The following is a 72,089-nucleotide window of genomic DNA, read 5'->3' as shown; positions in this document are numbered from 1 at the left end:
CCATGAGACACAAGGTCATCAGAAGCAGGTATCTGATGGAGAGGTGGACCGTTCCCATAACAAACCGAAGGGATGTGATTGGGCAACGTGAGCACTTGGGTGGGTGGGGGTTATGAAAAGCTACTGTTAACTAACCAGATTTTCACGCAGGAAAACTAGAGCTGATTTTGCTTCTTCAATGCCGGGATGTGTATTCAATAAAGATTATCTCTTATGGCACCTCAAGACCATAGAGTTTCTTCAGTACTGAATTCACCAGCTGGATGGTTGACAATGGCATTCATTAAAAAAAGGAAAAAGTCCTGTCTGGTCAAGTGTTTAAGGCATCAGGCTAGAAAGTGAGAGACTGGAAGTTCTAGTCCTGCCTTATGCACGAAGCCAATTAGGTGACTTTGGGCCAGTTGCCCTCTCTCAGCCCAACTCAACTCATAGGATTGTTGTTATGGGGACAATAGGAGGAGGAAGATGAGTTGGACATGTTCACCACCTTGAATTATTTATAAAAATAATGAAGGTGGGATACAAATAAATAAATACGAATAGCCCTTGATTGACTGTAATGGAGCCTGCCCATCATGATTGTAAGCCATGGTACTTGTAAAACAGGTTAGTCATGTGACTCACCTGATTTTATGACCTTTTTGGTGGGGGTTGTTAAGTGAAGGCCACCGTGGTTAAGTGAACCAATGGCTTGCTATGGGCCCAATTTTGCAAATAATAATAATAATAATACAGGAGCTTTGCATTTGGGTCATAAGTACCTAGTAAGTCCATTGTTACTTTGAATGGTTGCTAAGAAACTGGTCATCAGTCCAAGACTACCTGTGGAGATCCCTAAGACTCCCTATTTTATTGTTGGGGAGAAATCTCAGTAATGCTTTGTCCAATTCTGTGTTAGTCATTTTATGGGATTGCACCTTATTTTATTAAGTGGTCCTAAAAGGGGAGCTTGATCTTGCCGATGGATCATTTAGAAGAGGATACTTAACCTAAATACTTAGAAACCAATCTCTTTCAGTTAATCAAAGCTCTTTTCCAACCTCACAAAATTGTATATTTATGCATAACAAGGACTAGAATTCTGAAGTGGGATCCTCTCTATTCCCAGTAGCCACCCCCATTGAAAGTGCTTCAGGGTGGCTGTAAGACAGCCTTCACTGGAGCATTTTAAAGGGGTGTGTGTGAGAATGTCAAAAAATATTCCTTTCTTCCTGCATAGCTTCTATTAGCTTCTATTGACCCAGTTTGAAACTGGACTATGTTGTATTTCTTTTGTTTGCAGTAATATTGCATTTACTGGACAGATCATATATTCAAGCAACCAAGACATATTAAAATGTTATAATTCCTAAAACTGAATTAGCTGTCTGCTATTTTTAATAAAGAAAAGAAAAAAATATAGTTGTATCTGATTTTGTTCTTTATATAAGTGATTGCCTTCCTCTTGCAGAAAGGATACATTTCAAGGATATATCTTAATAATATCTCATATATACATTCATACGTATATATGCATATACAGGTGGTCCTCGACTTATGTCCACAACTGAGACCAGAATTTATGTAGCTAAGTGAGAAATTTGTTAAGTGAGTTTTGTCCTGTTTTACGGCTTTTCTTGCCACATTTGTTAAGTGAATCACAGCAGTTGTTAAATTAGTAACATGGTTGTTAAGTGAATCTGTCTTCCCCGTTGACTATGCTTGTCAGAAAGTCGCAAAAGGGGGATCACGTGACCCCCAGGATACTGCGACTCATAATATGAACCAGTTGTCAAGCATCTCAATGCAAATAAGGTGACCGTGAGGAAGCTGCAAAGGTCATAAGAGTGAAAAATGGTCATAAGTCACTTTTTGCAGTGCCGTTGTAACTTTGAACGATCACTAAATGAACTGTTGTAAGTTGAGGACTACCCATACATACATATGTATATATATTTACACATGTACACACACACACACATATATATGTGTGTGTGTGTGTGTGTGTGTGTGTAGACACACACACACACACACACACACCTCCAGAATTCATTTTGTTGAGATCTGAAAGCCCATCGCATCCCCTTCAGCTACAATAGTTGATAACTGATACTTAACTGAAGCAGCAAAATATTCATTGATGGGTAAATAAATGCTATCAGATACAGAGCGTTTTTGTTTGGGAAAACATACATAAGATTGAATTCTAATTTAACTTATTTCTGGTTTAATGTAACTGAAATATCAAAACTTTGTGGAGAACAAGACTGTGCAAGAAAGAAAGAAAAGGAAAAGGAAAGAACATTTATCATAAAAACTTTAAAAAATAACAGTCAATGCAGTGAATAGTTTTCATGAATAGATATAGATTATTATCCACTTTGAGCAAGAAAACAAAATATGCCTACTGAAGTTTTGATAAAAATTCAGATACTTATTTTAATTTATGTGGGGAAAAAAGTGTATTGCCACAGATTCTATTGTGGAAGAAGCAGCTAAATCAAGGCCAAATCTATGTTTGTCTTCACTGCTTGTTCATTATGAAACAACTAACATATTTTAAAAAGTATGCACACCCAAATAAGAAGTCCTAAGCTTCTTTTCAAAAAAAGTGATTGCATGAGCCAGCAAATTACGCATGTGTGTGCTTTTGTGTGTGTGTGTGTGTGTGTGTGTAAAATCTGTGCTGCAACATATTTACGTATATAACTAATCAGTGCTTTTTTTGTAAAAGAAAAAGGTGCCGGAACTCACACACATCATACAACCCACCTTGCCTACCCTACAAGGTTCCATCCAAAAAAGGTGCCGGAACTCCGTTCTGAGCGTTCTAGGAGGAAAAAAAGCCCTGTAACTAATCCATGCTGCAATTTATTTGTCTAACTGTGGCCCAATAAAAGAAACTTCAGTGGATGCAAAGTAGCTATTTTCTAATTCTTAGAACCTTCCAGAATAAATTACGCATAATAGAGAAACAAAAAATGTCCGCTTCATTTCTAAATGTCTTCAGGTCCTAGAAAAATTCCATGGGCACTTGACAGTGTGTTAGACTCTAGATTATCTAGTGATGACGGCAGGCTTTATTTCATAAATGCAAAAGTCTTTGTGAATACTGATGAGGGCACAACATTCTTTAACATGCACCGTTGCTACTTGGTTCATAAATAATGAGATTTGAAATATCACCTTCTACTAGTTAATAACTGATATTTAACTGAAGTGTAGCTTTAAGCATTCATGTAAAGCAGACATGTCAAACACAAGGCCCGGGGGCCAGATCCGGCCCACGAAGTAGTTTCATGTGGCCCCCGAAGCCATCCTGGAAACAGTGAGGGAATGGCCCCCACTGCCTTGGCCCTGGCCCAGAGACCCTCCTCCTGCCAGAGACCCTCAGATCTGTCCCACTCCTGCCCAGGCGCCCATAGGCACCCTTGATGCAAACGATGTAGAGCTGGCCACACCCACCCAGTAGGCCATACGCACTCCAGCCACGCCCACCCAGTAGGCCACGCCCACCCTGGCCATACCCACCCGGCCCCCTGAGGGCAACCGCAATGCTGATGCGGCCCTCAATGAAATTAAGTTTGACACCCCTGATGTAAAGTAAACATTCACGTTCAAGTAAACACCACGGGGTGCGTCTATGGGCTGTATTGTCACTGTCTGCATGTATAATAACTGAGATCACCAGGACCAGCAACTCTGAGAGAAGGAAACTGATAGTAAGGAAGTCTTCCTCTTCCTTCTCCTTCTCCTTTCCCTCCTCATCCTCATCCTCATCCTTCACAAAGGCCATCGTAAACAAATGTCCCAGGCAAGTGGCTTGATGAGAATTGGAAGCCTGAAGGGTGGAGTCTATCTGATTTATTTTGGGAAGTTTTTTCTGTTTAGAATGCAGGGCCTAAATAGTAGTGCAGACTTCTTCAGACTGAAGGACACTCTTGATCTTTAAACAAGTCAAAGGACAAATGTAACCTACAAAGGTTTAGCATGGGGTCTCCAACGCCTGGGCCACGGTCCACTACCAGGCTATGGCTTATTCGGAATTGAGTCGTATGAGTGTCTGGCTGGAGCGAGCGTCTGCAGCTCAATTTGCATGAGAAGTGTGCCAGGGGGCACTCACACGCGTGCACACCAGCCCACTACTTAAGCTGGCCAGCAACTTCCACAAGGGCTGCGTTCGCAGGCTTGTGCGAACCAGTTCCCCTCTCCCCACCACCCCAGCCGGGCCACCAAGCCACTAAGGCTGGGGACCGCTGGTTTAGTATATGCGCTCATGACCTGCCTTTTAGACTACTGCAACGCTCTCTACATGGGGCTGCCCTCGAGGACCACTCGGAGGCTTCAGCTGGTGCAGAATGCGGCCGCGCGAGTTGTGATGGGGGTTTCCCGATACTCCCATGTAACACCTCTACTCCGCGAGCTGCATTGGCTCCCGGTTGCCCTCCGGGTGAGATTCAAGGTGCTGGTGATGACCTATAAAGCCCTAAATGGCATGGGTCCGGGATAGCTGAGGGAACACCTGCTGCCAGCATCAAGTTCCCTTCGTCCAGTGCGCTCCCACAGGGAGGGTGTGCTCAGGGTGCCGCCGGTAAAAGATTGCCGGCGGATAACACCCAGGGGGAGGGCCTTCTCAGTGGGTGCGCCTGCCCTCTGGAACCAGCTGCCCGTGGAGCTCAGGACTGCCCCCGACCTCCGTTTATTCCCCCGGGACCTGAAGACCTGGCTCTTTGAGCTCTGTGGCCCAGGCTGAGAATTTTAATTTTAATTTTAATTGGGGTTTTTACTTTTTTTTCAGGGATTGATGTAATTTTTTAAAAATTGTTTTTAACTTTTGTATTTCTTGTTTTAAATACCCTGTAAACCACCCTGAGTCCTTCGGGAAAGGGCGGTATATAAATCTAATAAAATAAATAAATAAATAAATAAATATAGCCTGAAAAGTATTTGAGATCAAAGCATTTACAATTACAGATGAAACATGTAAGATATATCTGACCTCCAGGTTATTCCTCAAAGATGTTCAGTTACACATTCATCCATAGACTATGGATAGAGACTGGCCCGAGTGTACCAACTCTAAGTCATCCACATATGTCCCAAACTCTGTTCACTATAGCAACTTGGCTATCATCTGATAAAGTAACATGAAGAGAGTCCCTATTGTTTCCAGATCTCAAAATTTATTTCCAGTTCAGCAAAGTCTTCTTGAATGAATGACTGGGTTCAACTATTTCCAGAATACCATTCCTTATTGTTGACAAGACAGATTATAATTACATTCAGGGAGGGAGGGAGGAAGGAAGGGTGGAAGGAAGGAATTCTATCACTTAACATAACACTAGTGATATGATTCATTTTGAGCGAAAGCTAATGTTTGGTCTTTCTGTGCTAGGAGTCCATGTGATCAAAATAGAAATGAATTTGATAGTTTTTCATTTAAGGTGAATTGAAATTAAATGAAATCAGTTACAGAGTCTGTGAACAAGATCCCTGAATATTTAGGGCTCAACTGTGCCCCTCTACTCTAATCGCTGAGGTATTGCTTCAGAATGGTGCCCATATGTATTGTGAATTATTACAGGCTTCTGCTTCTAAAAAGACACTGCAGGAGAGTGAGTAGGCACTATAATCTGAAGCAATATATTAGAAATAACATGTTCTAAGTTACAACTGGTTTGAAAAACTTAAGTTCTGATCTGTATTCTGATGCAAGAGGCTGAACATAGCAATGGATCTCCAAATTTATAAATAGCAAATTTCTCAAGGATTCCTAATGTGAGCACACACCCCAGCCTGAAAACAAATGCCATTCACCAGTTTTGGCAAGCATTTTGAACAAAGGTCTGTCCTCCTAGTTCAGCACACTACTAGAACAATGCCTACTAATGAAGCTGGCTGCTGGCACTAGTGAGCAGCTGAAGCTGTGATGCAGAGAGGGATAATACCTTGCATAATAGCCCAGTTCTCTTGGGTTGTCCTTGGAGGAATTCAGATTTTCTAGAAGACAGCCAGCAAGAAAAAGAATCAGCATGCTGGCACCTTTGAAACAGGGCCCATAATGTCCTGAGACACTTCAAAAAGTTCAGTGGCTCTCCTATTCCTTGCCTGAAATGAGAATGGATACACAACAAGTTGGGGAAAGCACACAGCACCTGTATTTGGCATTCTTTCCAAGCAGCAGTCAGATAAGGGCTCTGTGTTTCCTTCTGCATAACAATGGAGTATGTTGCACTTTTGTGCGTGTGTGTGTTTGTGTGTGTGTGTGTGTGTGTGTGTTTGTGGATTTCAGCTTCATGTGACCCATTTTCAAACTCAGTTTTGGCCGGTTTCTCTCCCAATCCTAAATTTTCTTCCCTTCTGTTCAGGTTTTGGAAAAATATCCAACTGATGGGCAGGCAGAGTGAATCCTTTAAATCAGACTTGTCAAACACAAGGCCCGGGGGCCAGATCCAGCCCGCGAAGTGGTTTCATGTGGCCCGTGAAGCCATCCTGGAAACAGTGAGGGAACGGCCCCCACTGCCTTGGCCCTGGCCCAGAGACCCTCCTTCTGCCAGAGACCCTCAGATCTGTCCCACTCCTGCCCAGGCCCCCATAGGCACCCTTGATGCGAACGATGTAGAGCTGGCCATGCCCACCCAGTAGGCCATACGCACTCTAGCCACGCCCACCCAGTAGGCCACGCCCACCCAGGTTATACCCACCCGGCCCCCTGAGGGAAACTGCAATGCTGATGCGGCCCTCAATGAAATTGAGTTTGACACCCCTGGTTTAAATAGTGCTTTTCCAGCATCATGTTGGGTCTCATCGTCACGCGTTGTATAGAACATTGGGCTGAATGTGGACAACTCCTCTCAGGGTCTAATCAGGAAGGGTGCATTTGTGTTATGTGTCTATGTACATATATTTTTGTTTTCTCCATGTAGTGCGTTCACAGGTATTAATTTCCTTGCGTGCATGTTTCCCATGGTACAACGAGCATCTGTGCATATCTGAGTACATATATCTTGTTTCGGATCACCTCTTGTATCTGTCTGTGTTTTGGGCAATTGGGAAGCTGTCTCTGGGCCACGTGCTTTTCCAACCCCTTGACCAGCAGTGGCCACAGGAAGCATTCATATGTTCTGTGTAACAAATAGGGCAGTCAGTAAGTGACAACCTATATCAGGATTCCCTTGCGGGACAGTTGCTGTGGGGGATAGTAACTCCCTGAGCACGAACCATTTCATGATATTTATTAAGCAATTCATTAATAATACCACAGAGGTTTTTGCTTGGCCTCAGCTGTTGGGCAAAGTTACCTGGTTACCTCCATCACATTAGCCTGTCGCACCTGGTCAATCAGGGGAGGTATGTTATGGACCCCATCAGTTAAGGAATTTCCACTGCTGCGGTCCAAGAATAGGGCCTTCTCTGCCATTACCCAGTCCTCTGGAATATCTCCCCCCCCCCTTGAGAGGTGAGGCAGGCCCCAACTCTCCTGGCCTTTTGAAAGAGTTTGAAGACCAGGCTCTGCCAACTCACACGGGGCTCACAGAGTGGCACATAACCCTAAGGGTGATTGGCACCTCCCAGCCTCTCCTCTTTTCTTTTAACATATCTAATCCTTGCTTTTACCTGGCTCTGTTTATCCATATTTTGTATTTTTATGTGGTTTTCATGCTTTTAGCTGTACTCCACCCAAAGTCACTCTGATAGTGAGATAGCATCAGGCCCTAGCAACCAAGAGCAATACAAGGAGTTATATGAGTAGTTTCTTTATTGCTCCACACCTATAGACAGAAATCTTGCCAGAGTGCAGCAACTGTCTGCATAAGTAAAGAGATTTACATTCAAAAGGTTTTTAAGAGAAAGATCAAGTTTTCTCCGCAATTGTTTTTATTGGGTATTATTGTAGATTGTGATGTTAAAGAAACTAACTTGATGTTGAACATGATAACAGCAGCACGGTTACTAGTGGGACAATATTGGAAGAAGGGTGTTTAAAGTTTCGAATCTTGCAGAAATGTCTAAGATTTCTGCTTACTTGAAAGATCATTCACAGGAAAGATATATTTCAGTTTGGAGGAGATGGATAGATTATATTCAGAACAAATATGGGACTAAAAAGTTCCATTTAGCTTATGAGTAGATTTTAGTGGGATATTGTTATTGGTTTGTAGTTATGTTAAAGGGGAGTTAAAGCACATTATGAATTTGGTTAATTGTATATTATGCATAATTTTTATTTAGAATATGATTATTGTAACTATAATCCTGTATTTAGCTCTGGGAAGTGGGGGGGAAGTGGGCGGGTTTGGGGTGGGAGGGATTTGGGGATATATTGTAAAATTTTGTTTTTGTAAAACTCTTTAATAAAAAAAGAGAGATTTGCTTTTCATTTTATAATCCCTGAATTGGGACGTTACAGGTACAGTATTCCTCACTTAACAACCGTTTGTTCAGCAACCATTCAAAGTTAAAACAGTGCTGAACAAATGGTAGTTACAACCAATCCTTGGAGGTTATGGCCATTGCAGTGCCCCCAGTCAAATAGATAGTGGGAAGCCCATCTTCTCTCTCTTTCGGCCTACCAAAGATTCCACGTTCCTTTGCCTCTTAGCAACCTGGGAAAGAGCCCCTCCCACCACAGGATGGGCAGTACCTACATATGATAACTAAAAACACTAATAAACCTTGGATTATTTTTGAAGTTTGGATAGTATTGGATGAAAGACTACCGTTAAATTCCAGGGAAACTGGAAGTGTGTTAAACTGGGGGAAAAAATCTTACAAGGAAGTAATGACAAACTATTCCATAACCCACCAAGATAATTACTATTATTAGATTATCGCTGGAACACTGCTTTTTAAACCCTAGCATTAATTTCTTTTGGAATGCTGATTGCAAAGAATCACTGTGCTGGAATTATTTTATGAAGGCAATATTCAATACTAGGCTGTACTTTTTATTCAGTACTAACTTTGCCTTAGTTGAGTAGGCTTATTGCTAGCTAAGTGGGGGTAATAGGATGTCAGCTGCAACTATGTATTTATCAGTAGGCATTCATGGAAAATGAGTTTTATAGCCAAATTGCCATGGGATAGGAATTGCCATACGATCCCATGTTGAAAAAGAGCAAAGTGCTGATCAGAGAGACAATGGGATGCTTCACATAACCTACTATTTCCTATCAAGGGACTCCTTTCCTTCATTATTATACACGCTTCCCTTTTTTAAAAAAATGTATAATTTATGCTTACTGTTAAATGAAAGGGCACTTTGACATCACAAAACGACAAATGCAACAGCAAGATCTAATCAATTTGTCAGTGCATGAACTCCAACTATTCTGTTTCTAGTATCCTATAAAAAGGGATGTTGTTAAAAGTACATAAAATATTGTTTAATATTCTTATCATCGCAGTGGGAAGGGGAACAAGATAACCTATAACAATGATGGTGAACCTTTTAGAGACCGAGTGCCCAAACTGCAACCCAAAACTCACTTATGTATAGTCGGGTGCCAGGTGGGCATGGCCCATTGGGTGGGTGTGACCCATTGGGTGAGTGTGGCCCATTGGGTGGGCGTGGCTGCAGTGGTCATGGCAGACTGGGTGGGACTAAAAGGTTCATTCAATTAATTCCAACTTTTTTCCCCGCGAGAAGTTGAAATTGATTGATTGATTGATTGAAACTTTGTATTTTGCACACAGTGGCAGAGGCCTAAAGTGAAAAGGTTTTATAAAAGGCAGCTGAAGCCCTAGGACTGTATGCCACCTGTGGTACATGTCCCATAGGTTCACCACCATGGACGTAAGGTTATCTATGTTTCCTGGTAAAATACATGGGAATACTTAGGATTAGGGTAAAGGTTACTTAGGGTTAGTTTTAGGTCACTGTGGACTCATAGAGGATAATGGACATCGCCAACAAACCCGGAGTGCTTGGGTATGATTAGGAGGGCACTTACTTTTCTAGGCTGCCCTATCTATGTTTCCTGGTAAAATGCATGGGAAAATCCCATTGGAGGAAAATTCCAGTTAGGGTTAGGTCTCTGTGAACTCACAGAGCAAAATGGACTTCGCCAACAAACCCAGAGTACTTGGGTGTGCTTAGGAGGGCACTTACTTTTCTAGGCTGCCCTATCTATATTTCCTGGTAAAATACTTTGGAAAATCCCACTGGAGGAAAATTCCACTTAGGGTTAGGTCACTGTGAACTCATAGAGCAAATGCACATCGCCATTTTTTTTTGCACAGAGTGGCAGAGGCCTAAAGCAAAAAGGTTTTATAAAACCCAGTTGAAGGCCTAGGACTTGGGCGATTGCTCGTGTGCCAACAGAGAGGGCTCTGCGCGCCACCTTTGGCACACATGCCATAAGTTCGCCACCATGGACCTATAATCTTTTTTACAGAAACAACTGTGGCAACTTAGCTTTTTTCCCAATGCTATCTGACCTTATTTCCTTATTATATATTTATTATTTCCCATCTTTCCTCCAGTCACTCAAATCAGCATAAAAGCCCTCCCTTCCTGCAGTTGTAAATCGTAAGTGGTATATAAGTCTAAGTCAGGGGTCTTCAAACATGACCCTTTTATGACTTGTGGACTTCAACTCCCAGAATCCCTCAGCCAGGCATGCTGGCTGAGGATTTCTGGAGTTGAAGTCTGCAAGTCATAAAAAGGCCATGTTTGAAGACCCCTGGTCTAAGTACTATTGCTATTAATACAATCACCAACTTTCAATCACTCTGAAAGTTCCATGCTAGAACAAAGATTTGGATTCAGTCTCCCCAGTCTTGGACCAGCCTTTAACTCCCACACAACTAATACCAAAGACCAGACAATAGGACCCGCCTTTTAAGAATGCCCTCCAATCTATCATATTGTAGAGTGATATGGTGAGCCAACAGATGGAAGTGGGGACAGCTGGTGCAAGTGCTGCCTAGAATGGGAGCCATTCCAAAATGGCTGGCTGGATTGATGGATTGTCATTTCTATAATAGTTTCTCATATTTACCTAATATAGATTTGCATTTCATTTTATAATCCCTGAATTGGGACATTACAGGTATAGTATTCCTCACTTCACAACCATTTATTCAGCAACTGTCAAAATTAATACAGTGTTGAACAAACAAACAAACAAACAAACAAACAAACAATCCTAAAAGCTGCTGCATCGCCCCCCTCTAATCACTTGATATAAATTTGGGTACTTGGTAACTGACATGCATTTACAACCTCAACGTATGCTTCAAGAAACCCAAAGCTCTGTGGACACACACACACACACACACACACACACACACACACCGTCCCTGCCAACATGGTGCTCCTTGGTGGAGCAGTGGGCTAATGCCTCCTTAAGTAACACCAGCTGCCTGCAATTAGTGCAGGTTCGCATCCCACCAGGCTCAAGGTTGACTCAGCCTTCCATCCTTCCGAGGTAGGTAAAATGAGGACCCAGATTGTTGGGGGCAATAAGCTGACTTTGTAATAATGCCGCTTGGGGGTGTGTGTGAAAGCCCTAATAAGCAGGCATATACATAGAATGAAGGCTACTGCTAAGCTTGTAAGCCGCCCTGAGTCTTCGGAGAAGGGCGGGATATAAATGGAATTAAAATAAATTAAATTAAAAAATTAAAGACCTGTTTTTGGAGTTTCCACACAAAAGCTGTTCTCAGGGGAAAACAGCAGGAGTGGCAGTTTGTGGCATTCTCTAGTGGGCAGAATGGCACCAACAGATGGGATAATTGCTACTGTGCTCAGAACAGGGCTGCAAAAAATGGAAAGAACACTAGATGACAGGAAAGAGCTAGCATTTTCTTTGTTTCTTTGCTGCCATCTAATGGTTGCTCTAATCACTATTCAGTGAGACTACCTGCCGCCACTCTGCCAGCACACAGCTTGCTGTCCTGGTTTCCTCTATTGGCACACAACAACATTGTGGCTTTAAAGAAACCTAGCTTTAAAGGCTGAAGTTCCAGACAGGCTCTTCCAGGCGTAGGGCAGTGGTGGGATTCAAATATGTGAACAACCAGTTCTCTGTGTGGATGCCACTTCCGGAAGTCCATTCTGGGCCTCGGCAACAAAAAAATTAGCTACTGGTTCCGCTGAAGTCATGCGAACTGGCTGAATCCCACCACTTGGGTAGGGGAATACTTTTCCAGTATAAAGACCAATTTTCAATTTTCTTTTGAATGAGGTGTGAATCAGCCGACACACTGAGAACTTTTGATTATTATCAGACATTTCCTGATATGTGTTATATGACACTTTTGCTATTTTTGTCTGTACTTAAATCTTACTATACAGTTTATTATGGAACTGATAAAGTAATATCTAAATGTCTTTGCTGGGGGAAGAAAAGGGAACTTCTGTTTATATCTTGGTGGTACCTGTGTTCTTTGATAGGAAAATTACCAGGACTTAAAAAATAAGAAGTTGAGAACTGCTGGAGTAAGGATTTTTCTCATGTGCTAGTTATTGGCAGTCTTACTGAACTTAGCGGGTGTATTTCTAAGAACCATTCCTAGGATTTCACTATCAATTTTTACTCAGGAATCACCTATATAAATTCTGGTTAATTACTTGTATGAAACATATTGCAAAGGCAAACAAATGATTCACTAGGCCATCACTTTCTTTCATGCCACGTCAGTTCTGTTTTCTTTTATATCCTTTCACAAATTTTATACTGCAAGATTAAAAAAAAGACAGTGACCCTCTCTGAAAGCAGAATTCCCCAAAGTTTAAAGATTTCTTTTTGACTTTAACAATAAATTGGTCTGACTGACTCTAACTGTTTGATCTCAAAGTTGTGATAACATTCAAGCACATCCCAAATCTTATGTCAAACCACACTGTCCTTGATCTATTACAGTATATGAAAGTTTTTAATGTACTGAAACTATTGCAAATAAATTGCTTTTGCTTGTTCTTTATATCAAACAGGCTTTTATCTTTCTTTCTCATTACTATTTTAAACTCATGTACTTGCTTTGGATGCAGTGGAAAATGGTATAACATCAACAATATTCAGTAAAAATTCAGCAGTCATGTTGGTTCATTTTATGTACAAAAAGGAGGAAATTTCATCCTTGGTCTCAGACTAAACAATATAGTATAAGCCAGCTCTGCTCTGTTTCTTCATTTATACATTCCCTGGACTGCATGAGTTGAACCTGTACACCCAACCTTTGCCATACGCACACATTTTTCCCGGAGGGTTCTGTCTGTAGCTTTGTTCATACCACCTGCTGAATGCATGTAGATCAGGAAAGCGATGCTGCACTGGCCCTTCTCAACAAACTCTCATGAATAAAGCTCATATTTCTTAGATATAAAATGTAATGTAGTAATCAAAGCAAACTAAAGTTGCTTGGAGGTTTAGGTCCAGAGATCCAATTTGTTGAGGAAGATAAATGATGCTTAAAAGGCTCATAAGGCCTGTCTGTTTCTCCCTGCTCATTATACATATTGATACATTTAAAACAGATAGTACGGAAGCGATCTGACATGCTGCCTCATTGTTTAATTTAAGGAGGAAAGAGTACCTAACAATATGCAATGGCAGATGTATAGAATCTCTCTTAAGGTTCATAATTTAATTATTGCAGGTAGCTCTTCAACCGATTAGGTAATATTTACAGTATTATATGTAATCTATAATGTTTATACACAGAGATACATTCACATCTTATAGCTGAAAGAAACTGCTAAGAATACATGACTTCAAGATGATTTCTGTAGCATAGGTGTGAACCATTTTTTTTCTAGTTTCATTTTGGTCTTTCAGCGACAATCTGGTTCAGTATGGATCCAAGACATGAAGAGTTTGCATTTTAAACCCTCGCAAGTCTATAATGGTGTTACTCAACTCTCATTTTATGACTTTGTGATTCCTTTCAGGGTAGAGTTAAGACAAACCCTTAAAATATTTTTTATTAATTCTGGCAGAATTGCATGAAATTTGCAATCGCATCAGCTGTTACTGAGAAGATCCAGAGTAAACTCCAGAGTATAGATTCTGCAAAGAATCTGTGACTAAAGGGAGGTACTCAGGAACCTCCACTTAATCAATCATTACCAGAGAAGTTGAATTCTAAGCAGACCTAGCTAAGCCTCCCTTCCTCCAACCCTATATTAACTTCCATTCGGTTATACCAGTCTCTGGTCTTCTACCTCCTCCCATTGTTCCCCAAAACATTGATAGAAGCCAGCTCTCCAGGTATTTCAGCAGGTCCAAATCCTATTAAATTCCACTCTGGAGAAAATCTTTATTCAAGCAACAGAAGAGTTTGACTGTAGGTAATGTAGTAGCAGCCACTCAGGAAGAAAAAATGATGCCAGAGATATAAATCTGTCTTGAAACTTATGCTGGGGTAACAGGTTTGGGCTTGTATGTTACAAAGCTCTTGTGATATGGTGGGTCGTAGATAAGTTACATTTGAAAGAAAAACAAATGCTGAAAAGTTGACTTTAATAATCCGAAGAGTTGACCTTAATCACTTTTAAAGGGGATATTCACATTCTCATTGCTTTGTGAGCTAAAATCACATACAATCCACAATATGAGATAGAATTTCCCTCAGGATTTTTTTTGTAGGCTTTCAGAAGGAAACACATGCCTGTTAAGAACAAAGAACACTTTCAGAATGGATGTTTATTAAGGCTGTGGAGCTCTCCAGATCTGAAGGCAAAAAAGTACTTTTCACCTGGCACATTTCAAAACTGTATTTTCCACAGTTGTCATTTGTATGCTTATTTATCCATATATATGCATGCATGGTTAGCATTAAGAAAACCAAGATCATGGCATCTGGCCCTCTCAATTCCTGGCAAATAGATGGGGAAGAAATGGAGGTAGTGACAGATTTTATTTTCCTGGGCTCCAAGATCACCGCAGATGGGGACTGTAGCCAAGAAATTAAAAGATGCTTGCTCCTGGGGAGGAAAGCTATGGCAAATCTAGACAGCATACTAAAAAGCAGAGACATCACCCTGCCAACAAAAGTGCTATGGTCTTCCCAGTTGCAATGTATGGCTGTGAAAGTTGGACCATAAGAAAGGCTGAGTGCCAAAGAACTGAGGCCTTTGAACTATGGTGCTGGAGAAGACTCCTGCAAGTCCCTTGGACTGCAAGGCGATCAAACCGGTCAGTCCTAGAGGAGATCAACCCTGACTGCTCTTTAGAAGGCCAGATCCTGAAGTTGAAACTCAAGTACTTTGGTCACCTAATGAGAAGGAAGGACTCACTGGAGAAGAGCCTAATGCTGGGAAAGGTTGAGGGCAAGAGAAGAAGGGGATGACAGAGAATGAGGTGGCTGGATGGAGTCACTGAAGCAGTAGGCATGAGCTTAAATGGACTCCAGAAGATGGTAGAGGACAGGAAGGCCTGGAGGAACATTTTCCATGGGGTCGCAATGGGTTGGACACAACTTTGCAACTAACAACAACATGTATGCATGTGTTCAACTACCTAGTATCTAGCACCTAGCCTGACTACGGCTGTTCTCAAAAAGCTAAGGAAGGTTGGACCTGGATGGGAAACTAACAGGAAACACCATGGCTAGAAGCTAGACTAGGGTATCAAAAATTCCCAGAAGGCGGCGATGGCAAGCCATTGGCATTTTCCCAAGAAAACTATATTGGTATCCTCAGGAAGTAATAGGATTAAAACTCAGCATAAAGGAGACTATCCATACGTACTGTTCTGTACCAGCCTGCTACCGGCCCTGCAGAAAAGGCAACCCCTTTATAAACGGCAAGAGGCTGGAATGACGTCTGCCAAATTTATTACTACAAAAAACAAACAAGACACGAACCAAGATACAGGAGTTTTGAAACACTATCTGAGCGGTTGCTTTCAGCAAACCAGCCCTCCCCACACATTCCCTTTATAAAGAGTTCAGGGCGTGGCCTCTCTCTGCCTCCTTCCGAGAAGGCCCACAGCCTTCCTCTGTTGACTCCTACTTGACTGCCTCCTGCGTCGGGCATCCTTGAACAGGGCCAGCTGTGGGTCATCTTCATCCACACTGTCAGGCTCACACAGCTGGGTCTCCATGGTGACCAAGTGGGAGGGGCCTGCCTGAGGGCTATCATCAGCAAGATCTTCAACCCCCTCAGCAAGGTCTTCAACACCCCCCTCCTCCTCTGAGTCGTCCGACCCAACTGCCGAACCCACAGGCTGACCCTGAATCACAACACGTACTTATACCTGATACACAAAGCCCAATCATACTATAACCTTTCAAAATTCTGTATGTACTATGGAGTTTGGTGTTTTTATGAGGAAAGAAAAATGCTCGATTATGGTATTGCTGATTGCTAGGGATGATTCTGTTTGTGTTCTTTGTGTATGTTGTATGATATATTTATTCAGAAGGATGCTTCACTGAGTTTAATGTATTTCTCTCCAGGAATATGGATCTAGGAGAGCTTTACATCCTACTACACTATCCAACCTTCTTAGATGAGAAGCTGCTGCTGCATAAAGAGGTAGCTGTCCCCTTGAAAGAAACCTACATTTCAAATGGCACCTTTTGATGTCTCTTCTGCTCTTCTGGTATCCTCCCAGCATCACAAGCAGTGAAGAAAGTGTTGTAAAGTTACTCAGGTTTAGGTTGATTCAGGAAAGCTACCTTTGAAATGGGCTGCATCCTAGCCCATGGTTCACCAGGTTTCTTCTAGCCCAGAATTTTTAATTCATGAAGGAATTTAGCAAAGATCCAACTCAAATGAAAAACAAATAACCTCCCGGGTTGTTTCATCAAACCCACTTAGGGCTGGAATGGTTTTATGTTGGAGGCAACTCAAATGCTTGTAAAGGGAAGAGATTTGCCTTTTGACTTTGCCCATTTTTCACCTGTTGGTGCATAACTCCCAGAAGATCTGGGTGGCATGCAATTTTATTTCATTGACTTTAACTAAACTTAAAACAAGTGTCACTGTCATCCTAGCCCTGCCCTACCCTTTGCTTGCTCATTCTGATGTTTTTGAGCAGGGTATCCAAAGGCAGTGAAATTGGCCTCTTAAGTTTCTCTGTGGTGCATCCAGTACTGTTGCAATACAATCCAGAGTTCTCTTCTTCTTCTCTTTCCTTCCACTTTTCCCTTATGAGCTCCAACGTTAGGTCCCAACAAAGTGATGCACCCCTGATCTAGGATTTCTGTTTAATAATGCAAAGCCACTACTAGAATTATTTCAAAAGGACCATGCTCTCACCGTCCTGATGATGCCACACACTACATTGTTTTAGAATGGCACTGTTCTCACTGGAGCCAAAATGGACACTTTTCTGAAGGACACATGTGAGACTCTGGAGAGAGATCATACCAGCACTTACAATAGAAAGGTCATCGATTTCCTGCAACAACTACTGAAGGACAATGCCACTGACAAGCCATAATACTATCCCTTTACCCTGGGGAAGCCACTCCATGCATATATGGACTCCTCAAAATCCACAAAGAGGGAACACCACTCAAACCAATTGTCAGCAGCATCAACTCTGTCACCTACAGCATTGTGAAACATCTAACCACCTTATTAGCTCCTCTGGCTGGCAACACCATCCATCACATCAGCAATTCATAGGACTTTGTCAGCAAGGTTTGGAAACTAAAACTGGATCCAGATGAGAAATTGACAACTATGACCTGGATGACTGAGAATCTCTATGGACTTTTTCTCATTGGAGTGAAATGAATAATTGTGTTCCTCATCCCTCTTTGTTACCACTGCACTGTACTATAAATGATGTCGAAGTATTTCCTTAGTCGCATCATTGTGTGGGGAAATTGTTTGAAAGTGATTATTTCCCCCGTTCTGTCTTTTGAAACTGTGTAAATGTAGCCAAAATCTGATGCGATTAGACAGAATGAATGAGCAGTAATTTCCTGTGGTTCCTGTTTGCTTCTATGAATCTACTTAATGAAGTCGTCATTTGTAATATTCTGTTCAGTTAATACATTTCATATAACAGACAGCTTCCAACTGTGTCTGAGTTCATCTTCTGATGCTTTTATATCTTACTTTTAATGCACCTTTTCTATACAGTTGCAAGTCTTTTATGGAACTGGGTTATTAGACAGAGGTTGGACTAATTTTTCTTCTTCCAACAAACATGCAAATGCAGTATACTGTATTATCCATTACTCTGTTTCTGTTCCCCATCCCAGCAAGGGCTATAGATTTCCTTATTTCTAAAATGTAAATGCAAACAGAGCGTGTCATATCCCATGCGCAAAAACAGTCATGAGGGTGGGAAGATGCTTGCATTTACTTGATAATAGCAGTAACATATGATTCAGTTCCAGAGATTGCAACTGATTATGGGAAATTTTGAAGGCAAAAGAAATCATACAATTTGCAGGAAATTATCTCTCTTGTTTTGAGGCCATGCATAATTCATTTAGTAAAACTTGGAGATGCCATTTTCTAAAGCTGCAGCTTTTATTATGGTTTCCTAGATATGAATTAAATGGTGTCCATGTTTTAACTGCATAGTAGTCTTCATAGAACTCTGTAAATGAAGTACCACTGATTCATTCTGCAGGTAAGCAGTAGCAATCACAAATCTTTCTAACAACTGTGCTTCCCTGCTTCCCACTGCAAAGTAATCAAAGTAGAATAAATTCAGAACTGTTCAGGGCAAAAGGGCAGGTGGTGTTATGTTGTAATAAATTCTTGGCCTTGGTAAAGATGGGAAAAAGAGTTTAAGAAACATTATGCTGGAATAGAGCAGATTAAACAATGCAACAAAATTACAAAGACCTAAACGATAATTGATGGTCACCAAATTAAAAAAATGAAAAAAGAGACCCTAATATTGAATATAATACAAAACATTAGAGTTCTTTCAAATATATTTCCTGCATAAAAGTCTGATACCCAGGGCTTCTGAAAAAAATCATTCAAGGCATCTAATAAACATGAAAAAGAATCTTATGATAAATTCATCTCATTTTAACTTCATAAGAAATATTTTAGCTTCATAAGAAATGTGTAATGTTTTTTATGTTAATTCATTTGTTAAAATAAAATATCCCAATCACATTTCATTCTGCAGTTTTATCTTAATAATTACCAGTATCTATCTTAGTAATGGTCCCTAGTTGTCTATAAAAATAAACTGTTTAGATTTAGATAAACTCTTTAGGTTTAAATTGTTCCAAAAAGTTTTATAATAGAAAGAAATCATTGAGAAGGTCCAGAAATTGCTAATATGAACTAAAAAAACATAATATGCACATAAATGTATAATAGCATAGGATAGGGTGGAATAGAACAGAGCAGAGCAGAGCAGAACAGAACAGAACAACAGAACAGAACAGAACAGAACAGAATAGAGTCTCTTTGAGCAATTTTAGGCTATTCAAATTCTTGCAATACCATATTTTCTTGATCACCTACCATAACAACAACAACAACAATAACAATATTTATCTGCAATTTTGCAAATGGGAGTACTCTGAAGTACTGACTGAATAATGTGATAACTTACCAAACTGTAATAGAGAACTTTAATAATTCTATGCCTGAAAATATCATCTATAATAGCAATTTATATTCCAACTCCTGCCAGCTTTATGTCAAAAATACCAACTGAATGCTAGCCAAACATGCTAATGTTGTCAAGTTAAATATACAAGAAAATGAAGGCCATCTTTGACAATTCCCATAATATCTTAATGGGCAAAGAGGTAATTCATGTTGTAGCAACTGTAGATGAGGGCTTAAATTTCCACATTTTAATGCATCTAATAAAGATTGGAATCCATTTTTTCTTTTTTTACTAAAGCATAAAAATTTAACTGAGATGTTATGAGTTCTTTAGGACAGATCAGAAAAGGACAATTTATGAGCCAGGTCAGGGGTTTTTTTACTATTATTATTTTAACTCTTAGCATAATAAGGGTAGAAAGGTATTCAACTCTCTATGAGATTGACTTCTAGACAAAAGGCATACACACAGAGCTCCAATTCTCTCTCCCCCCCCCCTTTCTGGTTTCTGCCTTCAAAGAAATATGGCAAATGCTTTATGTCCTAATTGCATTACTGTTCTAAGAGATGCTATCACTCTGCCTGGGATCATATTTCTTCTGCTAAAATGACAGCCGATTTTTTCCCTAGTTGTCCTTCCACTTTACCAATCACAAGAGGATGATCAATAGAATTAATCATGTTATCTGTGGGCAAGGGATGAAATAGCCAGTGAGGTCCCTTCCGGCTCTATTGTTCTATGATTCTCTCAATTTATTTACATTAGATGAGTCAAAATATTCAACCATGAATTATACCCTTAGGAACAATGGATAGCAGCAAAATCTGCTTAACCTTGAGAGGAAATTACTTTCTTATGAAACTCGGTGTGAAATGTGCTATTGAAGGACAGAGAAATTATGTAACGGCTTACAGAAACAGAGGGGGTAAGTTTCAATAAATTCCATTCCATTTACTGTTCAAGGTCTCTCTGCCAGAGCTCAGCCTTTCCTTTCTTTTCCTTTTCCTTTCCCTTTCCCTTTCCTCTACTGTGATGGAAGATTTTTCTCTTAACTCCCACTTATACCAGGTAAGAGATGGATGGGTCACCGAGGTACCTTGCTGGAAGATGAGAGTTCTTGCTAAATCAGTTCCATGCAATGTTGCTTCAACTCCCATGCATGTATCCATTCTACCCACTTCAGTGGGGTGTTTTTTTTTTGTTTTGTTAAGTGTTAACTATCCCCCCTTTCATTCTGGCTACCACAAAGCAGACTGTTCATAAGGGAAATGGCTCCAATAGTGAGGTGTGCAGTGTATAAATTTAATAAACAAATAAATAAAGTCCATGGGGATTACAAGAGCACTTTCAAAGATGTCGTTTAGCTGCATTCTGAGATGGCTCAAGTCACATCTGTATGGGGAAACCCATCAAGAATGAATTGGATTATTTTTTTACTCTATGAATTATCCAACTTGGGTCTACAAGTCTTAAAACAATCCTTTTACAAGTAGATAAATAGAGGTATCATCTCTTATACAGAGAATTTGTAGTGATTGCAATGATTTTGCTCATTAACTGGAAAAGTATGCCCAACCCCATGTTGTCCTATCAAGAGATGACGTGATCTAGCAGGAGGGAGGGAAAGTTAATCTAACTATGAGCCTTCCTTTGAAACCCACTGTGCACTCTAAATATCTATGACCAGAATGCTGATCAGTTCTTTGTATAAATGGAAGAGATGGCTCTTGAAGCTGTAGGCAATCAGTGGAAGTGCTTCCACCTGTCTTTCTATCAACTGGAAGATTTTTGGGCTTTTCAGGGCTCTAGTAACTCATTCAAAACTCATATAACATTCACGCTCAATGAATTTTAGCCAAAGTCTACACTTCCATATTACAGGATTCCCAAAAAACTGTGTTATAATTTCTGTCTCACTATTAAAGTGCTAGCATAGCAGTTAACTTAATATAATATACTGTTATAGGTTAAAAAAAAGGTAAAAGAGTCCTTGCAGATTTTACTCCAATTATGGTTGCTGACGATGGGGAGTGGTGCTCATCTCTGTTTCAAGGCCATTGAGCCAGAGCTGTCTGAAGACATTTCCACGGTCATGTGGCAGCATGACATCATGGACCACTGTTACCTTCCCATCAAAGTGGTACCGTTTATCTATTTGCATCCCATTCATTAAGAACACTAAAAAGAACACTAGAAAGTAACAGAAGGTTTCCCTGAAAAGAAAAATATTTATTCTATACCAGGGGTCTTCAAACTTGGCCCTTTTATGACTTGTGGACTTCAACTCCCAGAATTCCTCAGCCAGCATGCCTGGCTGAGGAATTCTGGGAGTTGAAGTCCACAAGTCATAAAAGGGCCAAGTTTGAAGACCCCTGTTTTATACAGTATTTGCCTTGGATACAGAATAAGGGCTTAATCCAGTTATCAAGAGATGCTAATGGGCATTCATTGTATTTGAAGTAAAAATTAAGTTTGGTGAGATGTATATGAAGACAGAAACATCTCATTTCTATTGAATTTACACTTTGAAGAGAAGAACCACAGAAGAGAAACAGGGACGAGGGAATTCCCTTGCATCTCTTAAATGGTGACTCACTTAACTTTCCTTCTTTCCTTCCTCTCATGAGTCAATTATTTACCAAAGGTGTCAAAAATCAATCTGAAAGCATATGGGTGGTAAATATATCTCAGGTAAAAGTTAACCATTTAATCATACTGGGATTCTTAATTTGCAGTTTGCCAAATGAGCAACATCTGTGCTGTATAAAATAGTAAATTGCATAAATAAAACAGTGGCTATACAGCGGTGATTAGAAGATGACTAAATTGAGAAAGATGTTGTGAATTAATAACAGGTAGATCGTGGTTCTTCTGTTTTTCAAACCTTTTAGATGAATGAGGAAAAACAAAACCACTGCCTCATAAATATAACATGGAATCTGTATTAAAAAAGAATCTATTGTTTGTCTCAATCTTTCTGGTATTGAGCTAACTTCTGGAAGTTATGGTTCCACATCCCTATTCAACTGTGCTACACATTGAGTGGCTCCGTGCAGGTCACACTCTCTCAGCTCAGTGTTATCTGAGGATGAAAAGAGGAAAAAATATGACACAATAAATAAAACAAGCAAGCATTCAGTGCTTTATTTTTATGCCAACCAAGCTTCTCCCCTCTCCATGGCTAGAACTAACAGGGGTGGTCACTGCAGATACTGTAATTCAGTATTTCAATTCAAGTGTCTTGCCAGATTTGAAGGAGAGATGGATTGGGCCTGCATTTTAATCACCTTTGGCTCTTATAGATTGGAATAAAGAGTCACTGTAAAATAAGCTTGGGATTTCGGTATCCCTCAGATGCTAAAGTCTTAATTCCCAGCATCCATCCACATGCTGAGTAGAACTGCTGTGCAATGTAGCATAACAACCTCTGCGGAGTAAGTTCCCCATCTCTGCACAAAGATAAGTCACGCATGCTCAGAGACCAATCAGTTTCCTCCTCTCAAGCGTCAAACAATTTACATGAATTCCAAACTGGTTTCTCAGGAGGAGAGAACTTTTAATTATCAGCTTTTGGGGTGGAACCAAAAGTCACAAAGTGAGCATAACATCAGGGCAGGGCAAAGCTTTGGTGGAAATCTGGAATTGTGTCTTGTTTTTTAAAATATTTAAATAAGCCATATTTAAGGCTAATGGCCCAACACTGTAGGACAGTGATGGTGAACCGTTTAGAGACTGACTGCCCAAACTGCAACCCAAAACCCACTTATGTATCATTGGATGCTGGGTGGGCGTGGCCCGTTGGGTGGGTGTGGCCCATTGGGTGGGCGTGGCTGTGGTGGTAATGGCAGACTGGGTGGGACTGAAAAGTTCAATCAATTCCAATTTTGTGAGATTTTTTTTCCCGTGAGAAGTTGAAATTGATTGATTGAGCCTTTTTTTTTGCACAGGCAGCGGAGGCCTAAAGTGAAAAGATTTTATAAAACCCAGCTGAAGGCCTAGCACTGGGGCAACGGTGTTTGTGCCCAGAGAGAGGGCTCTGCGTGCCACCTGTGGCACCCGTGCCATAGGTTCACCACCACGGCTGTAGGACATGACAGTTTGTTTTTTTTGGGGGGGGAAGGGCAAGAATTAATTAATTTTAGGGCTACATATAGTCCTGGTTATCTAAGTCCTAAGTTACTATAACCTGTAGTCCTAGGTTACTATAGAACAGGGGTCTTCAAACTTGGCCCTTTTATGACTTGTGGACTTACAGCTCCCAGAATTCCTCAACCAGGCATGCTGGCTGAGGAATTCTGGGAATTGAAGTCCACAAGTCATAAAAGGGCCAAGTTTGAAGACCCCTGCCATAGAAGTTTTAAAATTTGGCTTTCCTTTATTTCGGTCTCTCTGTTCACTCACCTGAAATGTGCCAGTTCTGATGCCTTCAAGAAATAAAATCTGTAAAGTTATTCCTCACTTGATGGAAAACCCCAAAATAACTGACCGAAGGCAAGCACCACCTCTTTTATTAAAGATACCAAGATCAATTTTGGGTTTGCACATTTCCTCATTTCCTGTAATATCAAGATGCCATCCCTATCATTATTGCAAATAAATTGTCCATAAAAGAAACAAATCCATAAATCCGTGGGTTTGTAACCCTTTTCATGTTGGATAAATAACCAATAGGCAAAAAAAAAGGATTCCTTTAATCACTGTTTCATTCAGAATGAAATTATTACCATAGAAGGTATTAAAGTTATGTGCACCCAGTTGGCAATTAACCAGCCAACATAAAGCTGATACAAATTGTTCTATTTTGAAGGCGGGGAGACCCTTCTCACCATTCTTACTGTGTAGCTCCTTTTAGGCTCAGAGGATGCGATAGCGATCATTTTTCTGGTTACTTTGATCAGGCAATATAGTCATCAAGTAGAGAGCTAATGAATAGGAGAGCAGAGAACTGAGCAGTCAAATGAAAGTGGAGATTGCAATTTCTCAATACACCTTTATGAATTGACCAAGTCCAGATTAAAATCAGGTTTCCCTCTTCTACTAGGAACTTTCTAGCTACTTATATCACCAAGAAAGGCCCTCTGGAAGATGTCTGCAAGATTAAAATCTAATTTATCCGGAATGTAGGAAAAGCATCCTACTTGGTTCCTATGTGTTCCCTAAGGAGCTGGCCTGTTCTCCAAACATGTTATTGCTTTTCTTTAATCTGTGTTGTTTATTTGTTTGTTTTTAACCAGGATTCTAATTTTATTAAGTCTATTTTAGTTTAACTTTTGCATTTTTATTATTATAAGATACTGAGATTATTGGATGGATAGAAAGGTGGGTTTAAATTCAGTTATCAGTAAAAAATAAACTAAATTCATTTGCCCATTCTTTCTTTCTTTCTTTCTTTCTTTCTTTCTTTCTTTCTTTCTTTCTTTCTTTCTTTCTTTCTTTCTTTCTTTCTTTCTAAAATCCCTGCAATCCCACACAGTTTTACTATGAATTTGGGACAGGCAGAAAAATACCATTGAATAAAAGCTCCCTTGCAAAGGAAAACGAGGTCTCAAAAAGATCCTTTTAAGTTTAAAGAAAAGTAGAAAGGAGCATTTGCTCAACACTGGGTCTGGCTCTGCTAGAGAACAGGAAACTGGCAGAGGTTGGGTAAGGTCACCAGATCCCTGCTTGTAGATAGTTTGGAAAGATTTTTGATCTGACCTTGGGGCACTTAAACTTTCCATGCAGTTCCCCTATGGCAGAATTGGAAGATCTTGTTCTAGGGCTATGGTTATTACAACTGGACAGGTTTTCAAATTCATACCTCTCTCGTTCAAACTAAACTCCCATGGAGGAGATGCTGTCTGCCAAGATTCTGAAGGACTTTATACAGTTCCTTGCTAAAATGTTTTCATATATAAATGTAACAGGTGTACTACCTGGATCCTTGGTGAAACTGTCCATATTTATTAAAAAGATAGCAAGACATTTTTTTAAAAAAAACTGCCATCCAGCTTTGATTTCACAGCCAACTGCATTCTTTTGTTCCTAGAGAATTGGATAGAAACAAATCATGCAATTGCATCTAAATAGCAATAGCGCTTAGATTTATATACCACTTCACAACGCTTTGCTGCCCTCTCTAAGTGGTTTATAGAGACAGGATATGGCCCTCAACAATCTGGCTCCTCATTTTACTGACCTCAGATGGATGGAAGGCTGAGTCAACCTTGAACTGGTGAGGATTGAATCCCTGGCAGTCAGCAGAATTAGCCTGCAATGCTGCATTCTAACCACTGCACCACCACGATTTTAAGAAGAAGAGTTATAACATTTGTTATATCTTCGGTTCTTTAGGCATTGAACGAGACAGGAGTGTTGAAACAGCAACAAGTTTATTAACTCAGAACAGAAGCAGCCCTAATGGCTACTGCACAGCTATTTGTACAGTTAGCCTCTAGGCGGCAAACAATCGGTTTAAAGTAACAGTTTCCCACCCAAACCTAATTATCAACTTGGAGACAGCCAGTCTGGCTTTCAGTAACAGCAACCGTTAAGCAATACAGCAATCTAGGTCAGACATTAAGCAAGTGATTAAAACAGTTGTGGCCAATATATTACAATATTGTTGTCCACTGCCCTAATCTGGTTCATCTTGCTCTAAAAGCTGTGAAGGTGGCATTTGTGGATTTGGAAGCCACTTTTAATTTTTTTGTGAATAGAGAAAGGAAATAGGATACATTATGGTTCGTAAGTGATATATTCTGTTTTTTACCCCAATATCTTAATAAAAGGTTTTATCTGATCTTTTCATTGATGATATCCTGACTCAGTGTGGGGGTGAAAAAGAATTTCTTTTGCTACCTTTAATTTTTAATTCTCATTTCTATACTTTTCTGTTTGTGTTTTCCAGATTCCTCCTTTGTTTGAGTCTTGAAAAAATATGTGTTTAATTTTTTGCAGATGTTTTTTCCCCACTGAGAAAAGTTCAATAACTGGAATATCCATTTTGGACAATAGTGAAAAGTGTAAAAACAGCATCAGCTATTTAAAAAAAATGTGGCAGGTGGAAATGATCCAGAAAATCAGTTCACTGGCTCAGGGTCTGTCAATATAAATAGATGAAACACTTGGGCATATAAAGAAATATTCTACAGTTCAAGTAGATCATACTAAATAAACAAATTGTAATAAAGACAAGTTGCAAGAGGGCTTATTTAAAAATAATTATTTTATTACATAGAATTATTATTTCCATTTTTAAATTATAGCAAGATTTTATCTCCTATACTATATGGGACTAAAATCCTAGACTAAAATAATAATTTTATCCAGGCCTTGGAGATTATACTTTTTTTTAGTTTTTATGTTTAAAACTAAAACTTGTGTTTGTGTGTGTGATGTGTGTGTGTGTGTGTGTATGAGCGAGAGGTTCTTTCTTATTCATGGAAAACATGAATTTTGTTCAGAATGACACAAAAAGCAGAAACAACGAATAATTAGATGCAGTGTAGCTACTGCTTCAAATGTATTGCACAGGGCCTCTAACCAGAATGACAGCCGGCCACTTGGATATTCCTTGCATGTAATTCAAGTGTTACTCTGTTCTCCATTTCTCTTGATTTCTTGGCATTTGCAGAGGAGTTATAAAGCTTGGCTCAACATATAACCGGACCCTCAGAATAATGAGGGCCACTAAATGGGTCATGTATAAATGGCCAAGGCTTGTTAATCGCAGTCTGCTTCCATTCAAAGCACTTCCAGCCCAAATTAGCCCCTTTTTCTCATGTTTTTAAGACTAAATAATCAGATCAGAAAGCTGCTTTCTCCTTTAACCTTATGAAGCTAAATATCTTCTCTGGGAGCTCTGCAAAGAATGCTTAACTTCCATGCAGCTTTCTGTGAAAGCTTCTTTTAAAGCAAAGGGCTTGCAAAGCAATCTGATCCCAGCCTGCCAAGCAGCAGAAGCAAGTGGCAGCTTCCCTTTGCTGGAAAATGGGTTTCTGTGCATGCATAGCTGGTATGCAGCAGAAGGCCACATCTTCCTGAGAGAAATACTGCAAGAGGGGCTTGTGTTGCATAAGACATCATAAAAAATGCACACACCCCTCGGGTCTTGGGAATGTAAATCATACTGTCACACACATCTCCAGGTGTTTTTTTTCCCCTGAAGTTTAAGATTAGTATGTAGGAGCATCAGCTGAATGTCATGTTCTGCTCTGCTAATTTGGGAGAGAGATGGTTTTCCTCAATGGCTTCTGTTATGTACTGGGCTCTTGAGGGAATACCACGTGGGTTGCTGGAGCAGCTAACGGCTCTCCAGCAACCCAGACTACAAGTCTCCTGTGCTGCAATTGGCTATCTGCAGGCGGCAATGGTTGATTCAAACCTATTGGCTGCCGCCTAGGGGCTAGACTATATATTGCGGCTAGTTGCAGCCGTTCCCCCAGTACAGTCACTGCACAAAATAAAGGATGTGACCTCCGCGACGAGCTTGCACAATGGAAAGTTGGGAAGCTCACTTGTAGCCCAGCTGAGGTTTGCATTTGGATGGGGGGGCTTGGAAACATCAGGCGAGCGCCGCTTTTGCGGCGTGGAGCTTTCCCCCCCCGGAGGGCAGCAGCAGTAACCAAGAGGCTTGCAATTTGCCACCAATCATCTGGCGCCCGAGATCAGCTGTCGGGTGCCGTTTCTGATCATTTCTGACTATGGGGAACTCCGCAAGGCCTCAGCGGCTTGGGCGGCCTCAAAATCGGCTGCAGACCATCTGGCGCCCGATATCAGCTGGCGGGCGCCGTTTTTCAGGAGGCCTCTGTCTCTTGAATGTTATTCTCGGCCTTCTGGCCTGCAAAATGGCCGCGGATCACCTGGTGCCGGAGTCAGCTGGCGGGCGCCGTTTCTAGTGTGTTTGGCTGTGGGGAGGTTTCTTTTTCCTCCTGGAAGATGACAAAGACCTGGTGGCCCGAAAATTGGCCGCGGAATATTTCATGCCTAGGACTAATGGGTGAGTGCCCTGGCAGCCTGAAGATTGGTTGCAGCATACTTTTAGCGTTTTGTTTTAATTGCGGCTACTGCTCATGGTGCTGGCAGCCGGAAGATCGGCCACAATTGCATTTTGATTGCACTTGATGCCAGTTGGAGGCTGGAGCAGGGTTTGGACGGCTTGATATTTCCCTGCTCCCGTGACTTCCTTTCGACACTCCGGAATGAACCCAGGACAGGACCGTGGTGAGAGGGCGGCCCTGAACTGGTCATCAACCTCCCCGCTGGTGTGAGAGACTAGTTGGGGAGGTTTTACCCAGTAATGGTGTTTTTACCCACCCCAGACTGGATCTCATAGCTGTGGTGAGAGGACAGTTGTGAGCCCATCGTCTGGACCGGCTCAGGTGAGAGCAGAGCCGGATTGGTGGATGAAGATGTGTTCCGGACTTAACACCTTATAACATCTGACTTTCCATTTGTGGACAACGGCTTACATGGATATTTGCACTTTATGGCTCGATTGCGATATTCCAGATTGGACTTGTATGCCCTCAGGGGGGTTTCTCCCTCCTGGACATGACCAGCCTCCCTGTCTATCATTTTCCTTGATGACGGGCCCAATTGCTGGGACCCCAAGGGATGGTTGGGCTTAACTAGGGGCCTCTGGTGGAGACGCATTAAGAGGCCCCTGATATGTTTTTTAGCCGGTTATTTTAAAGGGTTAGGGAGGGGGAGGAATAGTAGGGAGGGGGAGGGAATTACCAACCGCCATTCAGTCTGGGCCCGTTATGGGTTCCGGTGAGATGGGGTTGGGGGTAGAGGTTGCTGGCTCTGCGTGTGCTGGGGTGGGGTTTCAAATCCCCACAACAATAGGGAATGGCAGCAGGTGGTTGCATGGACGGCCGCATCAACACCTGGGATCGCGCCCTTGCTATCTTAGAGTGGTGGCACGCTCTGACCCTCCGGTTAGCACCCTTTTGCCCAGGGATGAGGGTGATCAGGTCCCTGAGCTTAGGCTGGTGTATTTTAATGCCAGATCCGTTGTTAACAAGGCGAGATTTGATCAAGGAGGAATGCGTGGATCTGGCATGCATTACGGAAACCTGGTTGGGCTCGGAGGGAGGGGTCCCTCTGACCGAGTTATGCCCCCCAGGTTTCTGTGTGCTACACTGGCCACGGGCTCAGGGTAGGGGTGGAGGGGTGGCGGTGGTTATTCGGGAGACTATGTCCGCGGGAGACCACCATTGTCCAGATAGGCGGGAGTGAGTCCCTCCTCCTGAGAGGTGGCCCTCGGGTTCAGATGGGCTTGTTGCTTATATACCTGGCACCCAGCTGTGTGGCAGCAGCCCTGCCCAGGCTGCTCAACACCCTCTCAGTTTTGGCGGTGGAGTTCCCCAGGCTTATAGTTCTGGGTGACTTCAACCTGCCTTCCCTGGGAGGGTCGTCGGAGTTAGCTCGGGAGTTCATGGCTTCCATGATGGCCATGGACCTGACCCAAGTAATTCAGGGCCTGACTCATGTGGGGGGTCACACTTTTGACCTGGTGTTTTTATCTGGACAGTGGATGGATGACCTGGGAGGGGGTTTGCCAGCTATTGTCCCCCTGTCATGGTCTGATCATTATCTCCTGTGGCTGGTCTTCCGTTATGCCATCCCCCACCGCTGGGCTGCAGAACTGACCAGGTGGTTCTGCCCCAGGCGCCTAATGGACCCAGAATGGTTCCAGATGGCGCTTGGGTCTATACCCATCATCCTCATTCACAGCCCGGCCGATGCCTTGGTGGATGCCTGGGAAAGGGCAGCCACTGAGGCACTCGACCGTGTTGTACCCTTGTGACCCCTGACCCGGCGCAGATCCCGTTGGGCTCCATGGTTTTCTGTGGAGCTCCGGGAGATGAAGCGTCGGAGACGGGGTCTAGAGAGTGGTTGGAGGTCCAGCCAATTCGAATCTGACTGATTGCAGTTAAGAACCTTTATAAGGTCTTATCTCGTGGCAATGAAGACGGCGAAGGTTAATTATTTCGTTGCCCTCATCGCGTCCGCAGATAATCGCCCGGCCGCCCTGTTTAGGGTGACTTGCTCCCTTCTTAACCAGGAGGTGAGGGAGGATCCCTTACAGGGTCGGGTTAGTCACCATCTGACAGACAAAATCGCTCAGATCCGGGCTGGTTTGGACTCTGACTGGGCAGAGTCTGATGTGGAGGAATCGGACGATCTTGAGCATGTTATCTGGACTGAGTTCGATCCTGTTTCCCCTGATGATGTGGACAGGATTATGGGGAGGCTGAGTTCCACCACCTGTTTATTGGACCCGTGTCCCTCCTGGCTGATTTATGCGGCTCGGGAGGAGACACGAAGCTGGTTCCAGGCAGTAATAACTACTTCTTTGAAGGAAGCTGTCTTCCCTGCCGCCTTGAAGGAGGCGGTGGTGAGGCCCCTTCTCAAGAAGCCTGCCCTGGACCCAGCGATTTTGAACAACTATCATCCGGTCTCCAACCTTCGCTTTTTGGTGAAGGTTGTTGAGAGTGTGGTGGCGCATCAGCTCCCTCTGTTCCTGGAGGAAACTGATTATCTTGACCCATACCAATCGGGTTTCAGGCCCGGGTACAGTACGGAGATGGCATTGGTCGTGCTGGTGAATGATCTCTGGTGGGCTCAGGACAGGGGTTGTTCCTCTGTCCTAGTCCTATTAGATCTCTCAGCGGCTTTTGATACCATCGACCATGGTATCCTACTGCGGTGTCTCAGGGGGTTGGGAGTGGGAGGCACTGTTTTACAGTGGTTCTCCTCCTATCTCCTGGGCTGCTTGCAGTCGGTGTTGATGGGAGGGCAGAGATCTGCCCCGAGGCCTCTCATTTGTGGAGTTCCTCAGGGGTCGGTTCTCCCTCCCCTACTGTTCAACATCTATGTGAAGCCGCTGGGTGAGATCACTCGTGGTTTCAGGGTGGGGTATCATCAGTATGCTGATGATACCCAACTTTTTTTCTCCACCCCAAACCAACCCAGTGATGCCCTCACTGTGATGTCCCATTGCCTGGAGGCAGTCCGGGTCTGGATGGGGAGAAACAGGCTTCGTTTCAATCCTGCCAAGAGTGAGTGGCTGTGCATACTGGCATCTCGGGTTAACCAATCTATTCCATCGTTAATGATGGGGGGTGGGGTGTTACCCCCCATTGATAGGGCTCACAACTTGGGCGTCCTCCTGGATTCATGGCTCAGTTTTGAAGATCACATAGGAGCCGTGACCAGAGGGGCTTTTGCCCAGGTTCGCCTGGTTCGCCAGTTGCGACCGTACCTGGACCGAGATGCCCTACGCACAGTCATTCATGTGCTCGTGACCTCCCAGTTAGACTACTGCAACGCTCTCAACATGGGGCTGCCCTTGAGGACCACTCGGAGGCTTCATCTGGTGCAGAATGCAGCCGCGTGAGTTGTGATGGGGGTTTCCCGATACTTCCATGTAACGCCTCTACTCCGTGAGCTGCATTGGCTTCCGGTTGCCCTCTGGGTGAGATTCAAGGTGTTGGTGATGACCTATAAAGCCCTAAATGGCTTGGGTCTGGGATATTTGAGGGAACACCTGCTGCCGGCATCAAGTTCCCTTTGTCCTGTGCGCTCCCACAGGGAGGGCCTTCTCAGGGTGTCGCCAGTAAAAGACTGCCGGTGGATAACACCCAGGGGGGAGGGCCTTCTCTGTGGGTGCACCTGCCATTTGGAACCAGCTGCCCATGGAGCTTAGGACTGCCCCCGACCTTCGCTCATTTCGCCGGGACCTGAAGACCTGGCTCTTTGAGCTTTTCGGCCCAGGCTGAGAGTTTTAATTGGGGTTTTTATATTTCTACTTCAGGGACTGAATTTAATCATTTTTAATTGTTTTTTAATTTTTGTATTGATGTTTTAAACACCTTGTAAACCGCCCTGAGTCCTACGGGAAAAGGGTGGTATATAAATCTAATAAAATCTAAAATCTAATCTAATTTAATCTAATCTGTACTCAGTTCCGCGTCTTCATTCCTGCCCCAAAGAACGCGCTATTTAACAGCTTCCTTTGGTGCTGAAGATGCAGTTTTAAAAGAAAAAGCAGGGGAATCTTATTTTACTCACTGAGCAATGGATTTGTTTTCAGTATCAAGCAAGACAGCCAGCTAAATCTGACTGTGAGATTACAAGAAAATCCACTTCTGATTGACAGTGCTACTTTAAATCCCCATTCACATATGCTTGTTTTGAGGTGCAGTTCTCAGCTGTGTATATTCATTCTTGAATAGTGGAATATATTGCAAAATCCGGGGGGGGGGGAAATAGATTTTCAGCATCTTGACAATATTCAGCTTGAGACTTGTAGGAATATACAGTAGGATTTAGTCAGGTTGCTTTAGCAAAGGGAGGTTTTCACCCCCTATTCATGGGGAGGACAGTACAGGGGTTTAACAAAGTTTCAATGGAATAACCATAACCCCAAATGTAATTATCAGTATAGAATTGTATTGTTATCAGTAAATGATTCCAGATTGACCAGGGTCATGTCATCCTAAAAGTAATATCATAAAACTAGCAATATACTAGGACTATTAATTCTAATTTAGTTTTAGAAAAAGGAACAATAGACTTTTGTAGTATTTGAATGTACATTTTTTTGCCTGAAAAAAAACCTCAGTGCAAAAATTCAGGTCTCTGGTACATTGCTTAGTTGATTGAGCCATGAGTCTGTTGTGTGTTATTCAAACTGACGGCAGGTTTCTCAGATCTCAGAGGCTGTATATATCATTTTTACCAAAGGTTTACTATCAGCAATTACAGCAGCCGTGGAAAGTTCTGGTCATCAAGTCCAACACCCATTATAAATAGCACTATCTTAATTTGAAGATGAGTCCAGGCATCTCTTATCTATAAAAATAATAATAATGTGCCCTATTAATAAAGTTCCCCACTTGTCAAAGGAACTGCTAAGAGTGTCATGCTGTCCCGGCATGATATTGAATATAATATTATCCAAGCGGATATAGAAAAATTGCCCAAAGAAATAATAACACATTCAGTTTGATTCTAACAGCTCTTCTCTAATGAGGAAATAGGTGGGAAGCCACTAATACCATTTGACAAAATTCTACTGCTAAAGATTCAGATCAGCCAGGGAATCAGTGAAGGTCTTGGGGGCTGATTTATATGGCTGTCCTCTTCAAGGGGAGCATTGCTTCAAGATGGACTCAAGCAAAAGCACCCCTCAAAACTGTTCCATAAAGCAGTGTGTCTGCCTGACATCTCAGAGTGAAGTGGTTGGTCCATCTGCCTCACTTACTTCAACTATTCCTGATAGCATTAGGCGTTGTCAGAAGAGGCTTTTGCATAGCTCTATCTAGAAGTGCAGAATTCTCCTCTAACCAGGAATAGGAAGTGTTTTCCTGCTTATTGGAAGTGCCAGCTGAGGATCAAAGGAACACAACATGGCTGGTTGAGGAAAATCAGTCAATTTATCCCCTTGACAGGAACTGTGTCCCTTGTTTGAAGGGTTGCTAAAGTCTAAGGAAGAGGTGCTAAAGGGTGATGGAAGCAAAATAATTTGTTTTCTCATCCTACCAAGCAAGCAGAGTAAAGTTGCTTAAACACTTCAGTGAATTATTGATTCAGCAAAACTTCTAGAAAAAAAAAGTAACTAGCTACCTTCCAGATTTTTTTAGACCACAATTTTCACAATCCTTTGTCATTAGGCAACTTTGTTAGGGCTGATGGATAGTAATGTTTAAAAGTTCTAGAGAAAAATCAGGTTTGCTCTCCTTTTTGCACAAGTATTGTTTGGTCTAGAGCAGGGGTCAGCAACCTGAAACAGTGAAAGAGCCACTCGGAACTGGTTCCCTCACAAAAGGAAAAACTGGGAGCCGCAAAAAATGTGTGCACATGCACATACATGCGCGCATGCGCAGAACAGGGTTTGACTGAAGAGTGGAGCCAAGGCGAGATATGAACCTACCCTGCATATTTGAATTGATTGGTTGAACTTTTTTACTCCCACTTTTTTTGGGGGGACTGCACATGGCAGAAGAATGGGAGCCGCAGGAGATGGCTGAAAGAGCCGCATGCGGCTCTGGAGCCGCGGGTTGCAGACCTGTGGTCTAGAGCATGGGTGTCAAATTCATATCGCAATTTTTTCCCCATTGCCGGCAATGGGGTGGGCGTGCTTTTGGCATGATGCATCCGACCCACAGGCTGGCAGTTTGACACCCCTGGTCTAGAGGTTAAGGCACCAGGCTAGAAAGTGGGAGACCATGAGTTCTAGTCCTGCCTTAGCCATGAGGAGGAAGATGTGTTGGATATGTTCACTGTCTTGAGTTATTTGTAAAAATAATAAAGACAGGAAAGGAAGGAAGGAAGGAAGGAGAAGAAAGAAAGTCTTTGGATTTAGACTTTTACTGATTGCTTCCCAATAGACATTTTGGCTCAAAAGTTGATTTAATATTTAAACAATATTTATAATATTTATTTTGAGAAAAATATGCAACTACCCCTTTAAACTCGGGACGCTTCTGCATATTTTAAAATAATTTTAATTCATTTTTCCCCAAAATGTTTGGAAATTACAATAGAGATTACTATATGCTACCTAGAGCTGCATTTTTGCCATTTGAGTGGCCATGTAAATCCTATAAATTTTAAATGGTTGATTACACAAGAAAGAACATTGTTTGTGCTCCTCCTTTGTAATGGTATGTGGGAAAGACTTTGCAGGACTGGATCAAGAGACCCTGCCAAGGGAATGGTCAGATAAGAGACAGCATAGCCTGCAGCTGAGTAGTAGGTGGAGCAACAGAGATAGACCTACCCTAGTTTCTTGGGCTGTAAAACAGACGGGGATGAGGGGAAATTGTAATTTCACATTTGCAAGATTCTGTCAATCTACCTTTACAATAAAATAGGATCAGCTCTTCTGATTGTGATTCTTTTCTGATTTATCCCACAAGGCTGATATCCTTGCATCTTTCTAACTGCAGCCCAAATATGTCCTGGCAATCATTTTTTTTTAAAAAGCTGTGTCTTCATGACATTGCTTTTTTATCCTCCACAACCCACAGTGGAAGCAGTTTAAAATAATCTTTAGCTGTTCCAGTCTTAAAATAGCATTTTCCCTCTTCTCCTCAAAGAGGGAGAAAACCGTGCTCATGGATTTGATCTGACGCACTTCATCGGTGATGTGCTGAGGGGATGGGATTTACTCAGCTCCTGTTCACCATTTTAGCTGCTCTGGGCATGCTCCCTGCCCCTGTGGCCATTTTGCCTTGGTCAGCAGGAGAGATCACATAGTCCACATAGTGCACTTCTCCAACACAGGTTAATTGTACAGCCAGGATTAGTGCTCATTTGAAACAGACACTTTTTTAAAAAAAAGACACTTCCTAGGCAAAATGGCATCTCTCACATCAAAGTAATAAAAGCTATAAAACAGACATGTCAAACACAAGGCCCGGGGGCCGGATCCGGCCCACAAAGTGGTTTCATGTGGCCCGCGAAGCCATCCTGGAAACAGTGAGGGAACGGCCCCCACTGTCTTGGCCCTGGCCCAGAGACCCTCCTCCTGCCAGAGACCCTCAGATCTGTCCCACTCCTGCCCAGGCCCCCATAGGCACCCTTGATGCAAACGATGTAGAGCTGGCCACGCCCACCCAGTAGGCCACGCCCACCCAGGCCACACCCACCCGGCCCCCTGAGGGCAACTGCAATGCTGATGCAGCCCTCAATGAAATTGAGTTTGACACCCCTGCTATAAAACATAAACATTTTGCTGATAGATATAATGGCAAACCTGTAATGTCCTGATTCATGAAAACATCAGTGTGTTGCAGCAGGCAGCACTTGGCTTCCCTTCCCAATTTACATTCACCTTCTCTGCAGCATAGGAAGGGTACTCGCTTAAGAAAAGTCCTCTCTTGTATACACTGATTTAGCAAGCTTTGGATATCAGTTAATTATTCATTTGATTTATAATGCATATTTCATTTCAGGAGCTCAAGGCGATACACATGTCTCTCCCTGCCCTTCTTCCCAGATCCCTCAACCAGAGAGTTAGGGTGGACTGTAAGAGTGACTGCGCCAAAGTCTTCCAGCTTAGAACGGTTTGGAGGGCAAGTGAAAATAGAACTGTGACTATAATAATGCTTTTGCTACTTCAGCAATTTTAAGAAATGTGGACTTCAACTCCCAGAATTCCCCAGCCAGCATGCTGGGGATTGAAATTCACACATCTTAAAGTTGCCAAAGTAAAAAAAAAACAGGCTTTGCCCACTTGACTATTGTTTACAGCTGAAATTAGCACGCATTCATTTTTTTTAAAGAGCAATTCAAATTAGCTTCAGTAGCTTCATTACAATGAAGGTCAACACCATTGGGGCTATTTGAAACAAGGAGAGAGAGAGAGATGATGGAGGATGATGGATGATGGATGGATAGATGGAGAGAAAGAGGGAGGGAGAGATAATGATATAGATATGCAGAGCAGCGATGATGAGGGAAACAGCAGTGTCTCCATGTCTCACAGTATTAGAACTTTATCCACTGAAGAAAAATACAGAATTAACAAAAAATAATGTATTTTTTTCATAGGTCAATAATGATTTGTGATATTTGCAGCATGAAATTGTGGGAATAGCAGACACTTATTCAGAGGGAGAGGAGAAAGTGAAAGCCTGCGATATCTGCTCTTGTCAAATAAACCTGGCTCTCTTAACTTTGAAGCAGGCTACTGTCAGGCTACATGACCTCCTCAGCTGAGCCAATGAAACACCTTTCGTCCTTTGAATTTCAAACATCCAGAGAACCACAATACGAAAAAAGTCCACTTTTTCCATGGGTTCTCTCTGTTGTTTGGTAACCTTTCCTCCCCACCCCTGTCAGGCCTTTTAATAAGCTGTCAGGTTACTTACTACAGGCAAGGCTGTGATGAATTTCCATTTCCTGCCACTGCAAGAGTCAGCAATGTGAGATAATTTAACAAGGCACTAAAGCAACAACGGCTTCTGAATTTCCCACTATATGGGTGCATAACAAACAGAGATTGGCTCACTTAGCTGCAACATGATGCTCTTCCAAGAATTTGGGAGCCAAATGAATTAGCAATCCTGTCCATTCAAATCAATGCCATCCCTCCATGCTTTGCAGTTTCTCAGCATTAAGGTTTGCTGTGGGACATAGAGATGGATCTCCAAGCATGCGTTTCATCCATGAGTGAGACAGCCTTCTAGTGCTGTTGCTCCTCAGCCACTGCTGGAGTGAAAAATGGTGCCTCTGATAATGGTGGAAATATATAGACGATCGACTGTCCTGCCCCCTTAGTCTCTTCTATTTTTTTTTTCTTCAAAGGTATCCAGATTGGCAAATCTTCTGATAATCATTTCCATAATTTAACTGTGTAAAAAAATGAAGAATTACTTTCTTCTACTGTATCTGCTGTGCCCTATAACTCCCAGCTTTATTGGTTGACCCTAGTTCTAACGTTGTGAAAGAAGGTAAAAGGCTCCTTCTGGTCCACTTTCTCCAGTGTAAAGAATGTTGGAAATCTGTTGCTTTTCTGTTCTCAAATGCTTTCATTAATATTGTTCCGAACACAGCTCAAAATAAAATGACTATTATGCAAGATAGCTGGAAGATTACTTTTACCAGGAATTTATTACTTCGGTAGCCTCAAGTACATAGCTTGGCCCATAGTGAGCCAAGATGATATCAGGATGGTGACAGGTGCACAGTAAGATCATTGGACCCTTGAGAAGATTAGATAATGATGATATCTGACACAGGCTTTGAAATAGTAATAGCACTTATATACCTCTTCATAGTGCTTTACACTACTCTCTGAGAGCATTTAGTGTCAGCCTATTGCCCCCAACAATCTGGGTCCTCATTTTACTGACCTCAGAAGGATGGAAGGCTGAGTTAATCTTGAGCCAGTAAGAATCAAACTCCTATCAGTGAGTTGAATTAGCCTGCAATACTGCATTTTAACCGCCGTCCCACCATGGCACAATTATACAGAGGATACCCACTGTATAAAAACAGAAATTTCCCTGCCCTAAGATGGTGGTTGGAAGTATGTAGAACTTCATACAGAATGGCACAATGCAATGTAACATTTGTACTTCTTTGGTCTGAGAGCTTAAGGAAAGGAATGTGGACCGTAAAAATCATTCTCAAGTCAACTCTATATTGTTCTTCTTGCACACGCTTGAGTACCAGGATCTGGATAGCTCCTAAAGCTAATGGACTCTAGGAATAGACACCTGCAGTATAGTGGACCATGAGTTGAATTTCCCATATAAAGTTTTGACACCATAGAAAGATCTTTGGTGAGATATGTCTGATAAGCTCCAAAGAGACCAAAAACAGTACATTTTCCTAGTGGTCAATATAAGTTGCATCACTTGAGTCATGACCCAGATGTCATCAGCTTCTCCTGTGGTTGTCCATAATCTGGTTGCTTTTGCTTTTATTTTTTAATTTTTCAAATTACCCCCAAATGCAGTCAGAAAGACAGATTTCACACGGGTTTATAACATGGGTTTTTATTTAGCTATTCATAGACAGCTAAGAACATGAGATGTAAAATATGAATGAGGGTGATGCAGCAAATGTAGCACTCGTCAAGTAAAAAGCTAATTGCACATCATTTCTTAGTTTGTAAGCTTAGTAACAGATCTGAGCATGTTAGAAGAAATGGACTTAAAAGCTGACAGAAGCTCAGAGTAGCTTACAAGCAGAGCAGAGGGACAATATTCCACAAGGCTTAAAGGAGACACTGAACTAAACCCACAATCACATTGTTTTCTGTTAACTAGGGCTAGAAGAGAAAATGATGAAAGATGTATTTGAATTTATCTATGCCATCGCTCTCTAAATGAATATTCTTAATATTCTGAAAGTTGTTTAGTGTTGCTGTGATATCATTAAAAAAACATAAACATATTCCCAGAGACAAACCATTTACCCTTAAAACTGTACAAAATAGATTTTAAAAATAGATTTCCTACACATAACAGAATAACAGAGTTGGAAGGGACATTATCATCTAGTCTGACCCCCCGCCCATTCAGGAAGAAGACCCTATACCATTCCAGATAAGTGGCTATCCACCCTCTTCTTAAAAGCCTCAAGTGTTGGAGCATCCACAACTTCTGAAGGCAAGCTATTCCACTGGTTAATTGTCCTCACTGTTAGGAGTTTCTCTAGGTTATTTGAGTAGTTTCCATTCATTGATCCCTTTCTTACCTTCTGGTGCCTTGGAAAATAGGTTTACCCCCACATCTTTGTGGCAACCCCTCAAATATTGGAACATGTTGAATCAAAATTGTGCTAGCCCAGTGTAGCTATTTTGCTACTGAAATGTGGAAGTTCATCTTTAAGAGTTAGAAGAGGGCAAAATGATTGCTTACCCTATTAAATGCAAGCCGAAACTGGAAATTGCACCAACACATAACACTTTATCCTTCTTGTGATCCATGCTGTCCTTCCCAAACATTCTTACAATTCAAATTCTCATTTCACTGTTCATGGCCTCTGCACAGATGATTATTATTATTATTATTATTATTATTATTATTATTATTATTATTATTATTATTATTATTATTATTATTATTATTATTATTATTATTATCATCATCATCATCATTCGAACATCCAGATTCAACCACAGTTTCATTCCATACAGCATTAACCTTGTAAACTCTCAGGCTTCCTCCTTCCGTTATATATTCAAGATGGACAGTATTTAATATTTTATAGTTATGTATATGTAGGGGTGGGTCTATACATATGTTGTATGTAGTATGTTTTAGGTGTGTGTCATGTATGTGTTTCACTTTGAGAGCGGGCAACTAAATTTCATTTCTGATGTGTGCCATTGTGCCTACAGTAAAAAAAAAATAACAATACAGATTATTTTATCTTATCATTATCATTATTCCAGTCTTGAAGATGATCTTTTGTGGACCTTCTCTACTTTCTTTTGATAATACTTTATGCAAAGAAAAAATAAAAATAAAACCACTGGGGCAAAGGAATTGTTTTTGTCTTGATCTTATATATTGGCCCTGTTTGCAGCAGATGGTTAACAGCTTTCCCAGAGGAAAAAGAAATTCAGCAGTAGCTGCTCAGTTCCCTTTGTGATGTCTTTGAGGAAGAGGAAAATGGCTGCTCCTCATCTGATTGAAGAATTTTGATTGTGTCTGGCTGGCACACAGGAAACATGAGGCTCAGAGACAGCCTGACTCAGTCATACAAATGCTGCCTTTGAGATGAAACCGTGGACAAGATGTTTTCAGGAGGTAGGTCTACCTTAATAAACCACAGTAATATAGTATAGTGCTCAACTTATAACCAGTTGCTTAGTGACCGTTCAAAATAATGATGGGCCTCTCCAGGAGAAGTGACAAAGTGCTTCTGAGGTTCTGACAGCTGCCTCTCCCATGGTCACATGACAGCATATCAGACGCTTAGCAACTGGCCTGCATTTAGGACTGTTTTCAGAGTCCTGTGGTCACATGACCACACTGTATGATGTTTTTGCCCAAAACCTGCAGGTATTTCCAGATTTCAGCACAACTGGCCCATAGCAAACCATTAACTTGCTTAATAACCAAGGCCCATGCTTAAGGACTGCAATGGCCGCTTTAGAACTGCCACAAATGTCACAATTTATGACTGTAACAGGCAGCGTCCATTATAGTCTTGAGGACCCTGTGTAATAAAAAAAAACTGTCATTAATAGCCAAATCTTTCTCTCAAATCATTCTCTTAGGATAGATATTCCTACACATTCATCACTACAAAATGGCCAAACATACCTTTCAGGAATTACAACCATTCTCCCTGTGCCCCATTTTGCCTTTGTCTTTTCTTCTGAGAGGCCTTTGCCACCCATAATCGTTCCCTTCCTATCAGCAAAGTTGAGTGTTTTGAATGAATAAAGTTCAGATGGGAAATGGACACTTGTGAAGTCATGCCTTCTGGTGAAGGAGATTCTTTGTTCTACTGCAAAAAAAAAAGAAAGGATGATTTTCTTTATAAACATAGATTGGTGAATAGAATGTATTGGGGTGGGGGGGAAAAGAGAGGGGGGCTATGCATCTCAAATGATGGAAGAGAAAATTGACTTTTCTCTTTTTTAAGGTGGCCATTCTTTAACTTCCCTATAACACTTAAGCATGATCAGAAGTCAAGATTTCTTGTTTCTACAATGTATATTTGCTAACTTCATCCCCATCCCATTATGTCAATATAATAGTAATAGCAATAGCACTTAGACTTATACACTGCTTCACAGTGCTTTATAGCCCTCTCTAAGTGGTTTTACAGAATCAGAATATTGTCCCAAACAATCTGGGTCCTCATTTTACCGACCTCGGAAGGATGGAAGGCTGAGTCAACCTTGAGCTAGTGAGACTCAAACTTCCAAACTGCAGGCAGCCGGCAGTCAGCAGAAGTAGCCTGCAGTACTGCGTTCTAACCACTTTCTCATTAGTGACAGTTCATCATAGATGGAGACCAACTATTTCTTTATAATAACTTATTCCCATCAGTGCTAGTCCCATCTTGCTCTGGAGCTGTGAAATGTTTCTCAGTAGAAATTTTCTTTTTTTAAAAAAATATATTTTTTATTAATTTTCCAATTTAAAAAGCAACATGGTGGCTAGGTTAATCAATAGTTCAGTAACATACATTTTTTTTTAGTACAAATCTCAAACTACAACCTCAAATACTTCCTCTCTTTTTCCCTTAATATCTACTATCTCGTATTTAAGCTAATACAGTTCTTATATCAACTAAATAAAAACATCATTATTACATTTATCAATAAATGTTTAGCTTAATTACTTAATTATCTTAATTACTTTTACATTCAATCAATATCCTGTTATTAGTTTTTCCCAATTTTTAGTTTCCCATCAAAAAATTCAAATTTAACACTTGATATTTTTAATTTCCAGGTTTTAGATAACCAAAGTTTCTTTTATCTCAATTCATAACAGAATCTAATATTCAAAATACACATCTTATCTATTTGGGTATAATCTTGTTCTATTTCCTAAAAGTTATCTATTTTCCCCCATCTTGCATCATCTAATTAATAGTACAGTATCCCCTTTAATAAATCAAAGCCCATTATATATATTGTCTGAGTTAATAAATCAAATATATTCATAATATTTTTTTTCTTTTGGGTCTAATTTTTAAGTATTAAACAAATAGCATCCTTATTTTTGACTAATTTCCAAATATTTTAAATTTAATGACCAAAATTTCCCTTATCTCAACTTTTCCCTTTGACCCTCTAATTAGTAATATGAAATCCCTCTAATAAATCAAAACCCCAATTTTCTTCAGCCTTATTCTGGCTTTCTTTCTTTGCCAACTAGCCTTCCATGTCAATGCTTTTAAATCTTCAAATAGATCTCCCTCTATTATTATATATATTGTTTGGAATAAGAGATACCATTTAGCTGCCATTTTTTGGAAGGGCTAGCCCATTTGTATTCCTTAAATCATCTCCCTATTATTCCAAATCCCCATAATTGTCATGGTATGTTTATCTTCCATTCAGTCTGTTCTTGTTCTTGCTCCTCAAATTTCTTCTGGTTTATATAGAAAGTATTTTCCATTTTCAGTGTTGTCAATCCCTTTTCTGGATATTCCATTGACTGTATTTGTTGGTCAATTGAGTCCTCTGTCTTAGTATTTGACTGTTCCACTTCTTCTGTTACCTTCTGCGTTGTTAGTTTTTAGTTGTAGTCGGAATTTGGGTTTATATATCTAAGCAGACATCTTGTTCTTTTCTGTAGCACCTTATTTCTTCACAAACTGAGCATGGTTTCATGTATTGCTTTCAACATGGAAAGAATCTTTTCCTGGTCCTCATCCAACCCTTTCACTTGTTTATAAATAGTCTTTATAGTAGAAGTCATTTGTCAAGCAAGATTTTATAGTCCAAGGTATTTCATCATCTCATAGAGTAACCAATATTCCTCAAATAAAGAGATAGGAAGGCAATTCCCCACATATAACTCTGAAAGTCAGTAAAGGTTTACATTCACAGTTCAAGTAGGCCAGTTGTACTGCCCAGCTGTTCTCTTACAGCTGAGTTTCTCACAGGTGGTTCCAAGGTCAGAAGAGTCTTATCTAAGGTCTGGGCTCCAAGCCAGGTCTCTTTTAGGAAATAACAAGTTTAGTACCAAACTTCACCACGAGATGTCACCGAAGCCGTTTAAAGTTTTTTAAGTCCAATAAAATAAAAATAGGAACATTTTTGGTCCCCAAGTTTCAGGAACATGTAAATCCAATTAAAATAAAGATATTCTATTAGTGCTTTAATTCCCCTGGGTAGTCAGTCACCACTATTCTTAGAGGGTGGGATAGAAATTCCCTTCCCTCTCTCCTCACAGGGGGAAAGATACTTTGGGCAGCTTTTACAGGAAAAAAAAATACTTAGGGTAAAGAGAAGATCAGATTTCACCCAGTTTCATCTGCGTTGCTTTCAAAGTGCTTGGTGATAAGTTTGACTTCAGCTGTCTGCAGCCTAGTGACGGGCCATATTATTATGGCCAGTCTTTCCTCCACTGCCACCCTCCTTCAATCAACCTGTCACCTCTACAGGACAACTTTCAACCCTTTCCAGGTTCCCCCAGCAAAGCAAAACCGAACGCAAAAGACGGAGCTTGCCTTCCAGCGTCCACAGCGGCCGTGATGGCAAACCAGAAGTCCTCAATAGAAATTTTCATTATCAGACAAATCTAGTCCTGTTTCACTAATGTGTGTATTTGATGATAGTTTCTTTAGAAAAGATCTCACTTGAGAAACAACTTTATGTTTGTTATCATAATTTTAGTTATTTATTGAAAAGAACATTCAGCATCACAGTGGGTATATAGAGTCAAACATTAAATTTGACAGTGTGAATTATGGAAATTATTTTATCTTGGCAGATAATTTTAAAGGTAGTCAGTTTAACATGGTTAAATACTAGAATACATTAGATGTTGCTGGAAGGCATTTGAAGGTAGTGTTACATTGTAATTTTCAGATACACATGTGCGTGTGTGTGTGATACACACACGCACTCACACCACTTGGGAAAAACATATTTTTACCAGTGAGACTTCTGAATATAGACCTAGAGCACCAGCTTTAGAGCACTGTCTAATTATCTTTACCCCACACATCCGAGACCCAGGGTGATATGGAGCCCATCTAATGATTGATTTGATTGTTATTACAAGGGAGGGGAATGGGGTGGAGGTTTATTATGTTTTGTTTTGGGGTTTTATTTCTGTAAATTGTCCAGAGTCACCATGAGTGAATTGGGTAGCCATATAAATTTTCTGAATAAAATAAAATAAAATAAGTTGTATTTTCCACTCTAAAGTTGTATGTGGTATCAGATCTCAGAGAGGGAAATCAAATATAGGGGTTCCCCTGGCAGGCACAAAGGATCAAGACCATATGTTAAGTTGCAGTTCAAAGCTTTAATACTCAGCCTATAAACAATAATCTAGAAAACTGATGTGGCTCCTGATAAGGGTCAATGGAATTCAAGAGAGGTTGGACTTGGACCATTTGTAGCAACATAATGATTCTAAACTGATGACACCCTTAACTCTGCCTTCCAGCTCTGCCTGCTCTTCTCCTACATTCCTACCTTATTGCTTTTTATCTTGATGACTGTATTTTTTTCTGGGATTCCTAACCTTAGAAAGTCTTAAAAGGGAGTGTTATCCAATGTATTATCTACTGGATCTCCTAATTGCATGATATCCTCCCAAATCTCTGCTACATTTAGACTGGCTATTTTTTTTTAAACATTATTATATCCTATCCTTCCAACTTCCTTCCCCCTAGAAAAGACAGGAGAAATTTATCATAGTTCCCTTTTGCCCAGTTGTTGTAGGACTTCACAAGAGCGCTCCAGATTTGGATGACTCTTAACAGGTACTTTAGAGAGCTGTGTTAATTAACTGGCTCAAACAGGCATTTGCTCACAATAAAGTTTCTAAATTATTGGAGGGGGGTGGAGGAGTAAGCCTTGCTTCCGGGTATGGTCACTGCCTGTCCAAAGTCTCTCTACTCTGCTCTCTCTACTTCTACTCTCTACATTACTCACAGCTTTGAGAAAAACCCAAAGTGAGCAAATTTTCCTACGAGAAATAGTATGTATAGGTGTAGTATGTTTGGTATAGGAATAAAAGAGAAGGGGAAAATGCAGCAGCATTTTTTTTAAAATTAAGAAGATATCATAATGAGCTGCCAGAATGAGATGTTGTGGGCATTTTTAAAACAGAGCTGAATTATGTAATAGAAAAAAGCTTTAACCATCAAGAAATATAATCTTGAGAGAGCATGTGCCCAAATAAATTTGTGTGTATAAAAAATGTCTATATATTTCCCAGCCTGACTTTCTCTAAATGTATGAGACTTCAGCTTCTACAATAGCCAGGGGCTCTTTGCCTTATCCATTCCAGCATCAACTAGTTTCATTTTCCACCTGTCTATTGATTCTGGAATAAATAGTGTTAGGAAAACATTCATGCACTGTCCCAATCTCCCCAGCAGCACCAGGGGCACGAAACTAAGATTCCACAATATTACTGATAGAAGAGAATATTTGTTGCTCATGGTTGATTTGTGGGGTCCCTGGTGCTCTCTGAACCTGGTGGTTTTCTTGCAGATGTTTCGTTACCCAAACTAGGTGACACCATCATTACTAGTTTGGTAATGAAACATCTGCAAGAAAACCAAGCTTAGAGCACATCAAGGGACCCTACATTCCCAAGCAGAATTCCAAGCCAGAATACCTAGTGTTAGGGAAGCAGTTACAATAAATATTTATACCCTTGATGTAAGAACCTGCATCCACTTGAAATCCTGTTATAGTAGCTGCCCTCCCCCTTTTGATTATGTGATGCATTTTGTTCCTTGTAACCACCGTATGGTCTGCTAGGCTGTTATGTTCAAAATTATTACATCTATTGACCTTAACTAGCTGGCTCCTTTTCTCAGGTTGCTCTGGTTAATTAGAGTTCTGTTTACTGAGCTGTAAATAATGCCTGCTGTTCAGAGAGTTCTTTCTCTGTGAAATGGATGAAACATTTCAGCATGATAATGTCTTTTTATGATGATGATTTTGGATTAGCAGAAGGCAGTGAGAACGCAGAGGCCAAGTTTACCCCAGGTGTAAGTTCCTATTGCAACTGGGAGTGATTTGTTAGGAATGAACTGCAACTCTGGTAATTTGTCACAGGGAGGTGGGAATATATTTATCTATACATTTCTGGGTAAACATTTTCATTCAATAGCATGGAAATAGGCTACCAATGATGGGCAAAGAACAGGGCTTTTTTTTCCTCATAGAACGCTCAGAACGGAGTTCCGGCACCTTTTTTGGATGGAACCTTGTAGGGAAGGCAAGGCAGGTTGTATGACATGTGTGAGTTCCGGCACCTTTTTCTTTTACAAAAAAAGCACTGACAAAGAATATACATTACACATAAAAAGTTGCAATTTTGTTTCAGTACCAAACACTGACCAACCTTCTCTTCTCCAAGTCTATGTAATTCAATACTACTCCTTGCAAGCTTGCCTTCCAAACCCCTTTTGATTCAGCTCAGAATCAAAAGCAATATTTTAGGTATGGTCTGACCAATACAATATAAAAGAGAAAGATCTTGGCACTATATTTCTATTGAAGCAACCTAGAAATATATTTGTTTTGTTTTGCAACTGCATTACACTTTTGGCTCACATTCAACTTGTGATTCAGCAAGACGCCCAGATTTTTTTTCACATGAACTCCCCCCACCCCGGCCCCTATTTATGTCCTTGGTTTTTCATAATTAACTGTAGGACTTTGCATTTGTTTCTGTTTACAGTCATCTTGCTGGCTTCTGCTTATTATCTCACATTATTATTATGGTTCTTTGCTCAGTCAGACAGATGTTAGATGGATGAAAATGACAAATCCAGCCTATCAAGTCCTTCCCAAGGCACTTTGATAGGCAGTTGTTGTTTGATTATATTAAGGATATCATTGCAGGATGTAAGCTGTTCTCCTTATTACACACAGAGAGGGACAAGTTACCCGACTGGCTTTGATGCCTATGGGAGACCTAGAACTTACAATCTCCTGGTTCCTAGGCCAGCCCCTAACCACTACTGTTAAATAGTGGGTTCTTTGGCGCAGGAATGAAGATGAGGTAGCTGAGTACAGGGAAACTCATATTTTATTTTGTGCAGAATCTGTACTGAGCAAATGGCTGCAACTAGCCACAACATATAGTCTAGCCCCTAGGCGGCAGCCAATAGGTTTGAAACAACCATTGCCGCCTAGGGATAGCCAATTGTAGCACTGGAGACTTGTAGTCTGGGTTGCTGGAGAGCCGTTAGCTGCTCCAGCAACCCACATGGTATTACTATGAGCCCAGTACATAACAACTACACTAAACTCACAATATATTCCTGATATTGATATTCTCCTCTAAAGTGTTTACACCACTATTGTGTCATTCACACATTTGCAAATCATATTTTCTAATGCATCATCCAAGGGATTTATAAATTTATTAAATGCTCCAGTGCCTAAAGTGGAGCCTACGGGCTGCCATTCAACACTTCCCTCCAGCATGATATAGGATTGTTAATAATCTTCCAACCCAATTTGTCATATTTATTAGAATCTCACATATTTTTATGGGAATGATAAAATAGTGGTTTGCTGTAGCTTTCTTCCAGATTTTTTGTTTGTTTGTTAGTTTGACATCTCAATTTATTCTACCACTCTGCTAATTCATATGTTTAAGGAATTTCTGGAGGAAAATTGCACTAGAAATTCACAATGGTTACAGTGCCTTAGGAAGTTATCTACATTAGCATTACTTTGGCCCTATTCATGAACATATTTGGCTGGGTTATGTTGCAAATGCAAAAGAATAGGTATATTGAACATTGTATATTGGGGATTTCATTGAGGGCTACATCAGCATTGTGGTTGCCCTGGGGGGGCAGGGGTGTGTGGCCAGGGTGGGCACGGCCTACTGGGTGGGCGTGGCTGGAGTGCGTGTGGCCTACTGCATGGGCATAGCCAGCTCTACATCATTTGCACCAAGGGTGCCTGTGGGGGCCTGGGCAGGAGTGGGACAGATCTGAGGGTCTCTGGCAGAAGGAGATGGGACAGGGGCAAGTGCTAAGGCATGGTTCACTGGAGGAGTCTCACTGTTTCTCTCAGGCCATGCTGGGGGGGGGGCTGGACAGTGGCACAGAGGTCAAATGCCCAGTCCAGTCCTCAAGCATCCATGGCACTAAGCTGAGCCCCACTTCCCAAGGGGGCATCCAGCTGCACTTACCTCCTCAAGGCTGCTGCTGTGCTTGCTCTCCTTAGCCAGGTTGCTCATGATGGGTACGAGGGCAAAGTCAAGAGGGAGGCTGACTCCCTCTCCATGTAAGGAGACCTGGCTTTGTATCCAAAGCTTCCTTAGCAATAGGATGGGAGACCCTCCAGGATAGACCAGGAGGAGGGGGCAAGGGGATGGTGAAAGGGCAGCAGGGAAGGACTAAGGCAGGACTTCCCTCAGACCCTCCCTCTCCTTCCTTCCTTCCTTCCTTCCTTCCTTCCTTCCTTCCTTCCTTCCTTCCTTCCTTCCTTCCTTCCTTCCTCCCTCCCTCCCTCCCTTCCTTCCTTCCTTCCTTCCTTCCTTCCTTCCAGTGGTGGGAAAATATTTGAGATGAGGGAGGGAGAAAAACAGGCAAGAAACACAGCTGGGGAAATGTCACCCTTCATGAGGAATGAATTGCCTGAAAGTGGCCAGCACATGGCCCTCACCTAGTTCTCATATCCAGCTTGGTGGGCTCTGGAGGAGGGGATGCCATGAGCAGCATGAGAGTCGATGTTACCTGCGCAATGCTGCCCAGCCCCCAGCCTGCCCGGTTTTGGCAGGCAGCGGGGTGCTCTCCTCACAGTGCCGAGAGGCTGAGCCGCGTGGCATGAATCTGAAGAGAAGTGCAACGCTACCCAACCCCTAGCCTGCCCGAAGTAGACAGGGCCATGTGCAGGCCACTTCCAGGCAATGATGCATTTCTTCATTCCTCACAAAGGATGATATCTCCCCAGTGCACGCTCAGTGGGCGGGGCTGACGCAGCAGGGGCTGGTCCCTCGCTGTTTCCAGATGGCCTTGTGGATCTAAGACTGAATGCATTTCAGCATAGATGGCCACCATGAAATTGTACATTGGCTCCCAGCTGGCCTGGGCTGGGACCAAGGCAGCGGGGGCCGTTACCTCACTGTTTCCAAGATGGCTTCGCGGGCCACATGAAACCACTTTGCAGGCCAGATCTGGCCCCCAGGCCTTGTGTTTGACATGTCTGTTGTATATTGTATATTTACAGTACAACTTTTTCTTGCCACAGTTGTTAAGTGAATCACTGCAGCTGTTAAATTATCAACATGGTTCTTAAGTGAATCTGGCTTCCTCATTGACTTTGCTTGTGAGAACATCGCAAAAAAATGATCACATGACCCCAGGACACTGCAACCATCAGAAATATGAACCAGTTGTCTAGCATCCGAATATAAATCACGTGATCATAGAGATGCCACAATGGCCATAAATGTGAAAAATTTTAATAAGTCACTTTTTAGTGCTGTTGTAACTTCGGTCACTAAATGAACTGTTGTAAGTCAAGGACTACCGTATAACGGTTGGCTTGGGATAGGGATGCCTAGGTTCAAACCATCCTTTGCCCCCAAAATTCACCACATGGCTTTGAATTAATCACTGTCTTGCACCTCAGTTTTCCCATCAGTTTTATTGCTGTAGGTAAAAGAGGAGGGAGTGCTACTGTATGTGTGCCTCTCTGCTAAAATATTATAAATCATCACTTTTAAACATTAAGACAACGCCTGCTTAGAGAAATGAATGAGATTGTGTATTTTATCCCGGTTATTTTGCAATGCCACCACTATAAGGTAGGCGGGGAGAAACATTTTGAGATTTATTCATTTATTTAGTGTACGGCATGTCATACCTGCACTTGCGATATAAATTAACATTTCAGCTAGATTAGTAGAAGCCAATAAAATGTAAGTGTTAAAAAGATCTATGTTCACATACCAATGTCTAGGCTATGTAGCCATTGAAACGCAGCATTGTTTATATATATATATATATATATATATATATATATATATATATATGTGTGTGTGTGTGTGTGTGTGTGTGTGTGTGTGTGTGTGTGTGTGTGTGTGTGTAAATTTTTTGGTTTGCTAACAAAGAATAAAGGGAGACCGATATGATCATTTCAAACTTATTTGTTCTCATCAGTCAGCCATACCCTTCTGAGATTCGAACCTGGGCCGACTGCGTCTTAAGCAGTTGTTTTAACCCCTAGGCCACAGGCTCTCGCTCTCTCTCTTTGTTAGCTGATATCTCCCTTGCTTCTCTGAAGGCTTAACAAACATTTAATATATATATATTACAATATATATATATATATATATATATATATATATATATATATATATATATATATATATATATATATATATATATATATATATATATATATATATATATATATATATATATATATATATATATATATATATATATATATATATATATATATATATATATATATATATATATATATATATATATATATATATATATATATATATATATATATATATATATATATATATATATATATATATATATATATATATGTTTAAGTATTTGTCAAGGCTTTTTGAATGGACCTTGCTAATTAACTCTTTCATTCCTGTTTTGGCCCGGCTCAGGGCTTATCCACAGGAACTAGTCAACTTATGACAGCTCATTATTTGTGCAAATTATTCAAATTGCTAATAAAGAATTTGGGAGGCTAAGATGATCATTTCGAACTCATTTATGTTCTCATCAGTTAGTCATACCCTTTATCTGAGATTCGAACCCGGGCTGATTGTATATCAGGCAGTGTTTTAACCTCCTGAGCCACAGGTTCTGTCTCTCTTATATTAGCTGGAAGGCAAGGCAAATATATGTTTAAGTATTTGTCAAGGCTTTTTGAATGGACCTTGCTAATTAACTCTTTCATTCCTGTTTTGGCCCGGCTCAGGGCTTATCCACAGGAACTAGTCAACTTATGACAGCTCATTATTTGTGCAAATTATTCAAATTGCTAATAAAGAATTTGGGAGGCTAAGATGATCATTTCGAACTCATTTATGTTCTCATCAGTTAGTCATACCCTTTATCTGAGATTCGAACCCGGGCTGATTGTATATCAGGCAGTGTTTTAACCTCCTGAGCCACAGGTTCTGTCTCTCTTATATTAGCTGGAAGGCAAGGCAAATATATGTTTAAGTATTTGTCAAGGCTTTTTGAATGGACCTTGCTAATTAACTCTTTCATTCCTGTTTTGGCCCGGCTCAGGGCTTATCCACAGGAACTAGTCAACTTATGACAGCTCATTATTTGTGCAAATTATTCAAATTGCTAATAAAGAATTTGGGAGGCTAAGATGATCATTTCGAACTCATTTATGTTCTCATCAGTTAGTCATACCCTTTATCTGAGATTCGAACCCGGGCTGATTGTATATCAGGCAGTGTTTTAACCTCCTGAGCCACAGGTTCTGTCTCTCTTATATTAGCTGGAAGGCAAGGCAAATATATGTTTAAGTATTTGTCAAGGCTTTTTGAATGGACCTTGCTAATTAACTCTTTCATTCCTGTTTTGGCCCGGCTCATATATATATATCCCCTTCATGGATTACTGCCTTGTCGTGGCGAAGGGGCTTGCGTAATTCAATGAAGCTATGAGCTATGCCGTGCAGGGCCACCCAAGACGGACAGGTCATAGCTGAGAGTTCTGACAAAACGTGATCCACTGGAGAAGGAAATGGCAACCCACTCCAGTATCTTTGCCATGAAAACCCTATGGACAGTACCAAAAGGCAAAACGATATGACGCTGGAAGATGAGCCCCTCAGGTCGGAAGGCATCCAATATGCTACTGGGGAAGAGCAGAGGGCTAGTACTAGTAGCGCCAGAAAGAATGAAGCGACTGGGCCAAAGCTGAAAGGACGCTCAGCTGTGGATGTGTCTGGTGTTGAAAGGAAAGTCCGATGCTGTAAAGATTTTTTCTCCATAGGAACCTGGAATGTAAGATCCATGAATCAAGGAAAGCTGGACGTGGTCAAACAAGAGATGACAAGACTGAACATCGACATCTTAGGTATCAGCGAACTAAAATGGACAGGAATGGGTGAATTTAATTCAGATGACCATCAGGTATACTACTGCGGGCAAGAATCCCTCAGAAGAAATGGAGTAGCCTTCATAGTTAATAAAAGAGTAGGAAAATCAATACTGGGATACAATCCTCAAAATGACAGAATGATCTCAGTTCGAATCCAAGGGAAACCATTCAATATCACAGTAGTCCAAGTCTATGCCCCAACCACCAGTGCTGAAGAGGATGAAATTGACCGGTTCTATGAAGCCCTACAGCACCTTATAGAAGTAACACCAAAAAATGATGTCCTTATCATCATGGGGGATTGGAATGCTAAAGTAGGAAGCCAAAAGATAACTGGAATAACAGGCAAGTTTGGCCTTGGAGTACAAAATGAAGCAGGGCACAGGCTGATAGAATTTTGTCAAGAGAATACGATGGTCATAGCAAACACTCTTTTCCAACAACCCAAGAGACGGCTCTACACATGGACATCACCAGATGGTCAACACAGAAATCAGATTGACTATATGCTCTGCAGCCAAAGATGGAGAAGCTCTATACAGTCGGTAAAAACAAGACCAGGAGCTGACTGTGGCTCAGACCATGAGCTTCTCCTTGCAAAGTTTAGGCTTAAACTGAAGAAAGTAGGGAAAAGCACTAGGCCACTCAGGTACGAATTAAATCATATCCCTGTTGAATATACAGTAGAGGTGACAAATAGATTTAAGGAATTAGATCTGATAGACAGAGTGCCTGAAGAACTATGGACAGAGGTTCGCGACATTGTACAACAGGTAGCAACCAAAACCATCCCAAAGAAAAAGAAATGCAAGAAAGCAAAATGGCTGTCTGAGGAAGCTTTGCAAATAGCTGAGGAAAGGAGGAAAGCGAAAGGCAAGGGAGAAAAACATAGATATGCCCAATTGAATGCAGAATTCCAGAGAATAGCTAGAAGAGATAAGAATGCCTTCTTAAATGAACAGTGCAAAGAAATAGAAGAAAACAATAGAATAGGGAGGACCAGAGATCTTTTCAAGAAAATTGGAGAGATGAAGGGAACATTCCATGCAAAAATGGGCATGATAAAGGACCAAAATGGTAGGGACCTAACAGAGGCAGAAGAGATTAAGAAGAGGTGGCAAAATTACACAGAAGAACTATACAAGAATGAGCTTAATGTCCCAGATAATCACAATGAGGTGGTCACTGACCTCGAGCCAGACATCCTAGAATGTGAAGTGAAGTGGGCCTTAGAAAAGCTGAGCAACAACAAAGCTAGTGGAGGTGACAGTATTCCAGCTGAGCTATTCAAAATCTTAAAAGACAGTGCAGTAAAAGTGCTACACTCAATTTGCCAGCAAATTTGGAAAACTCAACAGTGGCCACAGGATTGGAAAAGATCAGTTTACATTCCAATTCCAAAGAAAGGCAGTGCCAAAGAATGTTCAAACTATCGCACCATTGCACTCATTTCTCATGCTAGTAAAGTCATGCTTAAAATCCTACAAGCTAGACTTCAGCAGTATGTGGATCGAGAACTACCAGAAGTACAGGCAGGATTTCGAAGAGGCAGAGGAACTAGAGATCAAATTGCTAACATACGCTGGATCATGGAGAAAGCTAGGGAGTTCCAGAAAAACATCTACTTCTGCTTCATTGACTATGCTAAAGCCTTTGATTGTGTGGATCATAACAAACTGTGGCAAGTTCTTAAAGAGATGGGAGTACCAGACCATCTTATTTGTCTCTTGAGAAACCTATATGCGGGTCAAGAAGCAACAGTGAGAACTGGACACGGAACCACTGATTGGTTCAAAATTGGGAAAGGAGTCCGGCAAGGCTGTATACTGTCACCCTGCCTATTTAACTTATATGCAGAGCACATCATGAGAAAGGCAGGGCTAGATGAATCAAAAGTTGGAATTAAGATTGCTGGAAGAAATATCAACAACCTAAGATACGCAGATGATACCACTCTAATGGCAGAAAGTGAAGAAGAACTAAAGAGCCTCTTGTTGCGGGTGAAGAAGGAGAGTGCAAAACTTGGGTTGAAACTTAACATTAAGAAAACCAAGATCATGGCCTCTGGCCCTCTCAATTCCTGGCAAATAGATGGGGAAGAAATGGAGGTAGTGACAGATTTTGTTTTCCTGGGCTCCAAGATCACTGCAGATGGGGACTGTAGCCAAGAAATTAAAAGACGCTTGCTCCTGGGGAGGAAAGCCATGGCAAATCTAGACAGCACACTAAAAAGCAGAGACATCACCCTGTCAACAAAAGTGCGTATAGTCAAGGCTATGGTCTTCCCAGTTGCAATGTATGGCAGTGAAAGCTGGACCATAAGAAAGGCTGAGCGCCAAAGAATTGAAGCCTTTGAGCTATGGTGCTGGAGAAGACTCCTGCGAGTCCCTTGGACTGCAAGGCGATCAAACCGGTCAGTCCTAGAGGAGATCAACCCTGACTGCTCTTTAGAAGGCCAGATCCTGAAGCTAAAACTCAAATACTTTGGCCACCTAATGAGAAGGAAGGACTCACTGGAGAAGAGCCTAATGCTGGGAAAGATTGAGGGCAATAGAAGAAGGGGACGACAGAGAATGAGGTGGTTGGATGGAGTCACTGAAACAGTAGGCGTGAGCTTAGATGGACTCCAGAAGATGGTAGAGGACAGGAAGGCCTGGAGGAACATTGTCCATAGGGTCGCGATGGGTCGGACACGACTTCGCAACTAACAACAAAATATATATATATATATATATATATATATATATATATATATATATATATATATATATATATATATATATATATATATATATATATATATATGCCTTCAGCTTACAGCTGGTCAGAAAGTGATGTACAGTTTAATGTGGGACCCACACTGAGGGGAGGGCACTATGCCCCATTTATACAGAGAGTCCTGGCAGATGCTGTGTGAGGTGCAAATCCTATTCTGAGGTGATCAAGGGATTTAAGAGGGGAGGAAATTTAAACTGGGGCTAGCTACCAAAGAGCATTTGGCATGAAGAGATATTAGCTGTTTTCTGGGCATGGGCATCTGCAATCTCAGCTCCAACAGAAGACTACAGATGACATGCCTGACTTGTTTTATTAAATTTTCCCTGGTCTGCTAAGGATGTGAAATTTCCTGCTCAGTGGAAGAAAGAAAAAGTTCAGCAATTCCCCCAGCCTTAATGTTGATCAGTCAGCCAATTTTTGATCAACCATTGTTTCACAATTACAGTATATTCTGCTTTCTTGATTCCTCTGTTGCCTTCTGGAAATTAAACTGTTTTTGGCTGCCGGGCAGCTAATGTAATCTGGATACAATGGATAATGTTTACAAGGCAAAAGCTGTGGGTAGCATTTCCTTATAGATCATGAATCCTGAAGAGCTGGGAGTTAAATGATAAGGTTACTGGATCCTTAATATAGATATTACATGGACATGCAAGATCATTTTGATTGCATAAAATTGCTTCTATTTGGAAGAGATCTTGCAAAGAAGAAAGGGGTGTGTGTGTGCATACATTTATCCATGTCTCCCAACTTTCACAGCTTCATCCAGAACCATGAACTGAATTTAACACCTACAATTGGTATGCAAATAGATTTTCTCTGCACAACTAGGAATCTCAATTTGCAGGGTTTCAGACTGCATGCGCTCGGAGCCCTTGAGCGTTGATCTTGCATGCATGTAAACACAACCTCCTACAAATTTAATTTGCATAGAAACAACCCTAATAAGATAGCGAGAAAAAGAGAAAGTGATACAAGAGTGTTTTAAATAATTCTGCTTTACAAGCTGCTCACAGCTTTTTACTTATCCTAGAAGTGGGAAACTTTCAGCCTATAGGTGGACCCTAAACTCCTCCTACCAAAATGGTTCCATCTAAATTGGCAGCAACTACTAAACAAGAGCAGCATGATGACCCATCAATTATCAGTAGGAAATGATAAGCCATATTCCTCCCGAGTTCTTGGCTTGCTTTACCTTTGATAGACCTAACAGATCTAAAATAATGTAGAGGTGGTGCAAAACCCATATCTCCAATCCCATCTAATAATGTCATAGCTTAGCCATCCTATCCGCTACAACTTTTAGTTCCTGGGGGGGGAAAACTAAATCAGTAGCTCTCTTCACATCTATATTTTACCCCCTCCCTTTGTCTTGGGAATTAACACAAAGATATTCCTTATGGCAGGGCAACAAGCTTGTCTGCCGATCCCCAGCAATGTCTGCTGCATTGGGAGACCTCAGGATATGATGGCAGAATCTCTTTCCTATAAATCCTGTGCTTTGTCTTGTTGCTAGGATCTCAAATGAGTGGCCATCAGTTCACCTATTGAAGAACAGAGGGAGGGGAGAAAAGTCAGGTGGCTCCAGCACTGAATGACCTACTACCTTATGTATTTTATATTATATACCCCAGGCAGGAAGTACTGTAGTTCTCAGAAACTTTAGCAGTAGAAAATGTTATGAAGATAAATTAATTAGAGGCTGGAGATTATAAAAAGATAAAAGGCAATCTTCATCACCTTCACTGTCCTCATCTTCACCATCAGCATTACAATAATTTGTGTGAGGGTTCTTTGCTTTCTCAAAACTGTACACATCACCGTGTTGCAAATAACTGGGCACAATGCTTTATTATAGCATACCCCTTTCCTGTTGTCCTGAGTTAACTCCACCCACCTAAGCTTTGCAAATTCATGTAACTGAATCCATAAATCTTCAATGCTTAGTGCTTAGAACAAATAGCAAAGAACAAATTTATAGGCTAAGGGCCTGGGTGGGAGGAGAGTGCCTATGGACATGGGTCTCAATTAGCTCCACGTCTGGAATATAGTTGTGAATGCTTGAGTGGGGAATCAGTGATCCCATACCCTTTCAGATTTCCGGGGCTATATACTTATACCACCCTTTGAAAAAAGCGATGAGCTGAACTTATTCTTGGGGAAATGGAGGTGGCTGCAACTGCTTTGTTGCATGATACCAAATAGTAGACAGATATTGGCAATTTTAAGAAGTGTGGACTTTAGCTCTCAGAATTCTGGAGTTGAGGTCCATGCATCTTAAAATTGCTGAGTTTGAGAAACACTGCTCTACTATCTTCCCCTACTAATGACCTTGTAACATGATTTGCAGTTTGTGCCATAATTGAACAGCCCAATAAAATCCCATTTTATTCTTCTCAGAGTGTGACTTTATATGGGACCTACCATGGTCACTGGGCTGCTGAGTGTTAATTGAAAATAACAGTCTTTACAATTGTCTCTCGTCCTGTATCAGCAGTGTGGTGTGTTTTGCTAATTGTCTTCCCCCCCCCCCGCCCACATCTGCCTTTTAAAATGTTAAATCCCTACCCCAACCTTTCCTGCAAATAATCCACTTTTTTCACAGGCATATTTGCATGTTTGCTATTGTGAGAAATTCCTGAGGTTTTTTCGCCAATTAATTCATCAAACGCCACTCAGAACCTGTTTACTTGCATGGGAATATCGTAACCAAAATTAAAGAAAAAAACCCACAACCCTTGATTTTTGTCATTATCTATGCTCTATTCTTATTTTGCTTTGCAGCTAGGCAAATTCTCCACTCCTCTATTTTTTTGTTTAACATTTGGGATGAGGAAATCCTTTAATTGTTTTATACAGCATATTCAATCATCAGAAAAATGTCTCCCTCATTCTTCTTATTTTGAGAGATATATTTCATTCTGCTTGCCCTATTGTCAAGGGTCAGATTTAACATCATGAATGATAAATGGCTTGTATGATGAGACTTTCTCTTTTGTCTTTCTCCCTCTCTCTCTCTTTTTCTCTCTCAACAATCCACCAACTCTCTTCTGGAAGTTGCCCAAGATATTGGAACGATAGTTTGAGAGTGTGCAGTGTACCATATTGTGTTATTATCATTGATTATTAATCATGCATGTGACCTTGTATTGTGGCTCAGTTAATTTGGCCTGCCTTGGATGTATCATAATTCTTGTAGACTTCCTGGAATTTGCTTTTCTTTTAGTTTCAGTAAAGCAAGCAGCACAACACACACACACACACACACACACACACACACACACAAATCCTACTCCTGTGTTTGTTTTGTTAGTAGAAAATAGGCAGTATCGATAACGAAATGGAATCACTTTTAAAACAGCACATCTTGTCTTGTAGAGGAGGTGGGAAAGAGGTAGCAACAAGAGAGGAAGAGTAACATTGTCCCAACCCCCATTATAAAGACCAAGGAAAAATCTTTCCAGCAAGTTGACTGACTTGAGATGTCAAATGACTCTGATGGTAGTGGAAATACCTGGGCATTATACAGGTAATCCTCAACTTATGACCACATTTGAGCCCAAAATTTAGGTTGCTAAGTGAGACATTTGTTAATAAATTTTGCCCCATTTTATCTTGCCAGCATTGTTAAATGAATCACTCTAGTTGTTAAGTTAGGAATACGATTTTTAAGTGAATCTGGTTTCCCCATTGACTTTGCTTGTCAGAAGGTTGCAAAAAGTGATTGCATAACCCCATGACACTGCAACCATCATAAATATGAACCACTTGTCAAGCTTCTGAATTTTGATCACGTGACCCTGGGGAATGCTGCAATGGTCGTAAATGTGAAAAATGGTCATAAGTCTCTTTTTTTCCAGTGCTGTTGTAACTAAATAAACTTTTGTAAGTCATGGTCTACCTGTATACTGAACACTTTTTTGAGGTCCATGAGGTAATTGTTGCACAAAGGTCCCTGTTTTCTTGAGTATTATGGGAGGCAAAACGTATAATTTACTAAGAAATGTCCCTAAAACCCCTCACAATTCAGCTTTGCAGAATTAATACATTTAATGCAGGGACATTTGGTACCCAAACATGCATGAACTGCTAAGCATTTCAGATTTCATAATCTCAAGACAGAAAGGGGAACTAGCTGAACATAAAAATAGGTCTGAATTTTGCAAATTTGATGAACCACCAAATCGTGCTTTGAGGGTTCGGCTACTGGGTAGAATTCTGAAAGAAATTCTTTTTTTTTTTTAAACCTCTTAACAGATTTAACATTTAAGGAAAATGCTGGAGATTGCTATCTCCATGGAAATTGCTGCTAGAGATACAGTGAGGAGTATACCAACAAATGTAAATAAGCTTGCAGGAGCAGACAGAAGGTAATTGATCAAAAGAGACTGTACTATTTTATTTATTTATCAAATTTAGATACTGCCCATCTTACTCTCAGATGTCGTGGGGGCATAGCTTCACATACACTATCTCCACACAGATTTACAGAAGGAATCTGCAGAAAATTCAGCAAGGTGTGACATACTTGGAGATCCTGTCATTTATGAAGAAGTAAAATATTTGCTAAAGATAAACAACCAGGCCACTTCTTTAAAAGTGGCCCATGCTACAGATGAATAATTTAATCATGAAGGCAAACAGAGCTAATTTGGCAATCTATATCTTAAAAGATGAAATGAGAGCGCAATACAATTCGCAGCAGAAGCAAATGACAAAATTTATTTATTTTATTTATTTTTATTTAATTTAATTTGTATACCGCCCTTCTCCCGAAGGACTCAGGGCGGTGAAAAGGGCAATAAATACCAAAATACCAAAATACCAAAATACAAAAATTAAAAACAGATTAAACCATAGTGCCCAAATACAATAAATAAATTACTTAAAACAATAATTAAAACCCAAACCCATCAGACCAGGCCAGCTTGTTCAAACAAATAAGTTTTTAGATCACGTCGGAAGGAGCGAAGGTCGGGAGCCATCCGGAGCTCAACCGGTAGACGGTTCCAAAGGTCAGGCGCACCCACAGAGAATGCCCTCCCCCTGGGGGCCACCAGTCAACATTCTCTGACCGGTGGCACCCTGAGGAGGCCCTCTCTGTGGGAGCGCACTGGGCGGAGGGAAGTTGATGCCTTCAGTGCTATACTGGTTCCCCTGTATCAGTTACAGTGCAAGTTTGAACAGCATTCAGAGATGCTAGAGCCATCAGAAATACAATTACAGCCTTTTACTGGAGAATATATTCCCACTGGAGTGATAGTTGTAATTGTAAAACGCAATAGCTGGACATATATCTCGTGAAAACAGGAGAACCAGCAATCAGGGGTTCTGACTGCCACTGCCATCAACAGACACATAGGCATTAACAACATCTATAGATTATGCAAAAGAGACAATCAACCAGCCCCAAAGAGAAAAAGACTCCAGCACCTCTCCATCAGTAATCAGCATTCAGATCAGCATAGATCAGACATGTCAAACTCGCGACATCACATGATGTCACGCGATGTATCAGAACTTTTTCCCATTGCTGGCAATGGGATGGGCACGGTTTCTCCATGATACTCCGGCCCGCAGGCCGGCAATTTAACACCCCTGGCATAGATGAACTCCAAGGTCACTTTCAGACCAACAATCAAGTAAGCAATATCCCAATCAAGAAACTGCCAAAGAGCCATTAGTAAACAATTAAAGAATCCCTAAGACCTCCCCCGCCCACACAGACAGGCAAGTCACCAGAATATAAACAGACAACAAACAGCATGCCTTACTAGCACTGATGATGTTACCTAGGTAGGGTAGTGAAATGTCTGCAAGAAAACAAGTAAGCTCAGAGAGCACCAAGGACCCCTCATATTCTTTTGAGTCACCATTTTTATAATGGTGTTTCATCATCAGCTGCACTTCCAATCATGGGACCAACCAAGAGGAAGCCGGAAAAGGTAGTGGATTTTGTTGGTGGCCTTGCCACATTCAAACACAACCAAAGGTACAATAATGTTGTAGAAAAACACCACACCCAAGTTTCACAAAGAGCATACAATTCCAGATGCCAGAAATAAAAAGGTAGAAACTAAATTGAATCAGATGAAGGAGAAAAATTGTTTGAGAGTCATCTGCTACACCATAATTTCTATAGCTGAATGGAATGGAACTAGGGTGTCTGTAAGGTTACCATTAACCCTCCACTATTACAGATTGAGTATTACTGCATGCCCAGAACTGAAGACATTTTGCTAACCTTGATGGAGGACAGCATTTAATTAAAACAGACCTACTAGAAGCTTATTTATAGATGGAAATGAAGGATAAGTCCAAAGTGTTTCCACCATACATCCATCCAAAAGGCTATGTCATTATAACAGTGTTGCTTTTGGAGTAACATCAGAGCAAAATTTTGGCAGATAGCCAGAGATCAAATGCTCCAAGGTTGTTCAGGCACTCAATGTTATTCAGATGACATAATCTAAATATTGATTCTTGGAATTGTGGTGGATAATAAATCTATCAAACAAATGGATGAATAAATAAATGTTACAAGAGAAAACAGTGATGTGTCTCTGCATAAGGCAGCATGTCAGAGATTAGCAGACCTTGACCTTTGAGCACAATGCAACAAATGTGAGTTCTTTAGACCTAATATTGCCATGAGAGTATGGACGTATAAGGCCTACAGAAGCAGAGAGAGAATGTTCAAACCATTGTGAATGCCTCAAGGCCACCAAACATGTCAGGGCTAAGATCCTTTTTTTAGGGTTAATTAATAATAGATTTCTACCAGATTTAGCTGTTGTACTAGTTCCTTATGGAAGTGGAGAAAACAATATGAACAAGCTTTCAAAGAAGTAAAGAGAGCACAAATCCAAAAGAGAATTCAAAAGACCACTCCAACAGACAACTGTGGGTGGATTGTTTCATTTCCCTCTATGGGTAAACCATCAGAAAAATCCACATCAGTTGCAGATTCCTTTGGTGTGTCTCCTTTCATAGAGTTTAAGCGTCTTCCATTAAAGCTGAGAAGATTCAAAATTGAGGCAGACTCCAGAATGGCTGGAATATGCAGCAAAAATATCTGTTTGTGAACTTTGAAAACTGATGAATTCAACATACTCATCCATTTTCAATATCAATAAGCTATTTAACAGCCAAACATCTGCCATCAAGCAAGAAAGAGAGGAAAGTTCCAAGATACAATTAGACCCAGTTGTATCTTTTATTAGTTACTAAAAGGAAAGCGGCTGCAAATGACACCAGCCATTTCCATTCTGAAAGACTGTACAGTGGTGGTTTTTTTTTAGAGATTCTTAGATTAATTTTGTTTAGCCTAATTTACTTCCTATAGCAGATGTCTCTGGAAGCAGGTGATGTAAGGTCATTCCATACAATTTATCTCCAGGATTTGATATTCAGAGGAAAATAATAATAATAATAATAATAATAATAATAATAATAATAATAATAATAATAATAATAATAATAATAACAACAACAACAACAACAACAAAAACAACAACAATAATATATGTGGGTGCAGCAAAATCGCGCAAACTGATTACACTGGACATTGTGTAAAAAATACAATTTGCCTGTGTCTGAAAAGTCGTTGGAACATAGGGTGGAAAAAGTTGTCGAGAATGAGAGGGTGAAGATCTTGTGGGACTTCCGAATACAGACAGATCGCCATTTGGAACACAACATGCCAGATATCACAGTCATAGAGAACCGAAGCGTACAGTTGATTGGCAGAGTCGAAGAAAAAGAACTGGAAAAAATTATGAAATACCGCGACCTGGCCATCGAAACTGCGTGATTATGGATGAAACATGTAACAGTGATACCCATTGTCATTGGGGCACTGGGAACTATGTCCAAAAACTTTGCAAAATACATCAAGAAATTGCAGCTTCCTACAATAACTCCAGCAAAGCTACAAAAAAACTGCGCTACTCGGAACATCTTACATTTTAAGGAGATACCTGGTTGATACCTAGGATGCTGGTAGCAACCTGTCTCAACTATTAGTGCCAGTCAATTTGAGTGTTCAGTTGACTGAGTTTCATGTTTTATGAATAAAATTTTTATATAATAATAATAATAATAATAATAATAATAATAATAATAATAATAATAATAATAATAATAATAATAATAATAATGTTGGAAGGGACCTTGAAGGTCATCTAGTTCAACCCCCTGCTCAGCCAGGAAACCCTATACCATTTCAGACAAATGGCTGTCCAATCTCTTCTTAAAGACTTCCAGTGTTGGAGCATTCACAGCTTTTGGAGGCAGGTTGTTCCACTGATTAATTGTTCTAACTGTCAGGAAGTTTCTCCTTAGTTCTAGGTTGCTTCTCTCTTTGGTTAGTTTCCATCCTTTGCTTCTTGTCCTTTGCTTCTTGTTCAAAATCTGTCTTGAAATTCCTGAAAAGTGTTCTTCTACAAAAAGTGTTTCTCTATATTAATTCTCTATCCATAACCCAACTTTTCTCCCCCAAACCTCTGGTAAAAGCTGTTTCAGTGCTGATTTTCTTGGGAGCAAGTAAGTGGCGATCCTCCTTTGCCCCTAGCTGGACCAAAGGGTGAGAAATGCATGCTAAAGGCTTTCCTCAGAAAGAGTGTTACTGAGCAATCAAGAGAATTCTTGGTTGTCCACATCAAGTCTAAAAACTGGAAAGGAACTAAAAAGGCACAAGAAGAGAAATGGGAATGGGGGGGGAGTGATTTCATCACTTCTGTCAGAATAAATTTTTCCTCTTCACTCTTCTGTCTTTCATGGGCAACAAAGTTACATCTCAGAGCAGAGCCCATAAAAAAAAGTCTAAACTGCATATTATTTTGTTAATCCCCAATTTACCATAGAATTCTGTGATCTCCATCCGGAATTGAGATGTTTCTCATCTGGCTTTTAACCGCTTTGAGGGAAAAAAGCTCAAAAAGGACAAAAAAGCATAAGCAAATGGAGGTGGATGCTTCTCAGAAGGGGAAAATTGCTATTCCTGATTGGCTGTTAGTTAACTTTTGATTGTCTCTGGATTGATACGTGATCTTGCTTTTGTTTGATTTCTTTTTTTTTATTAAAGAGTTTTACAAAAACAAAATTTTACAATATATCCCCAAATCCCTCCCACCCCAAACCCGCCCACTTCCCCCCCCCACTTCCCAGAGCTAAATACAGGATTATAGTTACAATAATCATATTCTAAATAAAAATTATGCATAATATACAATTAACCAAATTCATAATGTGCTTTAACTCCCCTTTAATATAACTACAAACAACGTGCCAATAACAATATCCCACTAAAATCTACTCATAAGCTAAATGGAACTTTTTAGTGCCATATTTGTTCTGAATATAATTTATCCATCTCCAAACTGAAATATATCTTTCCTGTGAATGATCTTTCAAATAAGCAGAAATCTTAGACATTTCTGCAAGATTCGAAACTTTAAACACCCATTCTTCTATAGTGGGCAAACTATCCTTCTTCCAATATTGTCCCACCAGTAACCGTGCTGCTGTTATCATGTTCAACATCAAGTTAGTTTCTTTAACATAACAATCTACAACAATACCGAATAGAAACAATTGCGGAGAAAACTTTATCTTTCTCTTAAAAATCTTTTGAATGTTCCACCAAATTTTAATCCAAAAAGCTTTTATATTTCTACAAGTCCACCACATATGAAAATAGGTAGCTTCTAAACTACCACACCTCCAACATTTAGACTGTAAATTAGGATACATGTTGGACAACTTCTTGGGATCCAGATGCCATCTATAAAACATTTTATAAAAATTTTCTCTTAAATTTTGAGCCTGAGTAAATTTAACATTTCTGACCCAAATTATCTCCCAGGTGTCCAACGAAATTGGTTCCTGAATATTTTGTGCCCACTTTATCATGCAGTCTTTAACCAGTTCCGTTTCCGAATCCAATTCAATTAAAGCATTATATATCCTCTTTATATGTGCACAATTTAAATCTCTAATTTGCTTTACTAAATTTTGATCTATAATTGTGATGCCAACCTTTTGATCTGACTTCCACCTAGCTTTCAATTGGGTATATTGAAACCAAGAGTAACTTATGTTTTCTTGTCTTAACTCCTCTAATGGTTTAAGTTGCCAATCATTCCCTTGCAATCTAAGTAATTCCTTATAAGAAACCATATCCATACTCACTCCCATAGATACGCCCTCTATCGCGTGTCCAGGAATTCCCCAAATCGGTATTTTATAATTTAACTTATAATAATACTTTTTCCAGACACGCAATAAAGCACTTCTAAGAATATGGGATTTAAAAACCCTGTCCACCTTCTTATCGTAAAGCAAATATGCATGCCATCCATATACCAAATCCCATCCCTCAAGATGAAGTATTCTCTTGTTAGTTAAATTAAGCCAATCACTAATCCAGGTCAAGGCAACCGCATCATAGTACAATTTCAAATTCGGCACCTTGAGTCCCCCTCTTTCCCTAGCATCTTGTAAAATCTTAAATTTAACTCTTGGTTTTTCCCCCGCCCAAATAATTTTATTAATACCCTTCTGCCATTGATCAAGGTTGGCATCCTTTTTCAATATAGGTATCATTTGAAACAAAAAGAGAAACTTTGGTAGAACATTCATTTTAACAACTGCAATTCTTCCCAGTATTGATAATTGTAATTTTTTCCAATTATTTAAGTCCCTTTGTACCTTCAACCATAGTGTTTCATAATTATTCTTATACAATTTTACATTTGAGGCTGCAATATATACTCCTAGATATTTAACCTTCTTCACTATTTCAAAACCTGTTAATTTAGATAACATATCCCTTTCACTCATAGATAATGTCAAACCTCGTCCTGCAACAAGCAGGGCAGGTGCCGAACACAGGAACGAGAGACTTCCGCTACGGTCTAGAAGCACTTTATTCTTCAGGGCAACAGCCGCAACAAGAAACAAAGCCAGCGTTGGCCGCTACCTGCAGCCAACGCTATTATATACACACCCAAAAACCCCACCCATACTCCACCCAAACACGCCCCCGCCCTCCCACTCTCTATAACTTCCCCACCCCTCCCCTACAAGGCCCTTCGCCCGTTGCCCAGGCAGGTAAGCCCCCTCCCATGTGTTGCCGCCACCGTGCACCTCCCCCTCACCCACTCCCTGCCGCGCCCAACTCCGAACCCCCCTCTCGCCATCCACGCCCGAGGCCCCCAGCCACCCGGTCACCGCAGCGGGGAGGGACCCATCCCCTAATGGCGTCGCCAGCTCCTGAACCACACAGTCCTGCGCAGGCATGGCGTCGGCCAGAGGAGACAGCCGCAACGGCGGAGTCTCTGAGGCAGTCCGCTGCGAGGCCGAAGCTCTCGAAGCCTCCCAGGCCGCTGAGACGCTAAGCCGACCCGAGCCTCCACCGGGCAAGCCGCAGGCCGGGGAACCTTGCGCAAACGCGCCGCCGGGCGAGGACAGCAGCCGCGCCGCGTCCGGAGGCGGCAGAAGTGGCGGCGCGAGTCCCGGAGCCTTCCGAGCCGGGGAGCCGTGCGCAGACGCGCCGCCGGGCGAGGTCAGCAGCCGCGGCGCGTCCGGAGGCGGCAGGAGAGGCGGCGCGGGTCCCGGAGCCTTCCGAGCCGGGGAGCCGTGCGCAGACGCGCCGCCGGGCGAGGTCAGCAGGCGCGGCGCGTCCGGAGGCGGCAGGAGAGGCGGCGCGGGTCCCGGAGCCGTCCGAGCCGGGGAGCCGTGTGCAGACGCGCCGCCGGGCGAGGTCAACAGCCGCGGCGCGTCCGGAGGCGGCGGGAGTGAGGCAGGGTGCGCCGGGGGGGTGGAGGGGCCCCCCTTCGAGTGTCGGGCTCCCGAGGCCCGACATGCTGCCCCCTCTACCAGGGGCCCACCTGGAATGCAAGGAGAGAGAGGTGAGCAGTCTGTAACATGACCAGCAGTCCCCCCCTGGGTCCCCCCCGGCTTCCCCGGGTGTGTCCGGTGGAAAGCGCGGAGAAGGCGTGGTGCGCACACATCCCCATCCCGTACCCAGGTGGCCTCCTCCATGGGGTACCCCTTCCAGAGCACCAAGTATTGCACCCGCCCCCTCCGTTTCCGGGAGTCCAGGATCTCCTGTACCTCATAGTGGTTGCCGTGTACCGGCCCTGGGCCGCCCTCCCCCACCGCCACAGAGGCGGTTGTAGCAGGCTTCAGCAGGCTACTGTGGAAGACGGGGTGTATCTTTCCAAGTAGGGGGGTAGCCGAAGTCTGACGGTGACAGGATTTACTACCTGTATAACCCGGAAGGGTCCGAGATATTTGGGCCCTAGCTTTCTACATGGCACCTGTAGCCGCAGGTATTTCGTGGAGAGGTAGACAAGATCACCTACTTTAGGAGGTGCAAACGGCCGTCTCTTCCTGTCTGCCTGCTCTTTGTATGACCCTGCAGCTCGCTCTAACGCCTTCTTAGCTATCCCCCACACCTCCTCCAACCGGTGCATCCACTCCCCAGGTGTGCAGGATGCCGGGGCCCCCTGGTCACACCCCGCGATAGGAACGAACTCGTAACCAGAGACCACTTTAAAGGGGGAGAACCCGGTGCTGCTATGCACTGCGTTGTTGTAGGCTACTTCCGCGAAGGATAGCAGGTCCACCCATTCAGACTGTTGGTATGAAACATAACAATGCAGGTATCGCTCCACCGCCGCGTTTGCACGTTCCGCAGCTCCATTTGTGCTTGGGTGGTACGCCGAGCTCAGGCCCTGTGTTGCTCCGATATAACGCACGAAATCCCTCCAGAACCGGGCCGTGAACTGTACCCCACGGTCGGAGATGATACGTCGTGGCACCCCGTGGAGACGATAAATGTGTTGGACAAACAGCCAGGCCAGCCGACGGGCTGAAGGCAACCCCTTGCAGGGGATAAAGTGGGCTTGTTTCGAGAACAAGTCTACTACTGTCCACAAAACGTTATATCCCCTGCTTTCCGGTAGCTCGACCACAAAGTCCATAGCAATGTCCTGCCAAGGTCGTACGGGGTCTGCCACCTGTTGCAGAAGGCCGGCCGGTTTATTAGTAGAGGGCTTGGTGGTTGCGCAAATGCGGCACTTCTGCACGTAGCTCTCAATGTCTCGCCTCATGGTTGGCCACCAGAACTGGCGGCAGGCCAGATGCAGGGTTTTCACGAACCCGTAATGACCTGCCTGCCTGGCGTCATGGCATTGATAGAGCGCTTGATCCCGTGCCGCCGCAGGCACATACAGCCTGACCCCGTGCCAAGCTAGGCTGTCCCGCAACGAGAGGGTGTCGGGGTGCGCCTGCATCCATTCATCAGTCGCCAATGCTCCCTTACAGGTCCGCAGGAAGCCGTCTGTCACGGCGTTGGCCCTGTGCTCCGCCTCCTCCACCGGCCGGGGCGGCGGTACCAGTGCCTGTACTACCTCCTCTTTCCGACAGTCATATTGTGGTAGCCGAGACAAGGCGTCCGCCAGGAAATTCCTACCCCCGGGCACATACTTGAGACGGAACCGGAAGCGCTGAAAGTACTGGGCCCACCGTACGTGTTTCGGGGACAGACGGCGGGGTGTTTGCAGGGCTTCCAGGTTTTTATGGTCCGTCCAAACCTCGAACTCCTGGCTAGCCCCCTCCAGAAGGTGTCTCCAAGTCCCCAAGGCCCAGCGGACCGCGAAGGCCTCTTTCTCCCAGATAGCCCAAGCCCTCTCCGTGGTCGTCAGCTTCTTGGAGGCGTAAGCGCAGGGCCGCAGTTCTCCCATCGCATGCCGTTGCAGAAGGACAGCCCCAACAGCCACGTCGCTCGCATCAGCCTGTACTACGTAGGGCAGGTCTGGGTTCGGGTGTCGCAGGACGGGCTCCTTAGCAAACTGTGCCTTGAGCGTCTCAAAAGCCTGCTGGCATGTAGTGGTCCACGCTAGCTTCTGCCCTGGCCGCGGCAATGTTGCCATTTGTTTTGTCCGCAGTAGATCTGTGAGCGGCAGGGCAATGGAAGCGAAATGTGGAATAAATTGACGATAAAAGTTAGCGAAGCCCAGGAAGCTCTGCAACTGTTTCCGGGTCCGTGGGGCCTGCCACTGTTGGATAGCCTCCACCTTCCCCGGGTCCATCTCCACCCCGTTGGAGGACACCCGATATCCCAAATAGTCCAGCCGGGGCTTGTGAAACTCACATTTAGAGAGCTTCACATATAACTGGGCGTCCCTCAGCTTGGTCAGCACACTCCGAACTAAGGCGACATGCTCCTCCAGCGTTGACGTATATATGAGGATGTCATCAAGATAGACTAGGACCCCCCAGTACAAATGATCATGCAGGACTTGGTTAATCAACTGCATGAAGACCGCGGGGGCTCCTTGCAGTCCAAACGGCATTACCCTGAACTGAAAGCTCCCAAACGGGCAATTGAAAGCCGTCTTCCATTCATCGCCAGCTTTAATCCGGACACGGTAGTACGCCTCCCTGAGGTCTAACTTGGTGAACACCCGGCCCGTAGCCAAATGAGCTAAAAGGTCCTTCACCAAAGGGAGGGGGTACAAGTGCTCTACACATACCGCGTTAACCCCCCGATAATCAACGCACAGTCTTAGGGTCCCATCTTTCTTCTCCCTGAACAGGACAGGGGCCGCCATCTTAGACCGGGCGGGCTGGATGAACCCCCTCCGCAGGTTCTTGTCTATGTATTGGCGAAGCTCCTGCATCTCCCGGGGTGCCATTGCGTACATGCGGGGTTTCGGCAGTTTTGCCCCTGGCTCCAGTTCGATAGCGCAGTCTGTGGGGCGGTGGGGTGGCAAGGCATCACACTCCTTCTCATCGAAGACATCTGCGAGATCGCTGTACTCCCGTGGCACCTGTGTCTCAAGCCCAGCTCCCACCCCCGCGGCCCCCTCTGGCCCACCGATCCCCTCCGGACCCATGAAGGAATGCTTTACAGGAGGCTGGGGCCCTGTCCCGAGATGAAGGTGTCGGCACCCCCCCTCCCACCAAACCGTGGGGCCCCACCTGTCCAACCACGTAAGCCCCAGGATGACCGCCTCCGTCATGGATGGCACCACGACAAACCGGAGAGTCTCCCAGTGTGTACCCAATTCCATTCTCACCGGTGCCGTTACATGCGTAATGGGTGCTCCACCCAAAAGGGACCCGTCTACCTGCTGGAACCGGAGAGGTTTGGGGAGCCGCTGGAGGGGGATCCCGGCCTCCCTGGCCATCACCAGGCTGATAAGGCAGCGCGTGCTGCCTGTATCAATCAAAGCCTTACACTCCCTCCTCTCGCCTGTTCGTGGGCTTATCAATGCCACAGGCAGCACAAAAGGGCACACCGGAGCACTTACCATCGGGTCCTCCTCGTACTCGTGATCCTCAGACCCATCGGATGTGTCAGTCCGTCCATCCGCCGGGCCCACTGGACGCACCGGTGTCGATGTTCGGGGTGTCTTGTCGGCCACCTGGTACGTTGTTCTGGAGCGTTCCGCAGCTCTCCTGGGGGTCGGGACCCGCGCCACCGGAGGGTTGGGCCCTGGCCATGGCGGAGGTAACGGGCAGTCCACTGCCCGGTGGCCCAGTTGGTCGCATCGGAAGCAGCGGATTGTTGGACGGGGCGCCGGTAGGGGGCCGGGTTGTGTCACCGCCGGCCCAGGCTTCCGGTTCTCGGTCTTCGGCCCCTCCGGGGCCCTCCAGGCTCCAGGGCCCACTACTGGCCTGCCCCGGGTGTCCTGCAACCCAATATCTAGCTCCACCGCCACCCGGAACCAATCCTGAAGCCATGCAGGAACCCCCCGCACCACACATGCCCGCCGGAGAGCTCCATCAAGGCCGGCCCGGAAGTGGTGCACCAGCAAGTGCTCGGGCCACGAGCGCAACCTGCCCGCAACCCTGCGGAACTCGTGCACGTACTCCTCTGCTGGCCGTCCTCGCTGCCTGATGGCTAAAACTTCAGCTTCCGCACGATGTATGCGGGAAACATCCTCGAAGCGGATGCGCAGGGCTTCCAGGAACAGCCCCACGTCCCCGAGTTCACGGGCGTGGTCACTGTAAAGGTCCGCTGCCCAGGTGGCAGCCTCTCCCTGAAGGCATGCGGTGACCGCCACCACCATCGCCCACTGTGATGTATAGGCCTGGGCATACCCGTCCAGATGGTTAATCACCTGACCTAGGAACATAGCCAGGCGGTCGGGATGCCCATCATAGGTTATGGTGAGCGGTGGGGGTCCCCACACCACACCCGGACCCCAATGCCCAACAGGTGGACGGGTCTGAGCCTGGGACACCCCCACCGACCTGGGTGCCGGACGTCCAGGGCCTCGGTCAGGCATTGGCCATGCATCACGCCCTCCTTGTGCTCGCGTGGATGGGGCCCGAACGCCACCCTCCCCAGGCACCTTGAACTTCGGGCTGGCCAGTCGGAAACGGGACGTCGCTGGCTGACTGGGTGCCCCCCCAAGAGACCACTGTCCCGTGTCTTCTTCAGGGCCCATGGCCACCCAGGAACCGCCGTCACGTGCCCCAACTTCTCCAAACCTATCGCGCAGCATGTCCATAGTCTGGCTCCCTGGTGCGGTTGAATAGCTGTATTCCTCGCCGTTGTCATCGGTCAGCCGACGCTCC

Source organism: Vipera berus, assembly GCF_964194415.1.
Source record: "Vipera berus genome assembly, chromosome: 1".
NCBI classification, from domain to species: Eukaryota; Metazoa; Chordata; class Lepidosauria; order Squamata; family Viperidae; genus Vipera; species Vipera berus.
Note: the sequence above shows the minus strand (reverse complement) of the source record.